General features: G+C 50.4%; 2 protein-coding genes, 1 non-coding gene and 1 pseudogene across 4 annotated transcripts; 3 read left to right on the top strand and 1 right to left on the bottom strand.

Moving 5' to 3' along the window:
• Positions 1-19,808: 19,808 nt before the first annotated feature.
• BHLHA9 (basic helix-loop-helix family member a9) lies at positions 19,809-21,281 on the top strand. Its single transcript, XM_081805988.1, has one exon. The coding sequence runs from the start codon at positions 20,472-20,474 to the stop codon at positions 21,279-21,281; it is 810 nt and encodes a 269-aa protein (XP_081662114.1). The 5' UTR covers positions 19,809-20,471.
• A 6,956-nt stretch (positions 21,282-28,237) lies between these two features.
• TRARG1 (trafficking regulator of GLUT4 (SLC2A4) 1) lies at positions 28,238-43,471 on the top strand. Of its 2 annotated transcripts, none has more exons than XM_006734538.2 (3): positions 28,238-29,035; positions 39,864-39,996; positions 41,406-43,471. In XM_006734538.2, the coding sequence occupies exons 1-3, from the start codon at positions 28,649-28,651 to the stop codon at positions 41,495-41,497; spliced, it is 612 nt and encodes a 203-aa protein (XP_006734601.1). In that variant the 5' UTR covers positions 28,238-28,648; the 3' UTR covers positions 41,498-43,471. The 2 variants fall into 2 exon arrangements, with proteins under 2 accessions (XP_006734601.1, XP_081661651.1); XM_081805525.1 differs by having other exon boundaries at positions 28,239-29,035; positions 41,315-43,471.
• A 12,723-nt stretch (positions 43,472-56,194) lies between these two features.
• On the bottom strand, positions 56,195-56,297 carry LOC115941357 (U6 spliceosomal RNA). The gene has a single exon (XR_004076113.1). It is a non-coding gene; the product is annotated as a U6 spliceosomal RNA (small nuclear RNA).
• An 8,412-nt stretch (positions 56,298-64,709) lies between these two features.
• On the top strand, positions 64,710-65,868 carry LOC115941356 (large ribosomal subunit protein bL20m pseudogene; annotated as a pseudogene).
• The last annotated feature ends 4,168 nt before the right edge of the window (positions 65,869-70,036 follow it).

Below are 70,036 nucleotides of genomic sequence, written 5' to 3'. Positions count from 1 at the left end.
TCGCTGTTCTTTTTTTTTAATGTTATGTTAGTCACCGTACATTACATCATTAGTTTTTGATGTAGTGTTCCATGATTCATTGTTTGCGTATAACACTCAGCGCTCCATGCAGAACGTGCCCTCCTTATCGACTTTGCTGTTCTTTTTTTTTTTTTTTTAAGATTTTATTTATTTATTTGACAGAGAGAGAGACAGTGAGAGAGGGAACACAAGCAGAGGGAGTGGGAGAGGGAGAAGCAGGCTTCCTGCAGAGCAAGGAGCCCAATGCGGGGCTCGATCCCAGGACCCTGAGATCATGACCTGAGCCGAAGGCAGACGCTTAACGACTGAGCCACCCAGGCACCCCGACTTTGCTGTTCTTAATGATCTTTCTGAGGCCCACTGCTCTCCTCATTCTACATGTTGCCTCAGGCAATTTCATCCTCTCACCTGGCATTAGCAGCCAGTATTGCTGCGGGCTCCCCAGTCTCTACCTCCCTGCTAACGTAGCCTCAAGCTTCATGTTTGTATAAACTTTGCCACGTGGAGCTCCCACAGCCACCCCAGACTCAATTTTTCAAAAACTGAGTTCCTTGTCTTCTCAAGACGTGCTCCTCCTCCAGAGGACTGGAAATTCCAAAACTCTAATCCTATGGTTGGTTCCCCCTGGCAACCAGACCCCATCCTTAGAGAGGGTCCGAAAGTCACCTCATTAATTCAACAAAGGACACCTTTATTGCTCTCATCACTTAGGAAGATCCAAGGATTTTTGGAGCTCTGTGCCAGGAACAGGGTTGTTTCAATGAGTGGTACTCTGTGATGCTTATAGAGAACAGTTAAAAACACATCTTACATGGGGGAGGTGGTGGGGGGATGGGCCAATTGGGGGATGGGCATTAAGAAAGGCATTTGTAATGAGCACTGGGTATTATATGCAACTGATGAATCACCGAATTCTACCCCTGAGGGGCGCCTGGGTGGCTCAGTCGGTTAAGCATGTAACTTCTGGTTTAGGCTCAGGTCATGATCTCACGGTCCTGAGATCATGCCCTGCATCAGGCTCCCCGCTCAGTGGGGAGTCTGCTTCAGATTCTTTCTCCCTCTCCCTTTCTCTCCCCCTCTGACCCTCCCTGCTCCCACATGCTCTCTCTCTCTAAAATGAATAAATCAAATCTTTAAAAAAAAACAAACCTACATCTTACAAGATTTTTCTTTTCTTTTAAGATTTTATTTATTTATTTCACAGAGAGAGACAGCGAGAGAGGGAACACAAGCAGAGAGAGTGGGAGAGGGAGAAGCAGGCTCCCCGCCCAGCAAGGAGCGCGATGTGGGGCTCGATCCCACATGACCTGAGCCAAAGGCAGACGCTTAACAACTGAGCCACCCAGGCATTCCCACAAGATTTTTCTAAGAATTATTTGAAAGAGGCTTTCAGCAAAGTGTGATTTCAGTGAGTGGAACATACGTTCACTCGGTCTGCTTATATTGATGTATTTAAGAACACTTTTTACAAGATGTTTCTGAGAAGCGATCTGAAAGATGCATTCAGCACAATGTCATTTCAGTGAGTGGATGTTCTCTGATGCTTATACAGATATGTTTAAAAAGACTTCTTACAAGGTTTTTTAAGGATTATTTAAAAGATGATTTCAGGGGCGCCTGACTGGCTCAGCCAGTAGAGCATGAGACTCTTAATCTCAGGGTTGTGAGTTCGAGCCCCACATTGGGTGTAGAGATTACTTAAAAATAAAATCTTAAAAATAAAAAAAAAGATGATTGTAGCACAGTGTTTGTTCAGTAAGTGGGTAATGCTTATACCGAATGTTTAAGAGCACTTCTTAGAAGATGTTTCTAAGATGCTATTTGAAAGGAAACTGGGTGAAGAATTTATGGGAACTCTGTACTATCCTCTCAACTTTTATGTAAATCTAAAGTCATTTAAAAAATAGTCTATTTTCAAAAAGTAAAAAAAAAAGTCCAGGTTTTGTAAGAGATGGAAGGGAAGGGGCTCCTCAGCTCAGCAGCAGGGTTAGCCTCGGCCAGCTGGAGGAAAGGAGACGTGGGCCCCAGATATTTCTGTGAGCCCTGGCAGGAAGTTGAGGGTTCACACCTGAGGGCCTCAATTTCTTCTCCTTGACAGGCAAGGTGAGGTGGGCTCCCTACTGAGAGAACCTATGGAAAAACTGTGGGTTGCATGTGGTGAAATTTGGAAAGCCCCTGAGGGCTGAGGGGAGCAGAGGAAGAAGCTGACCGGTGGACAGAAAAGAGCCATTTCCTGTCGCGTCACAGATTTGTGCCAAGAGCAGGGCCCAGAGTCCCAAGCCTAGAGGCCTAGATTGACGGTCTCCTTGGAGTTTCACGTCTTGACCAGCGGAGGGCGCTGAGACACCACACAATTTTTCTTTCGCTTTCCCACACCCCTGCTTTAGATTTCCCAATTTTCTCTTTCCAAAGTTCCAAAGCCTTCGATTCCAGGAGTTAAAAGTTCTTTTCTGAGCTGGCCATGTTTGCAGGATGAGAAACTCTTTGAAACAGCCCAAAGGGAATACTTTGAAGAGAAAGAATTTGGTTATGCCTCTGGAAGCTTCTTTCTTTTACTTCCCTCAAGGAAGAGCTAGCAGTGTCCACGCAGGCCATTACTGAATACTCAGTGCGTGTCAGGTGATGTTCTAAGTGCTGTCTCATTTAATCCTCAAACCACCTCTGAGTGGTTAATATCACCCCCGTTTTACAGCCAAATAAACAGAGTCGCAGGGAGGTTGAGGAGGTTACCAGATCATTCCTATCGCGCTAAGCTGCATTCCTATTTGGTTTTAACCAGTTCACAGTTACTCAACAGATGTGTGTGCTGGGCAGCATGTCCTGGGAGGCGCTCTGTGAGGAAAGGATCCTGTGTCAGTAAATTTGGCAAAGCTGCAAACTATCTCTGTTTCTGCGCATATCAGCACAGTGGAGAGAGAACCCCAGGAGGCAGGCAGCAAAGAAACCTGCTTGGTTTTGTTCAAACCCATCATTTTTCAAATGTCTTTGTCTAGAGAACTTTTGTTGTTGTTATCACCTGTTCACATCTACACAACAAACTTTGTGAAGTGCTGTGGTCAGCTCTGTGGTGGTGGCAGGGAGGGGAGAGATGAGACTCTTTTGGGAAGGGTGTTTGGGTAGCTAGGTGCAGGGAGAGATGAAGCATAGACAGACTGAGGCAAGAAGTTCAGTGAGAGCAGTCTGGGGACTCTTCTACCATGAGGCAGTGGCCATGAGGGTGAAGAGGAGGGGATAGAGCGGAGACAAACCAGGAGGTAAAAGCAACAGGCCCAGTGGACCATCGGATTGTGCAGATCTGGGAGGGTAGCAGACAACTGAGGGTGGGAAGTGTGTAGGATGGCTCCTGGGTTTTCAGCTGGAATCGTCTGGAGATCTGACATTTAAGGGGTTGATGGAAGAAGAGGAGCTAATAGAAAAGAAAAAGAGTGGGAAGAGACCCAAAAGAGAGGTGCATACCAGGAAGCAGGGAGCACTATTTCTGGAAGGAGGGAGTTGTCAGCTGCTTCGGAGCTCATTGGCAGAGGAAGCAGGGTGGGAACTGGAGGTGGACATCATATCAGCCATGTAGGAAGTCATTGATGAAGTTTCAGCAGAGTACAGAGAGGCTAATCCAGATTATTATGGGATGCATAATGAAGTGGCAGGGGTTGTGGTGGGTAGTGAGGCAGTGAGAGATTCGTAGGGTGAAGCAGGATCAAGGGAAGGTTTTGTTATATTCTCCTAAATACCATTGCAAGTAATTCCTCTAATCCACGGACACACACGTCACTCCATCTACTGAGAGGCAGAATCTATTTTTCCTCCCTCTGGGCTGGCCTTGAGACTTGCTCTGTGTGTGACCAAGAGTTGGCAGAAGCGGCGTCCTGGCTCTTCCCACCAAGCTCAGTCCTTAAGAGAACCAGCAGCTTCCCTTTTTCCCTCTTGGAACCAGCAGCTGTGCTGGGCTATGTTGCTGGAGAGATGGCCCCTGGGGAGGGAGACAGGGGCCTTGTTGGGCACGCCAGCTCCAGAAAAGATCCCAGATGAATGAAGTCATGTCAGTGACCCTAGCTGACTTCACACGAGGCAGAAGAACCACCAGATCAACTCACAGAATCATGAGAAGTAACCAACTGGTATTTCAAGCCACTTGGGGTGGTTTGTCATGCAGCAATAGATAATTGGAATAGCGCCCTATTTCTGGACTGAGGGGAAGGAGCCGGGGGAAGAGACACTGATTCATGACCAAGGAAGAATAACTGATGGAGTGAGTTTGTCCAGGAGGCTGAAGGGATGGCCCTGGGCAGAGGGAGGGCTCCTTCTTCCCCTGACACAAAAGCAAAGGACAGTGTGGACACAGAAGCGTTACAAGCTGGGGAGTCCTCTGCCCCGACCCCACGTGACTTCTGCTTTCATTGTGGACACAGAGGGTGGGCCTTGCCAAGAGTGAAGTGCCCCGATGAGGTGGGGGTGTAGGTGAGCCCTGGAGGCTTGGCTCGGTGATAAAACCCACCAACAAAAACACGAACCCACACTACACATAGAGCGCCCAGTAGGTCTCAGCTCAACTGCTCTCTGGGGTGAATGGTGCAGGGGACAGAGGGACACTGGACTCTCAGAGACTTTGACTGACTCAAGTCCTGGCTGGTCCTATGATTTGTGGCTCCCCTTTAGGGTATCGGACTAAATTAGTAATTCTTAACCTTTTTTGGGTTATGGACCCCTGACACTCTGATAAAAGCCTATAGATGTAACTTCTTTTTCATTTTTTTCCCAAGATTTTATTTATTTATTTGAGAGAGAGGGAGAGACAGCGCATGCACGCACAAGAGCAGGGGGAGGGGCAGAAAGAGAGGGAGAAGAAGCAGACTCCCCATCAGAGCACAGAGCCAGACACACTCAATCCCAGGACCCTGAGATCATGACCTGGGCGGAAACCAGACATTTAACCGACTGAGCCACCCAGGCTTCCCTAGATGTAACATTTTAGATAAACCACATATTATTTATTTGTCTGTTTCCACCCATGAAGACAGGGTTTGTTGTCTGTTTCATTTACTGCTCTCGAGACTAGAACAGTGCCTGACACGTAGTAGATGTTCCGTAAGTACTAATGAATGGATTTGGAGGATGCAGAACAACTCCCACCCCCACACCTGAAGTTAGCCAAGGTTCAGGATCCTGAAAGAAGATGATCATCTTTCTGTCTCAAGATTCTTAGAGTCGGGGCACCTGGGTGGCTCAGTCAGTTAATTGGCTGCCTTCGGCTCAGGTCATGATCCAGAGTCCTGGGATTGAGTTCCATATCAGGCTCCTTGTTCAGCGGGGAGCCTGCTTCTCCCTCTGCCTGCCGCTCCCCCTGCTTGTGCTCGCTCTCTCTCTCTCTGTCAAATAAATAAAATGTTAAAAAAAAAAAAGATTCTTAGAGTCTATGAAATTCCACCTGAGTGCTTCTGATGTAGTGTGTAGCTCACTCAAAAATAAACTGCTAGCCCTGTACCCTGGGAAGAAATATTTGCTATACAGATCCTATGAATAGGAGGCCAGAAGTTGTTTTAAATGCATTTTATGTTTTATCTTATTTAACCTTCACATCACCCAATGAGGAGGATTTTATTTTCCTAATTTTTTAAATGAGGAAACCGAGGCTCAGAGAGGTTAAATAACTTACCTAAGGTGCCCAGCGGATCAAAGGTGGAGCTAGGATCTGAACCTGAGTCTGTCTGGCTCAAAATCAACTGAGAGATCTTTCTTCCAGGTTGCTTAGGTGGCTCAGTCGGTTAAGCATCTGCCTTCCACTCAGGTCATGATCTCAGGTCCTGGGATCAGGCACATCGAACCTCCATCGAGCCCCGCATCGGGTCCCTGCTCAGTGGGGACTCTGCTTCTCCCTCTCCCTCTGTGCTCTCTCTCTCTCAAATAAATAAATAAAATCTTAAAAAAGAAAAAAGAAAAAAGAAAGCTCTTTCTTCCATGTCCTAACGACCCTGAGGTAAAGGTTACACTTCTTCCTTCCAGCATAAGTACAGTGGGTAGGGTTGAGGGTCTGTAGATGAAGACAGGCCTCCTATCTCACCAGAGGAGCGGCTGGTGTGTCAGGAATATTCCCAGGAGAGGGAGACCTGGTTGTCCCGTTCATCTACTGGAGGCCCTGGAGCCAAAGCCCCTTCCCTCACTGAAGCCTCCATGAATCCCTGTGACCAAGGCGAATTCAGCTGTGCTCCCATGTGTCCTCACCTAACCCCACAAAGAAAACAGTCCAGATACCTGACCTCCCATGAACTGCTAATCCTCTGAGAGGCCCTGTTTTCACATCTATGAAAGGGACTTAAGGACAGTCACGGCAAAGGGCTGTCCTAAAGCTAAGAGAGACATCTGCAGTGCTTGGAGACTCTGCTCTCTTCTCCCCACCTCAGCCCCACCCCACTCCCCCGAAGCAGGTGCTAGCGTTAGGAGGAACTCCATCTCCCTGGGACTCCGTAAAACAGGTAAACAGATACCAGAACACTGCAGGATGTCGTGAGCCAGCCCACAGGATTTACGTGGGTGACCACCGGCCTCCCTCGCCTCTCGCCACCCCGCTCCCTGCACCTCCCGCCAACCTCGTCTTAGCTCGTAAATCTCCTTCACACAGAGCGCTATAAATCAGGGGTCTGTGGGAGACCCCCCAGCTCCCTGCGCCCTCCCTCCCCCTCCTGGAGAGGACCAGGGCGCAGGAAGCCCCAGGGACAGGGTGGGCGGGGCCGCCGCAGACCCGCCCAGTGCGGCATGTTAATTACAGGCCCGGAGCCTACGGGGCCTGATTTATGGCGGGGCGGGCCGCGTCCTGCGGCGGGCGCTGGGCACGTCTAGGGGAGCCTGGAGAGGCAGGGGCAGGACACCTGACGGGCTCCCAAATTCTGAGGGCCTTGTTGAAATGACAATCTTGATCGCAACAAACTGTAGTATGTTTATATATAAATAAAATATAAACAGAATAGCAATAGCAAACATTGATTGAGAGACTGCGCCAAAGCGGGCTAAACTCTTTATTAATTCATTCATCAAATATTTATTGAATGCCTATTCGGTGCCAGGAATTTTGCATATACTATCTCGTGAACATCCCCAAACAGCCCTGCAAGGTAGTCCTTATGGTTCCCATTTTGCAAGTGGAGAAATCCCAGCAAGAAGTGATTAGGTGACTTCTCCAAGGTCACTAAGCTAGTGAGTAGTGGGTCCAGGACTCACACCCCTGGCTATCTGTCCTTGGAGCTTAAACTTTTTTGAGTTGCTCATACTGCATCTTTGCTACCGCTTGCCTCACTGTCTTCCTGATCCACCAGGAGCTGTGTGAGCTTGGGAAAATTTTTTTTTTTTTAAAGATTTTATTTATTTATTTGAGAGAGAATGAGAGAGAGCAAGCACATGAGAGGGGGGAGGGTCAGAGGGAGAAGCAGACTCCCCGCCGAGCAGGGAGCCCGATGCGGGACTCGATCCAGGGACTCGATCCAGGGACTCCAGGATCATGACCTGAGCCGAAGGCAGTCGCTTAACCAACTGAGTCACCCAGGCGCCCGCTTGGGAAAATATTTTTGCCTTGTTGAGTCTCATTTGTCTTCGTTGGCAAAAGAGAAACTCTTCCCTACCTACCTCACAAGGAGTTAGGAGGATCAAACTAAACTGGAGTTTATGGAAATGCTTTTTAAAGTTGTCTGCAGAAGAAAGCAAAAGTGAAGAGAACAGACGAGGAGACAGTGAGAAAGTCTTATCTTGTGTGTGATTGAAGAACCATAAGAAGAGAAAAACAAAAAGCAACAGAGGCAGTATTTGAGAAGATAAAGGTGAGGAATTTTACCAGTCTGAGAAGAGATAACAAACGACAAATTCAAGAAGCCTAACAGCTAAAAAACACACACATTTAAATGTGTCCTAGTGAACAATCAAAACAATCAAAACCACCAAAAACAATGCAAAGCTTTCAAAACCAATCTGGGAAAAAAATTACCTTCCAAGGAGCAACGGTTACTCTGAAGCTGGCATCTCTCATCAATAGCAATGGAAGTAAAAAGACAACATCATATCTTCAAAGTGATTTTCTTTTTAAGATTTTATTTATTTATTTGACAGAGAGAGAAACAGCGAGAGAGGGAACACAAGCAGGGGGAGTGGGAGAGGGAGAAGCAGGCTCCCCGCTGAGCCAGGAGCCCAAGATGGGGCTTGATCCCAGGACCCTGGGACCATGACCTGAGCTGAAGGCAGACGCTTAACGACTGAGCCACCCAGGTGACCCTCAAAGTGATTTTCTAAAAATGTAATCGTCAACCAAGACTTGTATAGGAGAACCAAAGTTGAGAGAGCCATCACCAGCAGGCTTTCAGTAGAGAAAACTCTAAAGACTGTCATTGAGGCAGAAATAAATGGCTCCAAATGGAATGTCTGAGATATAGGAGGTAGGCAGAGCAAAGAAATTCGTGAATATATGAGCAAATTTAAATGAACATTGATTGTATTTTTTAAAAATCTGTAAAACACTGTATGAAAAGTATATTGGTTGGGGCGCCTGGGTGGCTCAGATGGTAAGTGTCTGCCTTCAGCTCAGGTCATGATCCCAGGGTCCTGGAATCGAGCCCACGTTGGGCTCCTGGCTCAGCGGGGAGCTTGCTTCTCCCTCTCCCTCTGCTTCTCCCCCTGCTCATGCGATCTCTCTCTCTCTCTCTGTATCTCTGGGTCTCAAATGAATAGGAAAATCTTAAAAAAAAAAAAAGAAAAGTATATTGGTTAAGGTGATGTTTGATGCAGCTCTGCTCCAGACATGAAGAAGGGCCCAGGCTTCTTTTCCTTTTTGACTCCTCATCTTTAGCTTGTAGCTTGCATGGCTGCCCTCTGTCTTCAAGCCAAGAGGAAGGGGAGGGAGTATGGAGGCTGCATATGAGAAGTTATTATGAACAGGACTGGGAGTGACCTACATCACTTCTGCTCACATTCACAGGAGAACCCAGCCAACTGCAGGAAAGGCTGGGAAATGGTGTAGCCGCTGTATTCATGATCTATTGCTGCATAACAAACTACCTTAAGACTTATTGGCTAAAAACAACAATGAACATTAATTATTTCACAGTTTCTATGGGTCAGGATTTGAGGAGCTGCCTAAGTGGTAGATTTCTTCTCTCTTTTTTTTTTTACATGATGGAGTATGCATGTGACTCCTAGAACTCCTGCAGCTATTTTTCACGATGAGGGAACCCACCTTGAGAAAGAAACATACAAAGAAGAGATATAAAAGAATCACAGAAGAATAATCAGAGGGCTGATTAAACTAGACAAAAGGATTCTAAAATTCCCATGGAAGTGTAAAGAGCCAAGAACATCCAAAACAATTCTGAAAACAAATAAGGATCGGCGCGCCTGGGTGGCTCAGTCGGTTAAGCGTCTGCCTTCGGTTCAGTTCATGATCTCAGGGTCCTGGGATTGAGCCCCGCATCGGGCTCCCTGCTCTGCAGGGAGTCTGCTTCTCCCTCTCCCTCTGCCTGCCTGTCTGCCTACTTGTGACCTCTCTCTCTGTCAAATAAATAAATAAAATCTTAAAAAAAAAAAGAAAATAAACAAGGAGGCCAAGGGAGTGCCAGATCACAGAAGGATTAAACAGAAATGGCTGGGAATGGCATTATAGAGATGTGGCATTACGAATCACTAGAAACAGAATAAGCTATTTACCAAATGGAGTTGGAAAATTTGGCACCTGGGTTCTAATAATAATAAGAATAGAAATCCAATAATAATGAAAGCAATAACAATAACAATAGGGCACCTGGATGGCTCAGTTGGTTAAGCGACTGCCTTCGGCTCAGGTCATGATCCTGGAGTCCCGGGATCGAGTCCCGCATCGGGCTCCCTGCTCGGCGGGGAGTCTGCTTCTCCCTCTGACCCTCCCCCCTCTCATGTGCTCTCTCTCATTCTCTCTCTCTCAAATAAATAAATAAAATCTTAAAAAAAAAACAATAACAATAATGACTACCATTTATTGATACCTACAAAGTTGTAGAAATATACATTCAATTTATCTCCTATCCTCACACCAACCCCTCAAGGTAGGTGTTATCATTTAGTGACAGATGAGAACACTGAACTTCAGGAGGGCAGAGATGGCTCCTTGAGACCACACCTGGTTCTCAGCCTCCTGGGTGCTGGGGGTGGGGGGAACCCTGTTTCTCTGCCCCAGTAGCAGTGCCTTGTCCTAAGAATTCCAGGTCAGGGCAGTGGCTGCCTCCCCGGGAGACAGGGAGACAGAGTCCTCAGTCTACACCGAGCTTGGCTCCTGGACCCAGAATGCCTACCTCACCCCTGACTGACCCTGGGGCAGATCTATGGCTGATTAGAACCAGGCTAAAATCACAGAGGCCCTTTGTCATTGCTTTAATGAGAAGCCAATCACCGGGTCATTAGTGGGTGGAGGTGATAAGGAGTTTGGTACTGGGGTGGAAGGGAGGAGGATGCTCTTAGTTCCTGGATGATTTACAGCTCTAGTGGCCAGACTGGCTGGGGAAGGGAGCAGGGTGGTGGCAGGAGGAGAAAGTTAACATTCGTAGAACACCTCAGAGGAGCCAAGCCCTGTGCTGAAAGCATAATATGCTGTTTCATTTAATCTTCACTACCAATCTGATGAAGCAGTACTATTACATGTCCCCACTTTACAGACACGGAAACTGAGGCACAGAGCGGTTAATTAAGCATCTTGCCCAAGGCTATACAGCTAATAAATGATGGTCTTATCCCAGAGACCACTCTGCTGTTAAGTGTTATAGGCACAGAGGTGAGGGTAGGTCAAGAAATATCTAGCTTTAGAGCAAGAAGGAACAAGCTATTGGGATGTGCTTGATGGAGGGAAGTTATTCTGTGGGCTGGGCGTTTTGGGGTAGGGTAGAGGGCCCTATGCCTGCATGAGCTTAGAAGAAAGAACTTCTGGGTGGTCAGTCTGCCAGAAAGAGGATAACTATCATAATAACAAAATTGTATTAAGTATCTATGTGCCAGGCACAGCACTAAGGGTTTTCTGTGCATGGTGTCATTTACTTACCGTAATCTGCATAGGAGGCAGTTAGCAATCCATTTTAGAGATGAGGAAACTGAGGCTAAGAGAAGCTAAGTTACCTGGCCCAGGTCTCAAAGCTGGTACATGGTAGGTACCAGGATTGGCTTGGGAGTCTGTGCTGTCAGGATTCTTGGTTGTAAACAACAAAACCCGATCTGGCTCACTTAAGCAGAAGAGGAACTTATTGGGTAGTTCTGAGGAAGCTCGCAGGATCAATGGAAAGAAAGGCTGGGGATCATGTCTGGGAAACTCATGGGAATTAAGGAAACTGGGTGGCTGGACCCAGGCCTAGGCAGTAACCTCCTGTGGATGCCCCCGCAGGACACTGGAGGCTCCTGGCCCAGGGACTGGCAGAGAAATTTCTCCTGTCTTGCCTGTTTCTATGAGACACCTGCTCCACATTCAAGCCAAGACTCTAGTCTGTCCCAGCTGGGAGGAATGCCTCCCACCCGGAGCCCCACCAGGGAGGCCCCTCCCCCCAGGTAAGAAGACTATTGGATGCTACTTAGCAAACAACAACAATGACAACAAAAAACAGGTACGGAATGCCCCAGTGCCCCAGGTCTTCCCACCACCATTCTCCCCGCCCCGTCCCAGGTGACCATAATGCCATCAGCTCTCTGCCCTACCCGAGCCTTCTTGTCCACAGTTGGACCCTAGTTCAGAGAGCCCATCACTAGGAGCTGCTCAGAAATCCCCGTCTTCCGGTTCTTGAAGGAGGATGGGGAGATGATAGCACTTGCCTTTTCATCATCTGCCACATCCAGTTGGTTGCCCCCATGTACCAAAGCTATTTTCCAAACAGGTGTTGACTCCAGCACCCTCCCCCACCAACCTGCATAGCTCAGGCCCCTCCCTGTCACCTGGACCCCTGCAGTAGCCTCTTAACTGGAGTTTGCCTTAGATCCATTCTCCATACCACTCCAAAGAATTCTAGCTACAATCCATATACGACTGTGTCACTCCTTAACTTAATATCCTTTCGTGGTACCGAGGGACCTACAGTGACCAAAAGCCAAATTTTTTGGCAAGATGCCTAGTAAGCCCCAACCTCATCTCCCACTCCCTGGTCTCTCATATCATGGTTTGGCAAAGCCAGTTTACTGCATTGTCCTCATCATACTATGATGGCTTAAACTTCTGGGCCCTCCCACATGTTGTTCCCTCGGTCTTCAATGCCTTTCCACCCCTTGTTTGCTTGGCAAACTCCTATTCATCCTTTGAAATTCAGTTCAGGCATCATGTCCCCTGTAAAACCTTTCCTTATCCCTCAAAGAAACTCACACTCCATCCTCTGCATTACTTCTAACCTTCTTTTGTTTCATGCTATTGAAATAGTTTGTTTTTGAGGGCAGGAACCCTATCCATTTTGTTCATCACTGTATCTTCAGTACCTAATCCAAGACCTGGCAAATAGGTGCTCAATAAATGTGTAACTCAATCGACTAGGAAAGGCTTGCTGAGATGGAGGGGCTGGGGCAGAGGTGGGGAGATGAATGAATAAGAAGAGGGGTTCAGGAGACTGGGGATGGAATGTGGCAAGAGCCAGACTCAGTTTATGAGGGGTGAGAACTGGTGCCAGGAGAAGAAAGGAAGAAGATAGTCATTTTTTTTTTTTAAGATTTTTATTTATTTATTTAATTGACAGGGAGAGAGAGAGAGACAGCATGAGAGGGAACACAAGCAGGGGGAGTGGGAGAGGAAGAAGCAGGCTTCCGGCTGAGCAGAAAGCCCGATGTGGGGCTTGATCCCAGGACCCTGGGATCATGACCTGAGCTGAAGGCAGTCGCTTAACCAACTGAGCCACCCAGGCGCCCCAAGAAGATAGTCATTGCAGGATGTAGGGAAAGACTAGCTCAGAGAAAGCAGCCTGAGCACATTTGTATTTCCAAGGAAGGAGCCAGTGGAGAGGGAAAGCTATGAAGCCAAGGGAGCAGCAACTGATGAGCCAAGGTCCCCAGAAGAGGTGGGGTGGAGGCTGAGAGAAGAGGACATGCCCCCAGAGCAGTGGCAGGGGAGGGAGGACACCAACACAAAGAGATGAGGTAGGGTGGAGGGAGTCTTCATCCAGCAGTCAGAGAAAGAGAAAGTTAATGTTTTGGGGTTTTTTTAATTTTTAAAAATTTTTAATTTTTAAAAAATTTTAATGTTTTAAAAGATTTTTTAGGGGCACCTGGGTGGCTCAGATGGTTAAGCATCGGCCTTTGGCTCAGATCATGATCCCAGGGTCCTAGGATCGAGTCCCGCATTGGGCTCCCTGCTTGGCAGGGAGCCTGCTTCTCCCTCTCCCTCTGCTATTCCCCCTGCTTGTGCTCTCTCGCTCTGTCAAATAAATAAAATCTTAAAAAAAAAAAAAGATTTTAAAAAGTAATCTCTACACCCAACATGGGGCTTGAACTCACAACCTTGATATCAGGTGTCACAAACTCCCCCAACTGAGCTAGCCAGGCACCCCTGTTTTGTTTTTAAAGCTCCATGAAGTGGGGCGGGGGGGGGGGAATGTTTAATGGCTTCCCATCTCTTGCCCAAGTACAATTGGAAGATATTACAGTAGCCTACATGATCATGTCGCCAACCCAAGCTCCCTTCTTACTCTCTGCCCCTGCCTCATTGGCCACCTTGCTTGTCCATACGCTCCTGAAACTTGTCGATACTCTCCTGCCTTAGGACCTTTGCACATGCTGTTCTCTCTGCCTGGAAGCTCTTCCTCAAAATGGACACAATGCCTTGTCTCATTCAAGTCTTTACTCAGATGTCACTTTCTCAGGTGAGCTTTCCCTCACCCCACCTCCCCCAACCCGGGAACCTGCACACACTCTCCACTTTTCTATCTTTTCTGGAGTTTTTTTGTTTTGTTTTTCCCCAGGAGTATTTATTACCTCCTAATGTACTTATAAAATAGTACTGATTTACTCCATAAATGACTTCTTTTCCTTATTATTTGCTCTCCGCACTAGACTGTGACTCCCGTGAGGACAGGTTTTAGTTTTATTCATTACTGTACACCAGTAACTAGTGGGCAGTCGATACACTTTTGTTGAATGAATGAATGAATGGGCAGCGCCTGAAACTGAGCCCAAATTTGCCAGATTCCAAACTACCCCTGCACTATGTCGGAACTGAACTGTTGAGGATCTCGGCCTGAAGGCGAAGGAAGTCTGCAGGCCTCCCCCAGGCCGGCTCCCCCGCGTGATCGAGTTCTCAGGACCCCGCGGGCTCGATTTCTCCGGAAAGCCCGTCCCCCGGCCCGGGCTTCCTCTCTCAGTTGGGACTTCTGCCCTCCCTCGGGCGAGCGACGCCGGAACTTCCAGAGGAAGAGCAGGAATTCCTGAAATCCAGGCTCAGCCGAGCGGTAATAGGCACCTTCGCGGCCGCGGGCGGAAGCGCCTGGCCCTAAATCACGGCCGCGGCCCCTCCTCCCTCCGCCCGGCGGGGCGCGGGGAAGCGGCGCTCCCGGGCGGGGGCGGGTTCCTGCCGCGCGGCGGGAGGGCCCGGCCGCCGCCGCAGGTGCCGCGGACATACTTGTCCCGCTGCCCGCCTTTGAAGTCCGGCCGCACCGCCCGCGCTCCCCGCGCCGGAGCCCCCCGCGGAGCCGCGCGCCCCGCGGACCCAGCGAGTCCCCGCGGATCCCCGGGATTCGTGGCAGCGGGCCGGGGCGTGGGGGGCGGGGAGCGGGGCGGAGGCGCTTCTCTCCGGCGGTCCCGGCCATTTGTCAGGGGAGTGTGGCTCAGAATTATGAATTTGGAGCCGAGGGCCATTTCCTGATCTGTGCGGGGAAGGGCGCGGAGTGGGGCGGGGAGCTGGCCTGGAAATGTGTGAAACGCGGGGAAGATAAGCCAGAACTGTTGAGGGGGGACGGGGGACAGGGATTGGGAGGGTGGGCCCCTTCTCAGGCCTGGGAACTGGGGCTGCTTGGGCATTTTCTTGGCTTTTCCTAACCTCGGTTTAAGGTCGATTTGAGGGTTCATGTTAGGGGACCAGAAGAGAAGTCGGTGGTTCAATCTCGTTTTTTTTTTTTTTCCCTGCTGATTTTCTATGGCTGTTTTGTTCCTTTTGAGACCCATAGTTGTCTCTTGTCATAAATTTTCCCTCCATCCAACACATGGGTAGGGATTTCTAAAGTTAATGCGCGAGAAGAAAATTGCATGTGATCAGAATTACCCTTGAATAAACCTTATGTTGTGGTATGCAAGGCATGATGTAAATAACCCTCAGCAGTCATTCTTACGCAAGCCAAAATGTAATAGCCGCAGAGCTGGACTCTGGAGGAACGAATATATCCTTCTGAGCATTCCAACCACGTTGCTGTTAAGACAGAACTTTGAATTCCATGGATCTGGGATGAGGTCTCAGACGCTGCTGCCTATACAACACACTATGAGAACCACAGCCTTTTCTTTCTTTCTTGTTTTTTAGATTTTATTGTATTTTTAAAAAATTTATTTATTTATTTTCTTGACAGAGAGAGACAAAGCAAGAGAGGGAACACAAGCAGGGGGAGTGGGAGAGGGAGAAGCAGGCTTCCCGCTGAGCAGGGAGCCCGATGTGGGACTCGATCCCAGGATCCCGGGATCATGACCTGAGCCAAAGTCAGATGCTCAACGACTGAGCCACTCAGGCACCCCTTTACATTTTATTTTTAAGTAATCTCTACACCTAACATGGGGCTTGAACTTACACCCCCGCCCCCAAATCAAGAGTCACATGCATTACCAACTGAGCCAGCCAGGTACCCAGAGAACCACAGCTTAGACAACTGTCAAATTCCCCCCAGGGAATGGGGTGGGTGGGGAATTCCAAAGCATTTCTATGTGGCTGCACAGTTTGTTTCCTTCTATTTTAATCCTGAGTTTCTATAAACTTAAGGTAATACACATTTGTGGTTGTCAACACACGTGAAAGCCTATAGCACTGAGCCCGGTATTTGTCGATGTTCAATAAATGTTTACTGGATTTGAATACAGAGCTTGTTTAATCAGACCAGTGTGGAGTTTCCATAGTTTCATAAATTTCTTAATATCAGGGATTGCACCATTTATTCAATATTCAGAAACTGTTTCCTTGCACCTGCTACGTACCAGGCACTGTGCTAGGACTGGGAATACAGAGAGGACCTAGATGTGGACCCAGCATGAACATAAAAGTACAATATGACCTGCTAAATTCTGAGATGGAGTTAAGAAGGGGAGCCCTCTAGTTCCATCCACATCATTGCAAATGATAAGATTTCTTTTTAATGGCTGAGTAATATTCCACTGTATATATATATACACACCACATCTTTTTTATCCATTCATCTGTCGATGGACATCTGGGCTCTTTCCATAGTTTGACTGTTGTGGACATTGCTGCTATAAATACTGGGGTGCAGAGGCCCCTTCGAATCACTATGAGGGTATTATGCTAAACGAAATTAGTCAGAGAAAGACAAATATCATATGGTTTCACTCATATGTGGAATTTAAGAAACAAAACATGAACATAGGGGAAGGGAGGGAAAAAGAGAATAAGACGAAATCGGTGGGGGGAGACAAACCATAAAATACTCTTAACTCTAGGAAACAAACTGAGGGTTGCTGGAAGGGAGGTGGGTGGGGGGATGGGGTAACTGGGTGATAGACCTTAAGGAGGGCACTGCACTGAGTGTTATATGCAACTGATGAATCACTAAACTCTACCTCTGAAACTAATAATATACTGTATGTTAATTGATTTTTAAACAAAATAAAAATAAAGGGATGCCTGGTTGGCTCAGTCGGTTAGGCATCTGCCTTCGGCTCAGGTCATGATCCCGGGGTCTGGGGATCGAACCCTACGTCAGGCTCCCTGCTCAGCAGGAGTCTGCTTCTCCCTCTGCTCCAACCCCCCCCCCACTCTTGCTCTCTCTCTCTCTTTCAAATAAATAAATAAATAAAATCTTATTAAAAAAAATAAATAAAAATAAAGAAGGGAGCCCTGTGGGGAAGGGCTCGGGGCTGGCTTCACAGAGGAGAAAGGGTTAGCAAGTGGCTGCAGAGGCTAGTGACCCCTTGCAGTCCACTGACCTCCAACCAGAACTCCATCCAGAACTCTGGCCTTCCCACCCTGTGTGCGTAGAGAGCTCCAGGCTGATCTTGACTCTCCTGGGGCTACTCCTGGCTTACTGGGCCCTTGCTCACCTGCAGTAAGGTAAGCAGGGGGGCACGGGTTTGTCACTCCTCCTCTCTTGTGCTCTCCCTGGGGTCCCGGCAGTCATTAGATCAGCTGGTGTTGGAAATAGGATTAGCCAAGGGAACCCCAGGCAACAAATCTCAGCCCAGGAGGCAGGCAGTTGGGCTCCTCTGGACTTTTCCTGGCTTCCAGCCTATATTCTCTATTCTTTCCTACTTGTCTTTCTTCACTGGGTGGGGGGGGGGCCCTCCCTCCCTACCCCAACCCTTCTCTATATATCAGCCAAGCTCTTTTGATTTTTTACACTTGGTTGAAACTATTTGAATATCTTAATGGCTTTTGTTTCAAAGGGCAGGTGCCAGGCCTCTAATACTGGCAGGTGGTTGGTGGGGGTGGGGGGACTCCCTGAGTTGAGAAGGCAGGTCCAGCCCAGAGGGGTTAAGAGCTTGATCTTTAAGTAGGAGCCACACTGCCTTATTTGAAATCCTGGCTCTGCCACAGCTCAGCCCTCTGACTTGGTGCAAGTTACTTAACTCTCTCTGGGTCGCAGTCTGTAAAATGGGTATTATAATAACAAGGCCTTCCATATAGGATTGTTGTGGGGCTACCCTGGGGCTCGGTGGGAAGGGAAGGATTCCTTGGGTAGGTCATGTCTATCCTTCTATGAAGATGGTGGGGGCTCTGGGCTTGCCTATCTATTTCCTCCTGATGGGGGGGAGGGCTATGGGCTCCCTGGAGACACCATGGGGGAGGGGAAACCTGTTAATGATCACACTCAGACTGGGGTTACCCTCAAGATAACCAGGTGCAGCATTTCTTAAGGACGACTCTTTACTGGGACCCATTTCACTGAGACCTCTGAGGCTGGTATCCTAGAGGTCTGAGGACTGAGGTTCAGAGCCTTTCCCTAGGTCTTTATGAAAGAAGCAAATATCAGATGAGTTTGTGCTCATTACAACTACACTACTGTGTCCTGCTCTCAAGACCAGCTTCATGGGCATGGGACCTGTGCACCCCCCCTTAGAAGGGCCCCAAGCTCATTTTAATGCTCTGCTGTCACCATCTTCAAATTCTCGATAATTTTGAACAAGCAACCCCACGTTTTCCTTTTGCACCAGGCCCTGCAAATTATGTAACTGGTCCTGCCTACCTTCTTTTGTAGAGAGGATGTCTTCTTTGCAAAGAAAAGGGAACTGAGGTACAGAGAAGAAGATATGACTGGTACTAAGTCATGTAGCAAGTTGGTAGCAGAACTAGAACCAGGTCTCCTGACTCCCTGTCCAGTGGAATTCTCTGGAAGTACTCAGATGCCCAACTGTGCCCTGGGTTGGGGAAATTTCAGAGAGGGACACTGGCTAAGGGAAGTTTCAGAAGGGGACACTGGCTGGGGGGTAGGGCAGGAGAGGGTTTCCATTCACCAAATCACTTCTCCCACCTGGCCCTTCTGGGACTGAAATGCTCACCTGCTACCTTCTGACCTGCCCACCCTTGGCCCTTGGGGCCAGGCTTTTCTGAAGGGCTGGGCAAATCCATGAGCAGGGCAGTGACTCAATTCTCTCTCTCAAGTGGCACGGAGGGGCTAAGGGACATGGATGGGGTGGGAGCAGAGGTGGTCATAGAATGTAACACTCAGAAACCGGATTCTCTGGGTTTTGACCTCTTGCTCTGAGACCCAGTGAGACTGACATCCTGTTATGAGCTGGATGGGTAGACATGGGTGCTCAGCCATCTGTGGCCTCTGCTTTGTCTAGAATTCTGCTGGAGGCATGCATTTCTGTGTGATTGTGTGTGCATGTGTGTGTGTTGTGGGGCGATGGGTTGAGTAGAGAGGAGAAAACATCCACTTCTCTCTGCCTTCATTCAGTTTTGACTTTCACAGATATTGCAGATTTGGAGAATAGAGCCCCAGAAATACAAATGTCCTTAGGATGCTTACAGTCTAGTGAGCAAGACTGACAATAAAACAAATAATCACACAGGTACATGCATAATTTGTTTCCTAGTGCCCTGTTCTCTTCCTCCGTGGAGCAATGAATAGTTTGAAATAATGGGGTGGTTGGCATGCTCTTTGGTGAGATAGATGTGAACCCTATACCCATCCCAGCTGATGCCACAGCAAGCCTTTGCATTTTGGAGGCATTTGGATTGTGGCTGGGAATGAGATTGAGCTTGGTGCTCCAAATAACTCACTTGTGGATGCCTGAACTTCCACTGAGGGTCTTTCTCTAGGATTAAGTATTATTCTTTTTCCAGAGACTCTATTTAAAATTCAAATCCGGGATGCCTGGGTGGCTCAGTCATTTAGCGTCTGCTAAATGACTCAGGTCATGATCCCAGGGTCCTGGGATCGAGCCCAGTGTCGGGCTCCCTGTTCTGTGGGGAGTCTGCTTCTCCCTCTCCCACTCCCCCTGCTTGTGTTCCTGCTCTCACTCTCTCTCTCTAATAAATAAATAAATAAATAAATAAATAAATCTTTTAAAAAATAAATAAACTTCAAGTCCCCAGGAATCTGTGGGTGGGGTGGGTTCACTGAGTTCATAACTTGGCAGTGCTGTGTCATGAGACAGAGCAGCCCAAGGGCCCTGAATACCAAGAGATGCCCCTGATGGGTACCACAAAGGGACCCGGAGGGCCACAGGACCATCTCCATCACCCTCTGCTGCAGACTCAGTCCAGCTCTGCCTTCAGAAGTGGGGGCCAAAGAGAGGTAGAGGTAGAGTAAGGCCCGATCAAAACCCAAACCCAGAATCCCAGTCAGCCTCACTCGCGTAGCTGAAAAAGCAAGAAGCTCTAGGTCCCTGTTATCTGCAGGGCCCTGCTGTATCAGGTAAGTCCCTCTCTTGTGGGCCCCACTGGGACATACTGGTCCCACTGGGACAGTCACGCTTTCCTCAAGGACAGCTCTGTGTTGTTCACAGGCCTTGACAAGAACTTTCAAGGTTTGTGACACACACTCAACTAGCCCTGTGACCCTTCGGTACCCCATCAGCACTCCTGCCCGGGGGCCACATTTGGCACTGTATTTGGGGTCTGCAGGTAGAATGTTCAATCTGGTCGCCAGAGAGAGACCCTGGAGTGAGGCAGAGCCAGTTCTCCCTGGCGGCTGGAGCACTGCCCCGGGCGTGGCCGGGCTGCCCGTCTGGTCCCCTTGTACAAGAATCTGCATGCTTCCTCCCTTCGTTGTTTCCTTCCTCTCGGTTCCTCCCTCGCCAGCTTACCTGGAGGCAGGTAATAAAGCAGGAGGAGGGAGATGGATGGATGGGAAGGGTGGAGAGCCACGTGGTGCCATAAAGCCCAGCCAGAGAGGGCCCGTCCGGGGAGTGTCCAGCCTGCGGGAGTCAACGCTCAGAACGTGGACTGTCAGCCCCGTGAGCCAGAGCTGGGGCAGCAAGGCCCGGGGAAGGCCATGCACCGAGGCGCGCCAGGAGGCCTCAGAGGCCTCAAGGGGGCCGAGGGCTCCTCCGAGGACTTGGGGGGCTCTTGCCTGGAGGCCGGGAGGAGCTTTGGGGTGCTGAGGGAGAACGGCGAGGCCGAGGAGGCGGCGGGCGGCAGGAAGCGCGCCCGGCCGGTGCGCTCCAAGGCGCGGCGCATGGCGGCCAACGTGCGGGAGCGCAAGCGCATCCTGGACTACAACGAGGCCTTCAACGCGCTCCGCCGGGCGCTGCGGCACGACCTGGGCGGCAAGAGGCTCTCCAAGATCGCCACGCTGCGCAGGGCCATCCACCGCATCGCGGCGCTCTCCCTGGTCCTGCGCGCCAGCCCCGCGCCCCGCTGGCCCTGCGGGCACCTGGAGTGCCACGGCCAGGCCGCGCGCGCGGGGGGCAGCGGGGATGCGGGCTCCAGCCCGCCGCCACCCGCCCCGCCGCCCGCCGGCCCCTTCGCGCCGCGCTGCGCCTCGTGCTCCCCGCACACGCCCCCGGGACGGCCCCGGGCGGTGGCCGAGGTTCCGGGCACGGCCCCGGCGTCCACGGGAAGCTGGCGCCGAGGTCCCGGGGCTCCCTTCCCCTGGCCGCGGGGGCACCTGCGTGCGGGCCCCGGGCTGGGCTTCCAGCACTGCTGACTGGCCCCGGAGCGACCCGGTGCGCCTGGAGGGAGGCCGGCGGGGAGCAACCAATGGCAGGAGGGCTACAAAAGGGAAGACTACTAAAACATGTCCTGGACCGAGAAAATCTGAATGGCCGAGGCCTGATAGAGAGAGGAGGCAGCCTTGGCAGTTGGGAAGGAACTCGAGCCCAGGGCTGCACTCCCCAGCACCCCTCTCCGCCGCCCCGATCCCAACCAGGGGTGGTGGCTCTGGGCAAGGAGCAAGGATCGTGCTGGGGCTCTTTCTTCCATTTGGACTTGATGGACTCTTCTTGGAAAGTAAACTTCGCATTTCTGTGCCTTTGAGCCCTATGTTCTCTTGCTGTTTTTTAGGAGAAAGGGGGCTTTTGGACAGGGGGACTTGTACGTGGGAGTGTGGGTGACGCCCGGTTTGGTCTCATGATAGTGTGGCATCCATATCCCCTGCCCGTGCCCATACCCCAAGTCTGTGATCTGAGAGAGGGAACAGAAGGAGCTAAATAAAAACAGAAAAGCTATCATCTCTGCCTGCTATCAGGTGTCCACTGGGCCCAGTGGGTCAGGGTGGCAGGAAGGCCTGAGGTCTGGGAGCTCACTGTGGAATGTCAGGCCAAGGGCCTGGGGCATTGATTCATGGCAAGCCCCCAGGTGTGGTTGAGCATTGTGAGGAGCACTGTGGGAGAGGATATTATTTGAAGAGGGGGAGCGGCACCAAGAGACTCAGGATGCAGCCCATCTCATCTCTGGACGGGACACCCTGCAGTGAGCCACTCTGAGGGCTGCAACGGAAGCAGAGTCTGGGCCAGTCTCAGGAAAGGAAGGCTCGGGCAGACCAGGGCCTGGAGGCCAGTAAGTCCCGCCTGGACCCTGAGCGTGGGTGCATGGAGCTCCCAGGGAAAAGGGGTCCATTGCAGCCAGGGCCTCTATGATGAGGGGCAGACAGGGAATCAGGAAAGATTATGCGGAAGAGGTTAAGGGAATGAGGGCCTCAGGCCAAGTCTACCAAGAGAGTGGGAGGCACGACCAGCCTTCTCAGGGAGGTCTGGAGAGCTTTTGCATCTAAGCTGAGCACTCCCGAGCTAATCTCTGGCCCCACTCTTGCTGACGGGCTGATGCTGCAGCTGCTGCTGGCTGGGCTGAGAACCCAGATGTGCCAGGGGAGGGCTGAGGGCTCTCTGGTCTCCTTGGAGAGCTGGACACTTGCCAGCCACGGGAAGAAAAGTTACCCAGCTCAGAATGGGGGACATCACGGAAGCTGGAGAGATGCCTGTAGACCCAGAGATGAGTGAGGGGTCCCCCAAACAGTCAAGGTGAGGCTCAATGCCATAATGAAAGATATCTCTGCTTTCTGCAAGCAAGACACTGGCTGGCACGCTTGGCATCCTGTTCCTAGCCCACAGGTGTTAGGGTTCCTATTTCACAGGGCAAGTGTCTGCAGCACAGATCCCAGGAAAGCTTTGACTCTGGGCAGAGGAGTCACAGGGTCCAGGCAGGAACAAAATGTGGGAATCTGGCCCCAGGCCTGCCCACTGAGCCTTCCATCTGTGGAGAGGCAGGGCTGCTCTTTGATGATGGAAAGGAAAGAGCCAGACCGGCCTGGGTCCAACCTCTGCTCAGCCACTCACTCCCTGCGTGACCCATGGCCTATCTTAGCCTCTCTAAACCTCTAGCTCCTCACCGCTGACCCAGATGATTCCATCTCAAGGTGGCTGGGAGGGTTAACATTCGTTCATAAGATACGGTTTGTGGCAATGAGAAGGTGTTCCTTCAATTGTTACTGTTTGTGTATTATTATAATCTCATGACCAGTTTGGACAGAGCTTCTGCCTCGCTTCAGCTCCAGGTTTTTATGCCCTGGAAACATAATAAAATTGACCAGCAAGTCCTGCTTTTTAAGTTCCAGGATAGAAAAAGGTGAGCGATCTGGCTCGGTGGCCCGTGCCTCTCAGGCATGGTGAGGGTGCCCCCTGCAGGTGGAAGCTCGAGTGTGCAGGAGATGTGTGAGGTCGGAGGGATGGATGTGAAAGTACCTAGTCTCTTCACTTTCCAGCTGAGTGACCTTGGGCAAATGACCTAAGGGCTTTGAGCCCTGGTGTTCCGCCCTGTATAATGAGCTAAAATATGAACTTACGTCATAGGCTGTTGCGCAGAGAAATGAGAGAATGCATTTCAAGCCCTTAGTGTAGTGCCTGGCCCTGTGAGCACTCACTGAGTGGAAGCTATTGAGACATATTCTATTCACAAGGTTGTTATAAAGAGAGAATGCCCGGGAAGGTGTTTTATAAACGTAAGTCCACAACACACTAGTTATTCTCTTATCAGGACCATGTGTTTGAGTGCACACATGTGTATATTTGCATGCTGTTAGGTGTTTGCCTAGTATTCAAAGAGGTTTTTTTTTTTTTAAGACTTTATTTATTTATTTGAGAGAATGAACGAGAGAGAGAGAGAGAGAGCACAAGTAGGGGGAGGGGCAAAAGGAGAAGGAGAAATAGACTCCCCGCTGAGCCAGGAGCTCAATGCGGGGCTCGATCCCAGGACCCTGGGATCATGACCTGAGCCAAAGGCAGATGATTAACAGACTGAGCCACCCAGGTGCCCCTCAAAGAGGTTTTTTTTTTTTTTTGTCATAAAGGTTTTCTGACATACACACATCATGTGAGTACTTATATAGATGTGTGGATGTGTGAATATTTGTGTGTGCATATGTGTATGGATCGACCTAACAGGTACTCCCTGACACATTAGGGTCTCCTGGGCCAGAATACCTTGAATCTGCCGGAGATTCTCTCCCTCCCTCTCCCTCTGCCCCTCCCCCAGCTCATGCTCTCTCTCTCTCTCAAATAAATAAATAAATAAATAAATAAATTTTTTTAAAAAAGATATGTAGGACTGGTGTACCTAAAGACAGAAATCCTGTATCTCTAAGGTTGATAGGGACTGTCCACTGGAATAGCCTCGAAGGAGAGGGGGCAGAGAAGAATGACAGATGCTTGCAGCAGCTTCTTAGCTCACGAAGGGCTCCAATACACACGGTCTCTTGGCTTCCCTTAGGAAGTTTGCGCCTTCTAACCCCTTCCCTTATCCTCGTTGTCTCCGTCCCGGGGAGCAGTACCTTGTCTGTCTAGCAATGAAGGAGACATACCAGCAAAAATAGGACTGATGTTGTCAGGGGTGTGGAGAAAAGGGTACATTTATAGATTTGCTAGTTGTCCTGTGTCTCTGTTCCTTTTCTGGTAGGAAAAAATTGGCAAAATCACATTAAAAAGACTCCAAGGGAGTAATCCAAAAAAGAAAAGCAGATTTGCAAAAAGGCAGTCCCAGAGCACGGCACAGGGAAGGATTTGCAATAATATGAATGCCCAACCGTAGAGGCGTGGCAAAGCCGACTCTGGAGTTCTAACAGAGTGAACATCGTGAGTTAGCGGAGCAGATCACAAAATGGTCTGTGCCCACTGATTATAACTGGAGACCGACATGTAGGTACATGAACATACCCTAAGAGAATTTGGAGGGATGCAAACAGAGTTAGTATCTTTTAGGTTCTTCATAATTGCTTTCTAAAGGTGAAAGATTTGTCTCCTCAGAGCGCCTTCCAAAGAGGTGTAGGGAAATGTTTTGAGCAAGGACAGCAAGGACAAAATATCCCGAGGGGATTCCTTAGGAGGGACGCCACCTCACCGGATGTGAAACCCGGGTGCTTGCTGATAGGAGCAGGATTACATCAAGTTTTTCGTACAGTGTGTGTGTGTATGTGTGTGTGTGTGCGTGTGTGTGCACAGATTCCAGAAGGAGGTATCTGCCCCTGGTGCGGGGTGAGCCTAGCCCAGGGAAGGCAGAGGTAGGAATTAGTGTCTATGTGGACACACTCTGGGCACTTGGTTGGTGTCTTCATCTTCCTCTGGTTCAGCCAGCCAGCCAGCCGTAACTGGGCCAGACCCTGGGCAAGGGAGCCGGGGGCCCAGCGGCCCCATCCAGGACCTCATAGCCAAGCCAGGAGGTGAGGGAGAGAAGGAAGTGACTTTCGTCAGCAGCCAGGCCGGACAGCATTGGAACAGAAAGGCTAATCCATCTGTCTAGCCGCAGGGGCTCACAGCTCAACCCCCCCCCACCCAAGGCAGGCAGGCCTCGTGAAGGTGGAGGAGCTCCATGCCCCCTTCTGAAGGCTGCAGCTGGCCCAGCAGCTCGCTGTTCTGCAGAAAATGGGCCCAGAGTTCCCAGATCTTCATGTTAAAAGTCTGAAGCTCCACGTCTATGTGAAATGGATTTTTTTAAAGCACATATTGAATTAACACTGTGCAGACCAAACCCATTTTGCATGATGAGTATGGCCTATGGGCCTCCGTTGAAGACTCCAGTTGGGAGTGGGGGGCGTGGGGAGGCAGCAACCGCAGGCTGAAGCCAGGGCAACTGGCTGGGCTGGGCTGACCAGCCCTGAGCCCAAACCTGAGGCTCCTCCCCGCCTCTCCCCTTCCCGGACCCCCAACCCCACCTCTGGTCATTCCCCTCCTCATTACCAGGCCACTAGGTGGCACCGTGAGCCCAGCCGTGCACATTGGCCAGAGAAGCCTGCCCCTACCCCGGACCCGGAAAGCCAGCCCACCCTACCACCTCACAGTCACCAGCCACCCCGGGGACTTCTTGGCTTTTTCTTTTTCTCTTAGGGTTTTTATTACGTCAAAAAGACCCCTTTATTTCGGGTTCATTCTGTTCTAGGCCAGCACTGCCCAATAGAAGCGTAATACAACCCCTGTTTTTAATTTTTAATTTTCTAGGCATATTTTTAAAAAGTGAAGAGACAGAGGTGACATGAATTTTAATAATGTTTTATTCAGCTCCGTGTATCAACAATACTATCACTTGAGTATGTAATCAATGTACACGGTATTCATGAGACATTTTACATTCCTTTTTGTACTAAGTATTCAAAATCTAGTGTGTTTTATACTTACAGCCCATTTCAATTTAAACCAGCTATATTTCAGGGGCTCCTTTGGCCAGAGGCTATGGAATCTTTGGGCTGGGCAGCTGTAGGCCCTATGGAGGCCCCGAACTTCCCACCCTCAGCAGGAGGTCTCCTGTTTAAAAAGACATTAGCAAATTTTGGAAGTTCCTGGGCAGGGAAGCCCAGCTCACTCTCCTGCTCCACCCCTGGCCTGGGGGAGGAAGAGCCTCCTTTCAGAACCGAGATGAGTCCCTACTTTCTCTCTTTTTCTCTCTCTCTCTCACTGCCTACCCTGGAGGCCTGCATTTTGCAAACAACAATGGGTTTCCTTTATGGAGCGAAAATTCTTTTATTTATTTATTTATTTTTTTAAGACTTTATTTATTTATTTGACGGAGAGAGACACAGTGAGAGAGGGAACACAAGCAGGGGGAGTGGGAGAGGGAGAGGCAGGCTTCCCGCTGAGCAGGGAGCCTGACGCGGAGCTCGATCCCAGGACCCTGGGATCACAACCTGAGCTGAAGGCAGACACTTAACGGCTGAACCACCCAGGCGCCCCTGGAGCGAAAATTCTTAATTTAATATAGTCAAATTTACCAAACTTGACAATTTGTGCTGAAGCCACACACTATTGTCGAAACTTATTAGCCTCCAGGTGCCTCTTCAGCTCCCCAGACTCCCCCTGAACCCCTAGCAGGTGGCTCTTCCCTCCCTCTGTGGTCTGTTCTCCCCTCTCGCAGCCGCCTGGTCACAGCCCTTGGTGGAAGCAGCGCTTCTGAAGCCAGGGTGACACACCAACCAAAGCTATTTCTTTCCACTGCAATGGCTCGTCGGGCTCCAAACCGGCCCCGGGACCTGGACAAGGGACTGACGTCTGGTTGAGAGGAGTGTTCCTCCATTTCCGGCCTCAGTTTTCCCATCTGGAATATCAGAGGATCTGAACCTCACAACCTCTGAGGCCCCATCCCACCTCTGCCTCCCCCCACATCCTGCATTAACCTAGGGGTTTAGATTCCTTCCTCTACCCTCTTCCACCGCCGCCCCCCACCCCCAGCACACACACATGCACACACCCAGTGGTTCCAGGGCACGCTTCCGAAACACTGTAAGGAGAGAGAGATCAAGGACACAGAGGAGACATGGAGCATAGAGGAGGAGGCTGAAACAGGGAGAAGACAGGAGAGGGAGTGAAGAGAGACAGCAAGAATCAGAGAGGACAGGTGACCAGGACTGAGGTCCCTCGGAGCTGGCGTCTGCCCCCAGGGAGCTCCTGAACAGAAGTATCTTTGCTGCTCTTTAAAAGCACCCCTGGGGCGCCTGGGTGGCTCAGTGGGTTAAGCGTCTGCCTTCGGCTCAAGCCATGATCCCAGGATCCTGGGATTGAGCCCCGCATCGGGCTCCCTGCTCAGTGGGGAGTCTGCTTCTCCCTCTGCCCCTCCCCCTGCTCATGCTCTCTCTCTCAAATAAATAAATACAATCTTTAAAAAAATTAATAAAAACACCCCAGAAAAGCTCTGATAGGCATGAGATGGAGCCCACCCTTCCTCCCTAACACCCCGTGGTGAGGTGCTCAGAGACCCATTGAGGCAGGATCCTCTGGTGGTGCTTAGTCCCCCTCTCCTCCTGGAGCCAGGCTGTGGCCAGAACACCTCTGGGGGCTGGAGGTCAGGGTCGAGGTGGGATGCCCTAGGGTAGGTCCAGGGCTCAGCGTTCCCTGACAGAGAGGAGGAAAGACAGAGATAGGAGGAAGTGTGACCTGCTCCAGGGGCAGAGAAGCAGAGGACTCCGTTGCCCAGGACAGGTGAAGACACACCCCTCTGTGACCCACTGTGTCTGTTTCCCCCATCCGGAGCCCCCAGACCAGAGAGGCAACTTCTGTGGCTGCAGTGGAAATGAGAGGTCCACCCAAGTCCCTCTGGGCTGGGCTGGGCTGGGCTGGGTTGGGGCCCAGGCAGTATGCTGCTCGGCAGTTCTCAGGGGAGTGGGGAATTGAAAAGGAAAAGCATCTCTGAGGAGGGTGGGGGGAGGGAGGCTGTGTGGTATACTCTCTCTCTCTGACTTAGCCTAAGCCTCACCCGGGAGAGGAGCGTCTTCGCTCAGCTCTTGGAGCTGCTTTCTGTTACTTCCCCACCCATCTCTGCTGTCAGCAGCACCAGCAAAGTTGGCCTCAAACTTGAACAGAGCTGAAGGCTCCAGCTTCCCGAAGCTCTGCGTGGGCGTCGGGCCTGCCTCAGCCTCCGAACTCAGCTGGTCCGGAGAAGCCGACCCCGGCCAGCTCCCGGGTAGCCCTTGCTCCCCTGGGGGACGCTTCTGCCCCTGGCCTGTCGGCCCCCAGTCTGGGCAGAGGAATGGTGTGCTGAGCTCTCTCTGGAGCCGATCATCTCAGCCTGAAGCTGGAGCAACCCAAGGCCCAAGCCAACATGGCCAACCCGTTGCAGCCTCAGTTTCCCTCAGCCCAGGAGCCAGGCACCGCCTTACCCCTGGACCTGCCGGAGATGGAGATGCTCCTCACGAAGGTGGAAGGCAAGGATGACAAGCCACTGAAGCTGTCCAAGTCCCTCTCGAGGGCCCTGGACCTGGAGCAGAATGGCCACGGCCTGCCCTTCAAGGTGGTATCCGAGGGGCGCCAGGACACCACACTCCCCTGGTCGGCCTCTCGGGCCAGCTCTAGGCGGGCGTCCTCCATTGCCACTGCGTCCTCTGCCCAGGACCAAGAAGTCCCCAAAGATTACCTTATCCTTGCCATTGCCTCCTGCTTCTGCCCCGTGTGGCCCCTCAACCTCATCCCCCTCATCTTTTCCATCATGGTAAGTGCTGCTCTCTGTTCCGGGGCTCAGCAGGTGTGTTCCCCGGGCAGACGCCAGACCCTCTGCTCAGGGCGTGAGGAAGAGAGAGCTGGGGGCTGGGGGCTGGGGGCAGACTCCCTTTCTCACCGGGCCTACTGCCCCTGTTGGAGAGGGGGCCAGGGCCACGAGAACTTCTGTTTGCTGTCTTCCCTCTTCTCTGCTCTTCGGTGTCACAGCTCGACTTTGCACACATCCCTGCTGGGGAGGGGACCCAGGGAGCCACCTGGAGCCAAACTCTACACTGCAGAAAGGCAGGCAAGTTGGGGGGCTTGCCTTTTGCAGGGGGGTGTCCTGAGGAGTCATCCTGAGCAGGGCTGTGTGTCAGTAGAGGTTTGTCCAGCGTAGGGGCTCAGGACCCCAAGTTCTTGGGAGGGGATCCAGCCGACCCCACCCCTCACCCCGGGCCCCCTGGGTATTCCAATGGCCTTTGCCAACTCTGGTTTCCAAGAGCTGGTTGTGGCTTCCCTGCCATGCGCCGGGGGCCCTGGGGCCTGGCTCCCCCGAGGCTGCCCCTTTGGGGAGGGGAGGCTGTTTTTGCTGGGGCCCTCTGGACTTGGTGTCACACTGATTTCAGCATCTGTCTTTAGTCTGTTTTTAGGGTAGGGGAGGTCTGGGCCGTGGGTGAAAAATGTGTGTCAGAGGACATGGCTGGCCCTGCCTAGGAGGAGCATATGGGCTAGACTTTGCTTCTCACACACTTGTCCTGTAAGCTTCCTAGTAAACAGTCTTAGGTTGTCCCCAAACCAAGCCATTTGGATAGAACTACTTATAGAAGATCCACAGAAATGTCCGTAGATGTTGGCAAGTGACTTTCGAGGTCCAGGAAGAAGAGGGAGGGAGGGGGGGTGAGAGGGAGAGACCGGGCAGGCAATGGCTTCCAGAAGGTAAAAAGAAAGTGGGAATAGTAAACCCCCAGCCTCACGCTGGTCAGGGCTGGGGGACAGGGTGGGGAGATGCTGTCTGCTTCCCTCTGGAGTGACTCCCCTGCTGAGTCATCTATCACCGAGTCCTCAGGAGCTGTGGACACTTCTGCTGCCCCCGGGCTGTCCTCTGAGAAAGCCCCTGTCTCCTCAAACACCTCCTTCCACTTCACGAAGGCCCAGTGTCCAGCCAGGGATGCCTTCCCTGACCCCCCATCAAATCTAGCTCCCCCTGCCAGGACATCAGGGGACCCCGGTGGCATTCCTGAGACTTGGCATGGGCACAAGAGGAAGGGCTGAGCAGGGGCCGGGGGTGGGGGGCGGGTCTTTGAGGAGTTTCCTGTGCGGCCTGCTGTACTTGGGGGTGGCTGGGGGCAGAACCAGCTCCCAGGGGTGCAGCTGGGAGTTCTGGGCAGGGCCAACCTCTTGGTTACAGGGAGAAGCCCCAGGAGGGGAGACAGGCTTCGGGGAGGGAAGCCACACAGGGGCCAGGAGAGAACAGTTGCTGGAATCCATCTCCTTGTGGGGGCGGCAGGGTGCAGGCTGGGTAGACGCTGCCTTTGTCAAAGGCGCCTGCATCCAAGACTGTGAGACCACTGAGCCTGCCCCCAGGGCATTTCTACAGCCTTCTCAGGTTCCGGAGTCAGTTCCGGAGGCCACTGGGTCAGGGGCAGGGAATCCGGTGCTAAGCCAGAGCCAGACCCCATCACCAATTCCCAGGAGCCTCCAGTCCAGTGGGGAGAAACTTGTAAACAGATCCTATAACCCATTGCAAGAAGTGCTCATGTTAGACAAAACCTCAGCGTATCGTGGGGCCTTGGGCAAGTCACTGAAATCTCTCTTCTCAGTATTCCCATCTGCAAAATGGGTGTCACATAACACCTACATTAGAGAGCTGTGTGGGGGTGAAGTGAGATGAGCTGCACGAAGGGCTGAAGAGCAAGTGCTTTTACACCTTAGCAATAATTGAGTGGGACCTGAGTGTCTCCCTGGCCGGGGGTGGGAAGCCATCATGAGTTTTTTGGGGTTTTCTTAGAGCTTTGACATATAATACACATATCATACAATTCACCTGTTCAAAGTGTACAATTCAAAGATTTTTAGTATCTTCACAGATCCATGCAACCATAACCATAGTCAGTTGTAGAACATTTTCCTCATCTCCAGAAAAGCCCATCCTTTTTTTTTTTTTTAATCAACCCATCTCTCCCTTGATCCCTCTCAGACCTAACAAACCAGTAATCTTTCTGTCTCTATGGATTTGCCTCTTCTGGACAGTTCATACCGGTGGAATCATACAGCGTGTGGTCCTTTGGGACCAGCAGCAAGCTTCACCTGGCATTTACATCACAGGGCCCGGAGCCAAAGAAAGGTGTGGTCAGGTTTCCATTTTGGTGGAGCAGGTAAGAGGAGGGGTGGAAGGAGCCTCTCTGACCCTGGCAGTTGGGAGAAGGAACCTTTGCAGGAACACTAGGTGAGAGATGAAGAGGTCTGGACCAAGGCCCTGGCAAGGGGCAGATAGGGTTTCTGGAAACCTAAGAGTTGTTAACACAGAACATTTATTTATTTACTCAGTCAATCATTCACTTGACTGGCAAGTTGCTTGTTTGGAGGCAACTAAATGGTAGAGAATGATTAGGTCCCCCTTGAATGAATATGCCTCTTTTACCAATGAGGCGCCATGCTAGGCATTTGGGAGGATGGATGACATGGTCTGCTTGACATGGCCAAAGGATGCAAGGGTATGGTGATGGAAGGAGGTGGGCAGGGACCCGCTCTAGGAATTTAAGTTTTATCCCAGTGGCCCTGAAGGAGCCCCTGAAAAAAATTTTTTTTTAAAAGATTTTATTTATTTATTTGACAGAGAGAGAGATAGCGAGAGCAGGAACACAAGCAGGGGGAGTGGGAGAGGGAGAAGCAGGCTTCCTGCCAAGCAGGGAGCCCGATGTGGGACTCGATCCCAGGACCCTGGGATCATGACCTGAGCCGAAGGCAGACGCTTAACGACTGAGCCACCCAGGTGCCCATCCCCTGAAAAATTTTAAGCAGAGGCATGATGTGGTCTGTTCAAATTTTAAAACCAACACCCAACTGCACTGTGGGAAATGAGCTGACCTGGCAGGACTGGGAGTAGGGAGACCCCATAGCAGGCTTTTGAGACAGTCCAGGTGGGCTGATGAAGGCATGGACCAAGCAGTGGCTTAGGAAGGAGGGCACCGATGAGAGAATTGTTGAAGAGAAAATAACAGCACTTTCTTCACACTCCTGATTATCCAACTCCAAGATAGAGCTGTCTCTAAGACAGCGCTGGGGACTACGGCATTTAAGGGGTGGGCAGAAGGAAGTGGACAGGAAAGAGTTTTTTTTTTTTTTTTAAAGATTTTATTTATTTATTTGACAGAGAGAAAGAGAGACAGTGAGAGAGGGAACACAAGCAGGGGGAGTGGGAGAGGGAGAAGCAGGCTTCCCGCTGAGCAGGGAGCCCGATGCGGGGCTCGATCCCAGGACCCTGGGATCATGACCTGAGCGGAAGGCAGACGCTTAACAACTGAGCCACCCAGGCGCCCCAGGAAGGAGTTTTGAAAAGAATATTTCGGGGAGGTGGGAGGCTAAATAGAAGAGAGGGGGAGACGCCCAGGGAAGAGCGAGTTTGAAAGGAGGAGGGATGGTCACATGCAGTGCAGCGGTCAGGTCCAATAAAGATGGGAGTGTCCACTGGCTGGGCCATTTACCAACCCTCGGTTACCCTGGTGATGGACAGGGTTAGGCAAAAAGGAGAGAGGTGACTGACGAGTTTCATGAAGAGATGGGATCCCGAAGAAGGACCCCGTCCCCGGGAGCCTGCAGGAAAGGCCATGAGGGCAGAAGCAGATAAAAATACTCAAAGGAAAAGGAGTTGGCTTATGCTGTATGGACTTCATGCCAGCAGGGATGTGGAGGGCAAGGCCATTTGCTGAGAAAGAAGGGCCTGGTGACAGGGGAGAGGAGAGGTGACAAGGAACAGAGAGGTCAATGGCCTGAGGGCTCTGCTGGGGCTGGAGACCATGGGTCTGAGTTGTTATCAGTCTGCGTGGTGGTGCATTTTTTCTCCAGCTATAGGTATGGAGTCACAGATGGGACATTGGGCCCACCCGAGGCTGAGGATGGCAGAGTTGCCATGAGGGCAGACCCAGTGGCACAGAATGATGCTGGTGAGGGGGACAGAGGTGGCACACTCAGGGATCAGGCTGGACTGGGAGGGAGTGAGGCTGGGAAGATTGTGATGACCTTGGAGGAGAGGGAGGGGTCACAGGTTGAGGCTCAAAGACGTTGAAGGACAGATGCCACGTGAGAGAGGCGTGAGAGAGACACCAGGGGCTGAGATTTCAGCAGAGGGGCCGTGTGGGGTAGTGGCGAGGGAGAGTATAGCTGTGGAAATGAATTTCCAAAGAGAACCGCGAGAAGCCAGGAAGAAAGAGCCTGAGGAAGCCCCATGTTAAGGGCTAATTGTTCTCATTTAACACATGAGGCAACAGAGACACTTGAGCAGTGCCTTGCCCATGGTCACACAACGGGTAAGAGGCATGTCAGCCGGATGCTGAATCTAGTGTTGTCTCCGTGACCCCGCCCTGCATCTACCTCTGGGGACAAGGATGGTGTGTCCCTCCCAGGAAAGCCAAACCTTTGGGGCATTTGTTCAGGGAGGGAAGAATCCCCTTCCTTCCCTCTTTCTCTCCACTCTCCCCCCTCCCACCCGCTGTCCTTCCCCACCCCTATTGATTCCACCAGTGGGAGACTAATGGACCAGCAGCGTCCTTCCCACTGTGACTCAGACAGGGGCCTGCTGTGACAGGAGCTCAACCCGAGGGGCTGGGATCCCAGGTATCCAGACCCAGCCCTGCTCAGCACCGCAGCCTCCCTTGAGCCTCCCGAGGTGGCCAGGGCACCTGGCTTCATCCATTCTACTCCTGGGTCAGGCTGAGAAAAGGCCATGTTCCTCAATGCCAGCAAGGTCTCCTGTCCACAAGGGGAGCTGGACCCCAGGCCTTCAGCTGACAACAGTGCTTAAACCAGCATCAGATAGACCCGGGTGTGCTTCCCAGGCCATGAGACCATGTCGAAATCCCTCAACCGCCTTCTATAGCCTCAGTTCTCTCATCTATAAAATAGGTGTAATAAGACCGTCAACCCCATAAATCTGGCCGGAGGATTAACTGGGTTAATATGTGTGAAAACACCTAGCACAGAGCCTGCCACATAGAAAATGGAAGCGGTTACTGTTATCATTAATGCTAAATGAAACACTGTAATGTCAGAGGAAAGGGCAGATCCCCAGTGGACAAGCAATTCTGACTTTAGCCAATTTGGGGGAGACTGGAGTGTCAGTCCTCGTGACACTATTGCGGGGGGAGGGGCAGCCCTGTCTGTGGTTTTGGTGGAAGCCTCCGAGCAGCCCCTTCTCTGTCTTTCCTCCTACCCCATGCAGGAGTGTGAAAGAGGTCCAGAGTGGCTCAACACCTCCTTTCTCAGGCATTCGGGATGACCTGGTTATTTAACTGACCTGCTGCAGGCTCCCTTTCATGCATTTATGCATTCACCCCGCGGGAGCACTGAGCCCCAACCAGCACTGATGATTTGCTGGCACCCAGACATGCGGCTGAGAATATTGACATACTTCTGAATGGGTTGGCAAACAGTTGCTGTCTCCAGGTCCTAAGCATCCCCAACTACTCCCACTCCCACCCACCACATGGCAGCTGCCCTGACTCCTTCCCCAGGACCACGCCCCCCCATACCTCCCCACTCTCCAGCAACTGAAGTTAACCCTGTAATCAGGGCATTCCAGAAAGAATTGCATTGTTGTAGAGAGAGGGACGTGAAGGGGGCATGGGGAGGCACATCCCTTGGCTTTGACCTGCCCGGATTTGCTTGATCTCTGTGGAAGGACAAATAGCTGATCATCGAGCAGCTGATCACATCTTTTCAGTTCTCCACAGATCTGCTAGGGCTTGACCAGAGCCTCATGGGGGGAGGAAACTCTTTCCTGATAAGTTCTGTTACCACCCTCCCCTGGCTGGTTTCATCCCCTGGCAGCTCTCCCCAGCACCTTCCTTACCCCATCCACTTCCCTCCCCATCCCCTACCAGCTCTCAGACTCTTTTCAGTGCCTTTCTTCACTGACCTATTAACCCAAATTCATTTTCTCCCTTACCATTCCCACAACCATTGCAATCACAAATGATCTATTAATTCACAGTCATTACAACCATCACTGCAATTATCATTGTGTCTTCAACTTGAGCCATTTTGTATAAGGGGAAGAGGATGCCACTAAGTGGGGTTTGAAATGCAGCTGGTAATTTACTCATAAAAAGTAAAGAAGGGTCTTCTTCCATCCCTGAGGTCCAGGGATGGGTTTTTCACTTGGAAACTAATGGGGGGACTTCAGAAACAAGTGCCAGCTGGTGGCAAGCAACTTCTATCTATAAAAGTAGGGCTCTACTCTTCAAGGCAGCTATTGACTCCATTTTACAGATCAGAAAACTAAGACTTAAAGAAGAGTTGTGAGGTTTACATTGGACGGCGTATGACAGATAAAGTGTATGATCCAACAAAGCAGGTGCAGTCAGGTCTGCCCTGCTCATTCGGTCTTTTCCAGTGCATCTCCCTCAACGCTGTCTCTCAGGCTCAAAGGAACATGCATGACTGGGATGCATAGGCTGATGGCTCTGTGGATAAAGAAGAGGGGTTGGGTTTAGATGACTGAAAAGTTCATCTCTCCCTCTCTTGCTTCCCCTCCCCACCTCTGATACCCAAGCAACAACACGTGCACCTCTCTCCACGGTCCTGAACCAATGTCCTGCCCAATGCACAGTGATTTCTCTGGCAAGTGAGGAGCAGGACTCATCTCCAGCCCTGTGGCCCTCCCCACCGCATGCCATGCTTACAGCTGAGAATGAGTCTCTTGGTAATGATTCAAGGTAGCCCCAGAATTTCTAACGCCGAACTTCCTGGAAATTCCTGAAGCTTTTCTGTATGTTGCCTCCTCTTCCTCCCAAGAGGAAGGTGTTGCTTTGGTGTCGAAGTCCTTTGTTCAGTGACCTGGGCTGGCCATGCAGAGAGCCGGAGGTGGCATGGGTTAGTGGGTGGGGCCAAAACCCAGATAACAGATATCTTTCCTGTGGGACCCACTGCCTTTATTTCATTCATGAATCTTCTATTAACTTGGAGCATTCCATTGGCTAAGTTCAGTGATTAGAAAACAGACTCTCCTCTCATTCTTTTTCTCTTCTTTCATTCTTTACTTCCTCAAATACTTACTGAACGCCTCTTAGGGTCAGTCCCTAGGTTACATAAGAGGGACCCCAAGCTTGAGGTTGTGCGGTCCCTGTCTTCAAGTCAAGGCAAGAGACTGACACAAGAACTAATGACACAAAGTGGGAAGGGAGGAAAAGAGCATGGTTTAAGATGCTATGGGAGCCCCAAGGAGGGGCTGATTAATTGCTTGTGGGCACCAAGGGAAGTTTTACTGGAGGTGACTCTTGAAGGGTGAGAAGAGCTACGGAGGTAGCAACACGGTAATGAGGAAAGGCATTCCAGCAGAGACAGCAGTCCACGAAAAAGCACCGAGGCATAAAAATGTGTCCCTTTCGGGGCATGTGGCTGGCTCCATTGGTCGAGGATGCGACCTTAATCTTAATCTGAGGGTCATGAGTTCAAGCTCCATGTTGGGCATGGAGCCTACTTAAATTTTTTTTTTAAAAATTGAAAAAAGAAACAGAAAAAATTAATTTAAAAAATGTATCCATTTTATGGGGTGTCATATGACCAGGCTTATGGCTTAAAGAACTGACCTTGGCTGTTGAGAAGAGGTCGGCTGGGGGCAAGGCTGGAGCAAAGAGACTAGTGAGGAGGAGGCTGGTGTAGTCTCTAGATGAAATCTATCGTGGGAGTGGGCTAGGGCAGTGGAGTTGGCTGGAAAGGTACGGACAGATCTGAGGGACATTAGAAAGGTCAGGAACTCATACCTGATTGTATTTGAGGATGAGAAGAGACAGAGAAGAAGCCTCTCACCTGGGGTCATGCAGCTGGGACAGCTGTGGAGGGTGGGGACAGGCCCCCAGGAGGTCTGGCTCCAAAACCTGTGCTCCCCTCCGGGCTGCCCAGCTACACCTGCTCCCGGTGGAGTCCTTGCCAGGTCCAGGTGTGCCTGTGAGTCTCAGGATGGGCTGTTGCCTGAGCCCCTGCCCATGCCCCTCCTCAAGCCACACCCACCTTCTCTTTAATCTCTCACTGGATGACACTCGTCCACTGTCATTGGGCACCCTGAGGTCCAGAGGCATGGACACTCACAACTTTCTGCCCAGACCTACCTGCAGACCTGTTGAGGTGTGAGACCACCTGTACCCACATTTGTCCAGTCTCCAAGGACGGCAGCTCTCTCCTCTGCTGCCTGTAGTTCATCCCTGTGCTCAAGTTCAGATCTCTCTCTCCGCTGCCCTGGGACATTGGGGCACCAATCACTTCTTGGTCTTTTCAGCTTCTTCCTCTGACTGAATCTTTTTCTTTCCTGTTTTGATGAAATCCTCTATTTGTCTCACCCAGTTCTAGCACCACCCCCCAACCATGCCTACCAGACAAAATCCAGATTCCATTTTGTGATAGACAGCGCCCTTCCTGACCTGGCCTTTCTTCCCTTCTCCAGTTGCTTCTCTCACACCTTCATGATGCTCTGTGCTCCAGCCTCTCATTTATAAAATGGCCTAAGAACACTCCCTAACTCATAGGAGTGTTAGGATGCTCTAATGCTCTGCTGGATGGCAAGGTTTAACACGGTTCCTGGTCCAAGGTAGATGTTTAAATAAGGTTAGGGATTATTATTAATATTATGCTGGTGGAGGTGGAGGAGTCTTGGTGGGCTTCCCAGAGGGGGTGGCATTGGAGGCAGTCCTCGAAGGATGGAGAGGATGTCATAGATGGTTGAGGGGGAGCGGGAAGGCAGGCAGGAGAGTTGCACTGGCAGGTGTTCAGACCCTAGAAGAGTTCAGACTGGCTGGGCGCAGAGGTTGTGGAAGAGAAGAGTAAAGGATAAAATCTGGAAAGGCAAAGCTAACCTGGGTTCACACTTTGTTCTGGGGACAGTGGGGGGCCGTGGAAGATGCTGGGCAGGATCACTGGCTAAGCCACCATCATCTCCTTAAACTCGAGCATCAGCTCCCGACTCTCCACCTCCTCTCTGATCCTGCCCCACAACCGCATGCCAGGGGCCTAGCACAGGGCCCGGCATCAATCTCTGTGGAGGGGAATGGTGGTGTGGGGAGTGGCCTGGAGAGGAAGAGCATAGAGCTGGGGGCTGGATCTTCAGGAGGCCGTTGTGCTGGCTTGAGTGAGAAGTGGCACGGACCCAGGGCAGGGGCAAGGCAGCCGGGGAGGACTGCAATGGAATTGACCAGGAGAGGAAACTTATTGGTCGGGCGGCGTGGGACAGGCATTGTGACCGAATGGGAGGACTCCAGGCTGTGACCAGTATTGGGGCAAGTGGGCGAGGAGCACAAGGCCAGGAGCAGATCTGAGGCAAAGCAAATCTGATGGCATCAAACACTGGCAGGAGGTGGCTCTGTCCTGGGAGGGAGCCATGGGGTGGGGTAGGGGGTTGGTTAGGTTTCTGCGAGGAGAAAAGGACAGGACCTGGGGGAGGGTGGCGCCCTCATCAAGAGAACAGAGAGGCAGAAGTATCTTCCCTGAACTTCAGCTTCTTTAAAAGTGGACAACACTGCCAACCGCAAAGGATTGTGAGATCACTCAAAGAGATCATTCAGGTACCGTCCTTAGCAAGCTGTCCGGCACAAAGTAAGTGTTCAATAAATCACCACCACCACCACCATCATCAAGGGACTCAACTGCATTTCCATGCTGAACTCAGGAGCCCCGAATAATTGGAAAATAAGATAACCAAATAAGTGGCCTTAGACCTTGAAAGCAGTCACACCTTTAGGGGACTCCTGCCTGTAGCTGTTCTAGAAGTCCAGGAAGCATCAGAGAGTTCCATAGCTGAAGGAGTCTGGAGGTCACAGGCCAGCCCCGGCCAGCAGGTTGACTCCTGAACCATCCCGGGCAGGGATGTGGCACCTCCATGGACATGCTTGGGACACACCTCCTATTGAGCCACTCCAGGGCCTCCCAAGATCCTTTCTGGTCATCCCCACACTCACCCACCTGCTTTCACCAAATTAAATAAGGCTGAGAAAACCCGAGCTCACTGAGAGAGAGTAAAGTATCAAATGGGCCCCTGTGAAGCCCGGCGAGGCTCCCCACACACCCCAGCCTCTCTAGTTCAAGCCCAAGATGCCTGCCTTTCTGATGTGATTTGGGAAGTCGGCTTGTTTGAATAGGGATGTGGTTCCTGGGTGGGAAATGAGAGAAGGTAGGATCAATTACACTTTTTTCCTGTTGTGGAAGAGGGGTCACAGAGGAAAAGAGGCAGGCACTTCAGGCCACGGAAAAAGCCAAGGGACCGTCTTAGTGTGGTCATAGCAGTGAGCCTTGGGCAGGGGTCCAGGGAGGCCTGGCTCATCTGCTCCTGCCAGCTCAGCATGGCCTGGCCCCGGCCCATCCTCCCGCACCACCTGCCTCATCACCGTCCTGAGAGGAAGTGCCCTGCATTGCTCGGTTCTGCTTCCAGCGAGGGGCAGGCTCGGTTGGGGGTTCCCACAAGGGGCGTGGGAATCCAGGCCAGTTCTGCAGGAGAAGCCTGCTTCCCGTCCCCAAGGTGGGTGCTGCAATGTGGGCTGTGGTGGGGGCTGGGTGGGTTCGGGAGGCACAGGCAAGGGGCCCCCCACAGGTCTGCTGGGCGCAGCCTTCCCGAGGTCTCTGCCACTGTCTCTCTGCAGTCTCGAAGTAGCGTGCAACAAGGGGACCTGGACGGGGCCCGGAGGCTGGGCCACCTGGCCCGCCTGCTCAGCATCACCTTCATCATCATGGGGATCATCATCATCATTGTGGCCGTGACCGTCAATTTCACAGGTGAGGCCCAGCCACATGGAGCTGAGCGAGCCAGCTTGCTTGGGGTGAAGACCACGGAAGGGTGCAGCCCAGCTCCCTGGGGAGGGGGCGGTGGGAATGGGGTAAGAGCCTGTGGGGACACGGGCTGATCCTCTCTGAGAAGCGACCCCATCCCCGGCAGGGCCCAGCTGAGTGGGACTGGCTTCTGCCCTGCCTTATGCCCGGATCATTAGGAAAGGGTGTGGGAAGAGCCGGGGGCCTGGGAAGCAGAGGTGGCCAGCTCCAGTCTCTGCTCTGAGAGCCTTGCGGCCTGGGCCAGTGTTGTGTCTGGCTGAGTTTTGTGAGCGTCACCGAAGATCATGGTTGTGATGCCACTTGGTGAATGGTGGGCCTGCCCTGCAAGCATTCCTGTTGGGACAGCCAGCACAGACCAGACATAACCAACGCACGTGGTGGAAGTCTGGCAGTAACTCTTGTGAGCCCCAGAGCTGGCCCAGGGAAGTGAACCCCGCAGGGGCACCATTTTCAAGGGTGACTCTCAGCTGCTCAACGGCCGGCGCAGCTCCGCGTGTCTGGGCTCTGCGGGGCGGTTTGTCCATTTCCCTCCCTGCACGTACCCGCCTTGCGAAGCCCCCGCCAAGCCTCTCTGCCTCTTGCACTGGTCAGTCTAAGCTTTTCCCCTAGACTTCGCTACTCCAGTGGCTGCTGACACCGGGAATGTGTTGGAAATGCAGAGTCTCAGGCCCCGGCCCAGAGCCACTGAATCAGAATCTGCATTTGAATACGATTCCAGGCCCGGGCCTTAAAGGAGGCACTGAGCTATAGAACACGGGGGTTCAACCTGGGGCAGAAAGCCTGGGATTCAGCGGTGGGGTCATGGGCAACCTTGGCCACTTTGGAGAGGGAAGACGAGCTCAGGTGTGTAATCAGCCCGCCCGGCTTCAAAATCCATGGCCCCCAGTGTGCAAGTGTCGGAAACGAAGTGCGTTCCGTGCTCTCTGTGGGGCAGGGGCCTGCACGGGCATTAGCTCGGGAGCACCCTCTGTGTGCCTCAGTCCCCTCTGCCCCCCGCCGCTTGTCACGCTCACCATTACTTTGTCGACGGCAAATGACCACTACTGAACTCAAATTGGCAAAGGGAATTGTTTAAAAAATTCAGGCCTCGATGGTTCTCTGTTTGGGGGTCGCGTGGCGCTGTGAACCCATGCCTTGCCGCAGGTGGGAGCTCATTTCCACCGAGAGACCCCAATCAGACGACCCTGGTGCCGTTTCGTGCCTGGAAACAAAACCCCAAATCCTCCAAACAAGCTCTGTTCTGCCGTGACTGTTCTCTTTACAGTGCAGAAGAAATAAAACAGACCAGGGCGCTGCGCAGGCGGAGGCTGGCCCCCCGGAGGCCTCCACTCTCACGCTGCCCCCCCCTCCCGCAGGAGGACAGGATGGTGACATCCCTGCGCTCCCAAAGCACGAACTTGGAGGGAAGCCCCCAGGTCTCCCCACTGTCAGCCCACCTCAGATGTGAAAAGCGCGAAGAATGAAGGATGGGGTTTAATCTCATGGATGCTGCCCGGTATTTGGCCTCCGTGCGCTGGCTGGTTTCTCATCCCCACTGTTTCCTGGGATCCACCACACAGCACATACTGCCTATTTGAGGAGGAACCAGCCCCGCGGATGAGACGGAGACGAGAGGGACCGGACGGTGGCAGGAGAGAAGCAGCACGCTCCCTGCGTGTCTGAGGACCGGGAGCCAAGACGTGGGACTTTCTCTTTTGTATTTTTCTTGGGTGGGGTGGGGTGTAAAAAAGACTATTTGCATGCCTTGTGCCACGTGCTTGCTGCGATCACAGCTCAGGGGCCCAGCTGCCGCCCGGCGTCTGCCCTGGGATCCCCTTGGGCACCCAAGATGAGCAGCTGGAGAGAGGTGACAGCCACACGCATGACAGGTGGAGGCACCAAGAGGTATGTTGGTGAAGACACGACCCACAGACTTCTCCAGCTTTTCAGTCTCAGGAGCCTCTCTGCTGAGAACTCTGGTCCCAGCGTGTCTCCCAGGATGACCCAGCCTACCTCTCGCTCCCTCCCCTCCCTGTGCTGTCGCCTGGGGCCTGACCCCAGCCCTGCTCAGCCGGCCAGGATCAGCCTGGACCTAAGCTCGCCTCCAGGCATGGCCTCCCTGATGGTCTAGGCTGCACACTTGGGGCCCCATGCGGAGTGGCTCAGGTGGGGCTTGGACTCCGGCTCCCAGCCTAGCAGCACCTGATGCTCTGTGCCTTACTTACCCTGTGCCCCTGGCCATCCACACACCGCAAAAGCTTTCCCTGCAGGGGGTTTTGGGACCACCTCTGGGGGGAGGACTTCCATGAGCTCCCAGGCTGCAAGCAGGGGGTTGGGCCAGAGGGTTTTTCTGAAGGTTTATTGTTGATTTGGTCTAGAGAGTTCTAAGACGGAGGGAAGAGCATGGCTGAAGGGGCCAGTCTTTGGGGGAGTGGGAGGCCCTGGGCTTGGGAATACACTCACATGCCCGGAGGCAGGGGGCGACACTATGGCCTCTGTCTCAGGACCTAATGGGACACCTGAAAAGACTGAGCAGGCTCCTTTGACCTCCTGCCTGGTTTCTGGCCCTGGGATTCTCCCCCAGACTTCCGCTGGCGCAGGCTCTGCCCACAGGGGCCTCTCTTTTGCTCACCTACCTCGCTGGCTTCAGCTCCCAGACCCTCAGACAGGAAAGCTCCAGGCTTTCCCGCCCTGGGAGGCCCTGCCCAGCAGCCAGGGTTACTGCCCTTGCTGGGAGGGCATGTTCCCAGCCGCAGCCAGACTAGCCCCAGGCTGGCAAAGACTGTTTCCCCGGACACCCATTCAGGGCCCCTGCCTGTCTCCCCGATGCTCCTCAGAGACTCCTGGGAGGGACTCTGTTAGCACAGAGGCTCTGTCTACCAGGAGGCGTCCCAGGTGCAGCTCTGAGCCTTCTAGCAGGGCCTTCGTGGCAGGAGAGGGGTGTAGGGCCCAGGGGCCCTGGGTGGGTCCCTCTGGGGCCTGCGTTCCTGCGTCAGTTTCCCACCTGGGGAGCAGACTCCAACCTCTCCGGACCCTAAAGGAGGGGCTGGCTTTGCCTTACAAGACCTCTGAGGCCACAATAGAGATGCTTCTGTTGGGGCAGGGAGGGAGTGAGCCCAGAGGATTTGTGTCACTTGTGAAGGCAGCTCAGGCCAGGAGGTGAGTCATGAGGTCTACAGAACTGGTGGCTCATGAGCTGGTGGGCTCCTGGCAGCCCTGGGGGCCCCAGCCTCAGCACCCCAGGGAGAAGAGAGAAAGTAACCAGCTGGTTTAGGCATGGTCTTGTAGGGAAAACGATGGCCAGGGTGGGGCTCTATCTGTGGCCTCTGTGCGCACTGCGACCGGCATACACACCCCAACCTGCACACACAACCCGGGGCCCCCGCAGTCACGCCCGCATTTCACACCCGCACTGACACACGCTCGTTCACACTCAAAGCCCAGAATAGTAGAGAAAGAGGGAAGCTGCTGGCGGACAGCCACAGGACAGCTGGGACACCCATCGATGTAAGTGAGGACAACTTGGGAAACTTCTAGTTGTACCAAGGGCGGAGCTCAGAGGCGCTGAGGGGTGTGGAAGGAGCCTGATCCCCCTGGCAGGAGGAGCACAAGCTTGAGGACCAGGAACCCTGCAGAGATCCGACTGGGAGGGAGGGTCCCTGACTCCCCTGCTGCCTTCACCCACAGGCAGCCTGGCACCCCAAGGCCTCACCCCCTGCTCCCAGCTCCATCATGGGTCCCGCCGCTGGCCGCCTGAACCCAGTGGTCCTCCAGCTTGGGGTGCTGACAGAGCCTCTCTCGTGTCCAGGGGAAGCAGCGAGAACTACTCCCCCCACCCCACCCCACATCCCACCCCACCCCCGCCCCACTCCGCCACCACCCAGCACCACACTCTCCAGTTGGCTCCTCTGTATTGCTTGGCATGGAAAGAAATAAAGCTGAAAGTGCACGTGCACCATGGGTCTGTGTCTTTTGCTGCTGGGGTCCAGGGGTCCCCAACAACAGGGGGCAGGGGGGAATGCACTCAGCCTGTTGGTTCCAGGGTTGGGGCTGGGAGCTGGGCAGTGGGAAGCCTGGGCATGCTCGAGGTGTTCCCCTGGGCAAGTTTGACCTCCCCGGGGCCTCAGTTTCTCCAGTGAGGAATGCCGGACCCACCTTCCCTCTGGGGTCCTTTCTGCATCTGGACAAAGACCTAGGGCACGGAAAGAAGAGAGCGGGAACACGACACCTGCTCACAGCCTGGCACATACTGGGCATTTCACACACACGGGTGTGAGCTCCCGGGTCAGATTGGTCAATGGAGGCTCAGAGATGTTCAGGGATTTGTCCCAGGTCACACCGCGCCTGGCACACGGGAGGTACTGAATAAATGTTGGTGAACGGACCCTATCTCTGGGGCTGACCCAGAAGTTGGCTTCTTGCCCCCATGCTTTGCTACGCAGAAAGGAAAGCCTTGTGGAAGGAAGGCAAATTGCCAGGGCGGGGCGGGGGTGGGGACCCACTTCCCAGGCTGCAGGAGGCCAGGCCAAGCAGGGAGGTGAGTGTGGGCAGAGTGACCCCCCTCTTCTTCTTTCCTCCCCCTCCCCCTCTGGGGTTTCTTTAATAAGGGCACTAATCCCAGAACCCTCTTGACCTAGGCACCTCCCAAAGGCCCCACCTCCTAATACCATCAGCTAGAGGGGGAGGATTTCAACACGGGAACTCGGGAGTGACACAGCTCAGACCCAGGGCAGTGTGAGGTGCTTCAGGGGGTACTTACTGGGAGAGCCAAGAAGGGAGAAGCAGCCTTTGCCTGGGAGTGGGAGGGAGGTCCCCCGAAGGACCCTGGGCTGGGCTGTCCTCTGTCCTTCCACGAACTTATACTAAGTGTGGGGCGCTCTGATCCGATGGGGGGGCCACCAAATGTGGGGATGGGGGCTGGCGGTGCAGGTGCTGAAAGGATTCACCCAAGGCAGGACACAGGAGATGGAAGTTTACGGAATACACCATGAGGGGGTAGCGGGCATGACAGCGAGGGAGAGACTCTGGGATGAGGTGGTGGTGAGGGGGCCACAGTTACAGGGCGGAGTGAGGGAGCATGGGAACATGTGGAATTTTCTCCTTTTTGGTAATCTTAGGAACTGCGCCTGGTTGTACTTGGTCAGTTAGGGCCTATGGCCATTTCCAGGTGGGTCGCTTCCTGAGCCTGTTTGCACTCAGCCCGGTGGTCACTGCAGGCCTTCTACCTCACTCAGCTTCCAGCTGCCTCTGCATTAAGCACCTACTACACACCAGGCCTTGTACTGGACCCTGAGGACACCAAGATGAAAAGGACAGGCTTTCTGGACCATAGGACCTTTACCTAAAGGGAAAGTTCTGGAAAGAAGGAGAGAGTTCGTTGCTGGGGTCAGGGTAAGAGAGGGTGCCCTGGGTAGATGAGGACAGCAGGAAGGGGAACCTGGGACAGAGGCCAGGGGAGCCAAGAGCAGGAAGGTGGCCTCAACTGATCTTTCCGAAGGTATTTAAAGCACCACCCGGCGATCCAAATGAAGATGAAATGCCACCATTGTAATGCTACTAATTTAGTAAGACTCAGGTGAATGGACACCTCCTATGCATGGGCTCTGCCAGTCACAATCGTGTCCCCTTAGTGCCTGGAGTAGAGACCTGAAAGCATCGTTCGTCAGACACAACCCAATTCTAGAAACTCTGAAGGGGAAGGGGGTACACATGTCTTACAATCAGCGAGGGAAAAGTCAGAGCTTCCGCAATGTAGAAGGCCTCACATGACAGATAGCTGTACCCTGGGACCAGGGGTCTGGCCTCTCTGAACCTCAACTCCCCATCTGTAAACGGGGTGATAATCTGCTCTGCACACCCACAGGGCTCTTGGAGGCCTGATGGCCCTCCTTGGTGAAACGTGAGGGCTCGATCCATGTGGGGAGCACAGCCTGGCCCCAGCCTGGAGAGCGTCCCGGAGTCTGGGTGGTTCTGGGCACCCCGAGCTGACCCTTGAGTTCCCGCTGTCCTCCATCCCCAGGCTTACCTGCCTCCTCCCCACTCCCTGACACAAGATAGGAGAGGACCCCATGTACCCTGGAAAGCTCTCTGGCTCAGGCCCCCCCCGCCCCGAGTCTTTCCCTCACTGTCTGTGTCATTGTGGTCCCCAGCCTCTTTCTGGACCTGTCTCCTCAAGTAAAGGAGTGAGACAAGCTGGTCTAGAGCAGGCTTCTCAATCTGGCTGCACAACGGAATCACCTGCAGGCTTTGGGAAATGCTGATGCCTGGTTGCCACCCTTAGAGAATCTGGTTCAAATGGCCTGGGGTGTGGCTGGAGCATCTAGATTTTTAAAAGCTTTCCAGCCGTCATCCCAATGGTCTTTTGATGTTGGGAGCCACTGGGATATAGACTCTAGTCTTGCTACTTAGAGTGTGGTTGCTGGACCATTCGTTTGGGCATCGGCAGGAGCGGGCAAAAAGGCAGAAACTCGGGCCACACCCTGACCTTGAACAAGAACATCTACCTTTAACAAGATCCCCAGGTGGTTCATTTGCACGTTAAGGTTGGGGAACCTCTGGTCTGGGTGCCTGAAGGGGAGCTGGCTAGTCTGACCTCAGGTGTACTTTCTCCAGTGGGTCTTTTATCTCCCTTCCAAAAATAGCAGTCATTTTCCTTTCTTTCTTACTACAAGGATCTATTGTAACAAACTGAGAAAATCTAGGCAAGACTGAGAAACAAAGAGAAGGACAAAGAGAGAAACCCTACATAAGTTTGGCAATTCACCACAGCAGAGGTCTGCACCCCTCTTCCCAGAGTGTTTGCCAGTGCGGCTGTGTCCCTTTGTGGAGGAGGCAGCCTGTGTGTAGGGGGCATGGGTGTGTGTGTGTGTGTGTGTGTGAGTCAGAGGGTCATCATGGTGGTTGTGGCTCCAAGGCACCATTCCCAAGGAAGCACGAAACTTCCCCAGCCTCTTGGCCCTCCCCACTGTGGACCTGCTAGAACCTGCTAGAACCTGCTAGCGACCGGAGAAAGTCAAACAGGTGTCTTCAAGCTAGAGCTTGGATGTAAACTTCTACTCGCAACCAGAAACAACTCTCTGGCTCTCCTGGGTCTCTACCCGCCAGACTCTGGGCCCTAGAGGAAGAATGGGGGATGTCTCTTGCACCCTCATCCTGCGACAGGAATTCCTACTCCCAGGGCTGGGTCCGTACACAGGGTTCCTTTGTGCTGAGGGACACGGGCCCCTCCAGGCAGAGGAGGTATGGAAATTGTAAAAAAAAAGGTCCCCTTCCTGGGTATATCTGCAGCCCAGCTCCTGGCCTGGAGCCCTGAGGACAGCTGGGTTTCAGCCACAGATTTCAGAGATCCGGGCATGGAGGCCTGCCCACACCGCCCCGCTGCAGGAGGGCTGTGGAGGGTCCCTCCCTGGAGCCCGGGGCAGAGCCGGTCAGCTGGAAGCTGGGCCCTGCCGGGACTTCTGCCGCCTGCATTATTGATCCGCTGCCTGGCCGTGGACATGAATAATTCATCTGGGGAAGGAAGCACTGAGGACTGCAAATTGGAGGCAGCCAGGCTCCTCCCACCTCGAGCAGCTCAGGGTTTACTCCTCTTTGCTTAATGGGCTGCCTGGGAGGCCCTGCTGAATCTCAAGTTTCTTCTCCTGCCCACGGGTGGGCCCAGGAAAGGCCCTGCAGGTTTGGGGTGGCTCTGAATCCGGCCTAACTGGTACAGAGCTGCTTGCAGCCCCAGGTGACCCATCCTGCCCATGCTTCCTGCTGCTCACCCCGGACGCTAGCGTCACTGGGCCTGAGTTCCCATGCTGAGCCCTTTCACTTCTCTGATGAGCTGGATCCTTATGCCTGATGGTCCTAACGTCATCCTGACCTGCAGTGCCTGCTCCGTAAACAGGAGCCCTTTATTGATGTTGATGCCATTTATGATAAATGGTGGCTCTTTCATTGCTGTCCGGGTCTTGGCGAAAGGCCGAGGGCAGCAGCTGGGAAGGGGTGAGTGCTGGATGATGGAAAAGTCTGCTTGGAGCAGGGTGCAGTCCGAGCCTCAGGGGTGTGGGGTTGGCCGCGGAGGGCAGGAGGTGTGTGTGTGTGTGTGGGGGGATCATTACAAGAATTATTCAAGATTCCTCCAGGGATTTTTCCCTCTCTGACCAAACTTTTCCAAACAACAGTCTCAGGGCCCCCAAAGCTGCCTGGGAAGGGCAGGGGGACTGCAGAGTTTGCAGTCCACCAGCTCATCCCTGACACTGTGGGTCGTGGGCTCAGTTCTGGTTCCTGTTTCTATTGAACACATGTTTATGAAGGATAACGTACAGCGTATAATCTCAGACCAACCTCTGGTGTGCAAGAAACGTCATTTCTCCTTTGCCCCCATGTGTCCTAGTGGTCTGGTCAGATGTCTTTCCCCTTTCCCTGGGGATTACAGCAGGCTGAGGTGTTGGGGACTGGGGTGGCAACAGTCTGATCCCTGCAGATGGCTGCCGAGTCAACCCTTCCCTCTTCAGTCTCTGATCTCACTCCTCTGCTCCTCCGCCCTCTCCTATGTCCACGGATGGTTCCATTGTCTCCTCACTGAATCCACTAAGACATGTCTTTGGTCGAGGCTCTCCAAACACCAGTGTATACAAGATAGGGTTCTTTTTTCTCATTTAACAAGAAGTCCAGAGGTAGGCAGCCCAGGGAGGTACAGTGCCCTATGGGGTCATCATCCAGGCACCTGCAGTCTTCTTGCTTGACTATCCCAGCCTGGAGCTTTTGCCCTTATGCATTCCAGCATCCCACCTTCTGCGTGGCCACAGGACGGCTGCCATGGCCCTGGCTATTCCTGCTAGTGAGAAGCAGGAAACGGGGAGGGCCAAAAGGGCCAGTGAAGGCTGGGTGGGCTCCATTTTAGGAGCTTTCCTGCAAGTGCCATCTAGTGACTTCTGCTTTACATTCCTTGACCACAGCTGTATCACATGGCCACCCCTAGCTGCAAGGGAGGCTAGAAGCACAGTCTTCTAACTGGCTATGCTGCTGCCCCAAGGAAAATCAAGGTTCTGTAAGGAAGGAAGTGAGAATGGACACTGGGCAGCGACCAGGGTTTCCCACCACCTTTGCTCTGTGGGATCCAGATGGCTCTGCCCCAGGTGCTGCTTGCCCACACCCACTGTGTGTTCATCTTCTCTGGGGCCCTGTTCTCCTTCCACCTGCTCAACCAGAGGAAGATGCTCAGAGCCCCTCTGTTCTTGCATTTTATGAACCCACTTGATAGCTGCGCTGTGTGCCCCTCACCACCACCACCATGGGAGCTCAGCCTGTGGGAAATGGGCAAATAGGACCCCTCCCCGCCTTTCTCACTTCCCTTCTGACCAGAGATTCTTGGGGTAGGAGCCCTGCTCTGGCTCGTCTGACATTTATTCTTCCAAATCTATTTCTTAAGCCCCTAGTGCTTTCAAAAGACCAGGATTTTGAAACTCACAAGCCAAGAACTGGCTCCTTTTGCTTCCTGCTTCTTCCTGGATTTTTCTTAGGAAATGCTGATTCGAAGAAATACAAGAACAGGGGAAAATGTGGTTAATATGTCCAAGTAATACTCTGCCACAAATACACTGAGCTGAAGGCTTTTCCTAGTTATGTGAGCGGCCCTACAGGAGGAGAGCGGGTGTGGTCTCTGCTCATAAAGAAGGCAGAGACAGAGTCCGGGCTGTGTGAAGATGGGGATAAGCAGAGGGAACCCCAGCAGCGTTGAGGAGGGGTCAGAGGGCTCCCTGTGGAGCTGAGCTCTGGGCTGAGCTGAGTGCTGGCGTGGGAAGAAGAGAGGGTGAGGAAGGGCGACCTAGGGAACAGCCTGAGCAAAGACCCAGAGGTCTGGAGGGGCGTGGTCTGTGCCACAGAGAACATCATGCTGTTGGACAGCCTGGGAGGGGTGACAGCAGACAGGTGGGGAGGACCCGACCCATCACTGGAGGCTGGGAGTGGCTGCCTGTGTCCAGGACTCCATCCTTGAAGACGTTTGCTGTGTCTTGCCTCTGTCTTAAGTGGAGCCTGTCCCTAACTACAACGTCTTTCTAGTGGGGCCTGACTTCTCACTGAGCTATCTGCCTTCAAGTGGCCAGATCAGAAGCAGATGCTTCCTTTTTTTTGCTCAACTGAGCAAAATTTTTTTGCTCAAAAATTTTTTTTTGCTCATCTTCCCGAGGGCGCTAAGACAAAGAGCTAAGATGAGCAACATGAAAACCAGCATTATTATTATTATTACTACTATATGTGCAGCTAGTTGGCATTTAGTAATTGCTGAAAAGTACAAGTTGCTTCTTTCTTGCTTTGAAACAGTATTTGCAACATACGGTCAGACTTGATAATTTTCCTTTCCTTATCACTCAAGATAAATCATAAATAAAACATATTGAGAAATCCTCTAAGTTGGGGATTGGCAAACTTTTTCTGTAAGGGGCCAGAGAATAGTCCTAAAGGAGCCATAGATACTACATAGAAATGAATGAGTATGGCCGGGTTCCAATAAAACTTTATTTACAAAAACATGCAGTGGAGGCGCCTGGGTGGCTCAGTTGGTTAAGCGACTGACTGCCTTCAGCTCAGGTCATGATCCTGGAGTCCCGGGATTGAGTCCCACATCGGGCTCCCTGCTCAGCAGGGGGTCTGCTTCTCCCTCTGCCCTCTTCCCTCTCGTGCTCTCTGTCTCTCATTCTCTCTCTCTCAAATAAATAAATAAAATCTTAAAAAAAAAAAACATGCAGTGGACTAGAATTGCCCCATGGGCCATAGTCTGCCCACCCTTGCTCTAAACCCACTCAATATATTAGTTTCTGTGGCAGAGACTAGCTTTTTTTTTTTTCTTTTTTTGGCATGGGCCAAGGACTAGGTGGGAAAGTGCTGGGTTCATCATACAGCAATGTCAGGAAGGCCAGTTACCGCACCTGCTCCTGCCTGGTAGGTGATTAATCCCTAATTATAGGTAAATCAGTAACAGTGGAGGGGTGGATTGATTGCTCATCCTATGATGATAAAACCCATCATAAACACAGTTAAAGAAGAAGGAAGGAGAAGTCAGATGATCAGTATCTACACTGGAAATAAACATGGACTCTAATTCCAAAAGGTGTTACGGCAAACTCCCATGTGCCAGGCCATGCGGTGGGAACTAGAGGTGAGGGGGGAGGAAGGAAATGCAACCTCTGTGCTTCAAGGAGCTCCTGGGGCCTCTGGAGAGGCATGGGGAGCCAACCATCTGCTGGAGACTCAGTGACCACCCAGGAGGGAGACAATGAGGCAGGCAGGGTGACACGCCTTGATCCCATGGCTGGGAAAGGGGTCTACAGAACAAGGTTCTATCATCAAGTAGATGAGGAAAACACTGAATTAAATAAGGCAAAGAACAGGCACTTGACTGGAAGACTTCTCAGAGCCTTGAAGACGCTGACCTGCAACATGAATCTCCGAGAGGCTAGAGATGCGGTATTTCCTAAAATTAATGCACTACCAAGCCCTTTCTTTGAGGAGCATTTTCTTGCAAACCTACTTTAGATTCGCAGAGCCGAACATTTCCCTGTGTTATTAAAGACTCTTTGTGAACATCCTTTTTAGTGGCTGTATAATATGTATAAGCCATCATTTATTTCTTTGCTTATCTTTTCTCCCATTGCTGGGCATGGCTCAGCAAGGTTGCATGGCTCCCAGCACCCACAGGCCACCAGGACTGGCAGCCAGAAGCCTCTTCCTCCCATCGTATTTGCCTGGAGGGGCAAAGTGGGTGGCGGAAGTCAGGAGCTGGGCAGGTGGGTGGCTGGGGGTCGATCAGCCCACATTCTTGTCTCAGTTTCCTCCCATGTCTCCAAAGTTTCTCTGCTTGTTTTCCCAGGATGGAGAATTTTCTTCTATGGATGTCTTAATTTGCTTTGAATTCTAGGTTCCTCAAGGACATTTTAACAGGGATACCCTTGTGCACAGTGGCTGTCAGAGGCTGACGTTTCTGGGTGAGAGGAGACCTGGTTTTCCTGGGGACCCCCCACCCCGCCACAGGAACACAGTGAGCAGGAGGAGCGTGCATGGCCCAAGGACCAGCATCCCAGAGGCCTCTCAGGCACCACGAATGTGGTCAGCAACCCTCCTCCACAAGAACTTTGTGCTCCCCAGCCCGGGTAACCTTCATTCTTTAACATTTTTTTAAACATAAAAACGATACAAGTTATACACCCCAAAGTGAAATCGGCAGGCACTCCGGGAGAGGGGAGAGAGGCAGCCTCCCAGTTTTTAATCCATAGCCTCTGTATCCTCAGACTCTCACAACAAGCACTTATTTCCATATTACTCGCACAATTTATAATTTAATTTTTTTAAAAATAGGAATGTAGGAGGGAGGAAACAGTCTTCCCCATAATCCATTAGCTGAGGCAATCAATGTGAATACCTGAGCATTTTTCTTCCAGGCTTCCAGAAAGGAATTTGTTTTCGATACACAGCAAGTTACTTGATAGTAAAAGGGCTCAGCTAAGGGCCCTTGGTGCTGGAGCTGGACCCTGCAGGATTAAGTAGCAGCCCCCTTCAATTTCCTGCAAAATGGCCTCCTCACCCAGCCTCACCTGACTGAAAGGATCCACAAAATAGCACCACGCAGGTGGGATGCGGTGGCTGTTTTCCGAGGGGCTGGAAGCCCAGAGAAGCTCTCTCTCTCCTTGGACCGACTGGGCTGATCTCCAGAAAACCTCCCTCCCTTGGCCTGGGCATCGCCTCCAGGGACCTCTCCAGGCTTTACTTCTTCCGACCTTTGCTTCAGATTCAATTCTTGCTCTTGGCCCCCGACCTAGAACTGGATGCTTTCTGTCTGGCTCTTGTCTCAAATCTTCTCTCAGCCCCTGCCCCAGTTTCCCTTTGCTGGAGCCCTGCCCTCCCATTGCCCCAGCTGCAGGCAGATACCTCCAGTAAGTACCTCCTTCCCCTACTGAGGTCAGAGGCCCTTTTCTATTTGCCAAGCTTTCTGAGGGCCTGTGGCCATAGCAAGATGTCCACATGAGGGACAACTTGGATGCTGGAAAGTCCATGTCATGGGATTCAACCTGGATTGGCCCTTGTGGTTTCTTTATGCCCCTCAAACCACCTCATAGCTCTCCCCAAACCCATCCATCTGTGGGGACTTTGGGAAGCTGAGGGAAGTCCCAGGCCAGGCTCCCTCTAGGGTCTCAGGACATCCCCCGGAGACGGAGACACGCGGTTCCAGGGCGGGCCAGCTCACCCTCCCAGAGGAACCAAGCGCGATGAACTCATGTTTTGATCATGGCCCGTGGGAGCTGCTCTTCTGTTGGTTAAACAGGCAGGAGGTAAACAGGCGCCGAGGAGACCAACTTGGGCTCCCTGTGCAGAGGGTTTCATTATAATGACGACAGCCTCAAAGGTGGGCGGGGGGAGAGGGAAAAACCCCTTACCACCACCACCCCCAGCTGGGTGTGTATGGGCTGCCTTGTGCTCCCTCTGGGTGACTTCTTGGGAGTGTGCAGTTGTTTCTTCCTTCCTTAATTTCATTCTGATTACAAAATTAATACAACTTCATTGTGACAGACTTGGAAAATGCAAAAAGTGTAATGAACAAGACAGAAATGTCCTGAAATTGCATACTCTAGTCACTCTTTCTCACATTCAGCAGGCTTATTGTCAGTACTGCACTTACCATCCTCTGAATTCATCTTACTGATTTATTTGTTTTGCTTGTTTACTGTCGATTTCTCCCCCACCATAATCTTAAATCTTTTTTTTAATTTCAATTTTAATTTTTTAAAAAGATTTCATTTATTTATTTTAGAGAGAGAAGGAGAGAGAGCACAGAGGGAGACGGAGAGGGAGAGGCAGACTCCCCAATGAGCAGAGAGCCCTAAGTGGGGCTCGATCCCAGGACCCTGGGATCATGACCTGAGCTGAAGGCAGATGCCCAACTGACTGAGCCACCCAGGCACCTCTTTTCTCTTTCTTTTTCTTCTTCCTCTTCTTCTTCTTCTTCTCCTTCTCCTTCTCCTTCTCCTTCTTCTTCTTCTTCTTCTTCTTCTTCTTCTTCTTCTTCTTCTTCTTCTTCTCCTTCTCCTTCTCCTTCTTCTTCTCCTTCTTCTCCTTCTTTCTTCTTCTTCTTTCTTCTTCTTCTTCTTCCTCTTCTTCTTCTTCTTCTTTCTTCTTCTTCTTCTTCCTCTTCTTCTTCTTCTTTCTTCCTTTCTTTTTTTTTTTTTTTAAAGATTTTATTTATTTATTTGACAGAGAGAGAGAGACAGCGAGAGAGGGAACACAAGCAGGGGGAGTGGGAGAGGGAGAAGCAGGCTTCCCGCGGAGCAGGGAGCCCGATGCGGGGCTCGATCCCAGGACCTGGAATCATGACCTGAGCCGAAGGCAGACGCTTAACGACTGAGCCACCCAGGCGCCCCGTTTCTTCCTTTCTTCAAAGCATTTGCTGCCGGGTTTTTGTTTGGTTGGCTGTGTGTATGCAGTGTATATAAGTTGAGTTATACAGAAGCCCAAAAATCTGTCTTCAGTCTCTTTTGTACCCAGTTAATGCCCAGGGCCCAGGAAAAGGCTGGGCACAGAGGAGGTGCTTTATTGCATATCCGACAAATGAATGAATGCAGGGCAATGTATAGGTTTTCACTCAGTTGTGATCACCCACAGGAGATGGTAGTAGGCAAGAGAGGGTAGAAGTTCACCAATTGTAATAGTTCACTTCAAATGAAATCTGTCAATTGCACTTGCTAATTAAAAATAAATTTCCCCACCTCTCTGGATCTTTGCTCTTTCGAAACCAAAAAGTATCTCAGAGCAGGTTTTGAGACGACTGTTGCACCTGCTGTCTCCCACCAGCAACAGTTCACAAGTGTGATCCAACACAACAGCTCCTGACAGTTTGTAGTTTAAAATCCAGCATAAGTCTTTCTGTTCCCCAAATCCAGGCTCTTTCCCAGCTGCCTCCTCTGAGGCTCTCAGTCTTCTTTCTGATCACTTACAGCCATCAGCTCTTATGAAACCAGAATACGAGAACTTCACAAGCCAAAGCATCATTTTAATGAGAGGCCTTAGAGTTTTCAACTCTGGATTGCTGCTCATGTTTCTGGGGTTTCTGGGGAATCTGTTCTTAAAAGTTTCCTCCAGCCCACTTCTGGCCCCAGTGGCAGCTCTGATTGGCCCACCCACGTCAAGGGCAAAGTCCTGCCTGCCAGAGGAGCCTCCCTGAAAAACTCATGCCCCAGCAGCTGCAGTCCCGAGAGCCCTCTGCCCCAGGATGCCTCAGTTGGCTCAGGGGAATCTCCCAGGGCAGATCAGGGGTGCAGGGAGGTGGGGCTTATGTTTGGGGGAAGCTGAGCCCTGGAGGCTCATTCTCAGGAGGATATTTGGTCCTGCAGGGAAGGAAAACCACCTCCCTTGAGCCTTCTCCTGTCTCAAAGTAGGAATTCAGTGAGGCAGAAATTAAGAAAACCCTCCATCTGGGGACATGGGCATGTGTTTGGAGAGAAGAGACATGAAGAAGTCACCCCCTTTACAGATGGTTAGTAGAGCACACAGATGAGTTAAATAGCAAACTGCAGATTTTCATTTTCACTAAAAAATTCAGTCTCCTGGGGATGCCTGGGTGGCTCAGTGGATTAAGCATCTGCCTTCGGCTCAGGTCATGATCCCAGGGTCCTGGGATCGAGTCCCACATTGGGCTCCTTGCTCAGCGGGGAACCTGCTTCTCCCTCTGCCTGCCACTCCCCCTGCTTGTGCTCTCTCTCTGACAAATAAATAAATAAAATCTTAAAAAAAAACAACTTCAGTCTCCTTCTTAATGCCAATTACCAAATCATAAGATCCTCAATTCCACTCCCAGAAGCTCTATTTTAGATGAACAAATCACATTCAACTAACACTTACTGAACATCTACTATGTATCACTTACTTTCCTATATACTCATTTGATCCCCATGACAACCTCTTTTAAAGGGGAATTCGTTTTCCCATTTTACAGATGAGAACACAAAGGTTTATAAATGTCCAAGTTACTGTGATTACACACAGCCAGGAGCACTGCAGAATGAAAATGACATCTTTGGCTTTGACCCTGACAGCAGAGAATCTCTCTTCAGTTTTAAGCCCACAGTGTTTATTCTTCATTTTTAATTGTGGTAAAATACATGTAACATCAAATTTACCATCTTACTCATTTGAAAAAATGAAACGCTTCATGAATTTTCATGTCATCTTTGCACCAGCGACATGCCAATCTTCCCTTATTCCAATTTTAGTCTATGCGCTGCCAAAGCAAGCACCCATCTTCCATCTTACTCATTTTTACGTGTACGGTTCAGTAAGTAGTGTTAAATACATTCACCTCTTGGCAACCACCACCACCCCCCATCTCCAGCACTCCTTTCATCTTGCAAAACTAAAACTCTGCACCCATTAAACACTAACTCCACGTTGCCGCCTCCGCCTCCCCGAGTCCTCTGGCAACCACTTATTTTCTATTCTATTTTCTGTCTCTAAGAATTTGACTGCTCTAGGTGCCTCATATAATATGTGGAATCATACAGTATTTGTCTTTTTGTCACTGGCTTCTCTCAGCCTAATGTTCTCAAGGTTCATCCATGTTGTGGAATGTGTTAGGATTTGCTTCCTTTTTAGGGCTAAATAATATTCCACTGGACATGCATAATGCATTTTGTTGATCCATTCATCCATCAATAGATACTTGGGTTTCTTCCACCTTTTGCTTCTTGTGAATAATGCTATGAACATCAATGTATGCATAACTCTTAGAGACCCTGATTTCAATTCTTTGGGGACATATACCAAGAAATGGAGTTGCTGGATCATATGCAAATTCAGACTGACAAAGCCAAGTGTTGGTGAGGATGTGGAAACTGGAATATTCATACATCGTTGGTGGGGATGGAAGCCCGGTATGATCACTTTGGAAACCTGTGACGGTATATCCTAAAGCTAAGTATTCTAAATATACTTATAAACTTATAATCCAACAACCTTATTCCTAGGTATATATAACCAGCAGAAAAGTGTACATATGTGTCCCAAAACCTATGTTCAACGATGTTCAGACCAGCCCATTTTGTAATAGTTCCAGACTAACAATTATCTATCTACAGTAGGATGGTTAAACAGAATGTGGGTATCCATACAAAGAAATGCTCCAGGGCAATGGTTCTCAGCTATTTGTGTGTGTTAGACTCACCTGGAGGGCTTGTTAAACTACTGATTGCTGGCCTCCAGCTGTCTCTCCCCTGCCACCACACAGAATGGATCTCACGTTTCTCCCCCTTAGCTGCTCTTACTATTGTTGAAGATCGCTGCCGCCACCCCCTGCGTATTCTCTCCTCCCCCACATCAGCAAGAGTGGGGACTGAAGAAGCATAAGAGGCCTGGTTTCTGACCATTAGTACAAACTCAAAAATCTCTCTTCTGTCAGGTCAGCCCTGCACCCCTGGATTTGTTGATATGCTTATGAACATTACCTCCCATAACTCTGACAACATAATTAGCGCACAATTATGGCGCCCATCTTTATTGTTGTTTTGTAGAGAAGGAATTGACCGTTAGCAAGGTCCTGCTGCTAGACAAAAGTAGAGAGGAGATTCAAACCCACATCTTCCGACTCTGGGTCTAACGTTCCCTCCTTCACAGCCGGCCATGTCCCCACAATGCAAGGCACGCCCCTCCCTCTTCCCCATCTATCCAGGTGCTACCAAGTTCCACCTCTAAGGTGAGGCCCCCTTTCTCCAGGAAGCAAATACTACAACCCAAAGCAAGATGGTCTTGCCTGATGTGAATATAGTATTGTTTAGCTACCTAATGTGCTCTGGGCATTAGAAGCTCAGCCCTGAAAGAGCTCCTTTAGGCAGTGTCTGCCGTTTCTGTGGCTAATTGGCTGTCTAGGGAGGTGGATGCAGCTGTAGTGAAATGCTGATCTTTCCACCCTAATCACTAGGAGTGAGCTGGGATACTGTTTCCTCTGTGCATCAGCATTTCTGAAACAGCTGCTTATGACTTTGGCAGAGCAAAGTGGGAAGTGGCGACTCCCTGAGAGTAGCCTGTGGCCTAAAGAGATTCAGCACCAAGGGCAGCACCTCCAGCCCCACTGGAGGAGTAAAACGCCATAAAAGCTGAGGCTCTCAGTCCTGGCTGCAAGTTGGAATCATCTAGAGAGATAAAAACAAAATTCCAATGTCTGGGCTCCACCCCAAGTCCAACTGGGGTAGATCTGGCAAATATGTATATTTAAAACCCCTCTTTCCCAAGTGATTCCAGTATGCAACAAGGATTGGAGAACGGTCATAGTAATGAACCAACAAATAGGAGGGGCAGTGTTCCAAAGAACAGGCAGTGACCATGAGACTTAGAGTTTTATTTATTTGTTTTTATTTTTATTTATTTTATTGTTATTTTTGAAGATTTTGTTTATTTGTCAGAGAGAGAGCGAGCGGTGGGGAGGGGCAGATGGAGAGAGAGAGAGGGAGAGGAAGGCTGCCCGCTGAGCAGGGAGCCCGACGTGGGGCTCAATCCCAGGACCCTGGGATCATGACCTGAGCCGAAGGCAGATGCTTAACCGACTGAGCCACCCAGCTGCCCCTATTTTATTTATTTTTAAAAGATTTACTTATTCATTTGAGAGCAAGCGAGCGAGTGGGGGGAGGGGCAGAGAGAGAGGGAGAGAAAGAATCTCCAACAAACTCCTTGCTGAGCTCCTTGTCCAAAGCAGGGCTTGATCCCACCACCCTGAGGTCATGACCTGAGCCCAAATCAAGAGTTGGATGCTCAACTGACTGAGCCACCTAAGCTCCCCAAGACTTAGAGTTTATTTTTTTTATTTTTTATTTTTTTTTAAAGATTTTATTTATTTATTTGACAGAGAGATAGACAGAAGAGCACAAGCAGAGGGAGTGGCAGAGGGAGAGGGAGAAGCAGGCTCTGCACTGAGCAGGGAACCCGATGCGGGACTCGATCCCAGGACCCTGAGATCATGACCTGAGCCGAAGGCAGATGCTTAACCATCTGAGCCACCCAGGCACCCCAGACTTAGAGTTTAAACGGAACCTTCTGGGGGAGGTCATTTGGTCCTCTGCAGCCCTTCTTCCATGAAAACTATTCTTGGCCAGCTCTAAATGGGCGAGTGCTACTCTCTCTAATCTGGTGTCATCCTCCTTGGGATCTCTTTTGTTTATATCCACAAGAAATAGCCTAGACATTCTTCATGGCAAATTGGAGAGCTCAACTAAGTCCAATTAAAAACACACACACACACACACAGAAAGAAGCCAAGAAGCTACGGATGTCTTGAGAATTGGCAGAATGTTTCCTTCTTTCAAGATTTTTAAAAAGAAAAATCAAGTGTGCTCAGTTATCTATAATGGGGTAAAAACTGGAAACCATGTTAGAGTTAAAAAACAGAGTGTTGGTGGGGTCCCTGGGTGGCTCAGTCAGTTGAGTGTCTGACTCTTGATTTCAGCTCAGGTCATGATCTCAGGGTCATGAGATCAAGCCCCGTGTTGGGCTCCGCGCTGGGTGTGGAGTCTGTTTGGAATTCTCTCTTCCTCTCTCTCTGCCCCTCTCTCCCATTTGTGCTCTCTCTCTCAAAAATAAATAAATAAAATAAAAAATTTAAAAAATAGGGTGTTGGTTGTATTTGTATAATTAAACAATCAGGAGTTGGGTGTCTGCATAATGAAATTCAGTGCGGCCACTGAAAAGTATGTTGCATATACAAATGTAATCATATAGAAGCTGTGTATGCTCTAGTCCGTGAAAAAAATCTGACAATATGTACCACACGATCCCAAATTTAAAAAAATATGCACATAAGTGTTCAGATATTTTCAAAAATGAAAAACATTTCAAGTGTTAGTTGTTATCATAGAATGTTGATGAAACAGGGAATTTTTATTTTCTTTGAATTTTTCTAATGATCCTTATTTCCATAATAAACGCACATTTTTTTTAAAGATTTTATTTATTTATTCATGAGAGACAGAGAGAGAGACAGAGGCAGAGGGAGAAGCAGGCTCCCCGCAGAGCAGGGAGCCCGATGCGGGACTCGATCCCAGGACCCTGGGATCATGACCTGAGCCGAAGGCAGACGCTTAACCGACTGAGCCACCCAGGCGTCCCTAAACGCACATTTCTTTTGTCAGGAAAAAACTGATACAAAAACCCTTAGATGCTGAACCAGTGACAATTCAAATTCCATAAGAATTTCCCATTTTCAACAGAGGAATACAGGGAGTTGTAGGTTGAAATAAAATGTCAATGACATTCAAATAATGACAACAAGGTAGATCCTTCCCTACAATAAAGAACTTCTTTAAGGCAAGTGTCCATGCTTCCTTGGAGTTAAATATTAATCTGATAGAGCCCAGCCCAGCCTAGGAGATGAATTTCAGTTTATGTGAAATTTTTATGAACTGATTAGTGGGTTGGATCAAAGAGCAGGACCAGAATAGAGTCACATAGAGGTCTTAGAAGATAAAGCATTTCTTATTAATTCACCATTGCTTTCTTAAAAGGACATGAACTTGGACGAGGAAATCTCCTCCCCTGGATCAGAACACCTACAAATCCAAGTCATGTCCCAGGTGGGAAGCAGGGCTGGAAGTGGAAAGCAGGGTATGGGAAGGAGACTTTACCAAATCTTCTATCACAGACAAGGGGGGAGAGAGCCAGTCTTGGGTTTTCTTTCCATAGGCCAGCTTCAGCAGGGAAGAAGGAGGAAATTAACAAGCTGGAACAATATCCGCTTAAACATAAATACAAAGCAGGGTGCCTGGGTGGCTCAGTCTGTTAAGCGTCTGCCTTCTGCTCAGGTCATGGTCCCAGGGTCCTGGGATCGAGTCCCACGTCATGCTCCCTGCTCAGCTGGGAGTCTGCTTCTCCCTCCCCCTTCACCTCTCTCCCCAGCTTGTGCTCTCTCTCTGACAAATAAATAAATAAAAATCTTTAAAATTAAAAAACAAACCCAGAAGCATAAATACCAAGCCCTGCTTGATGGGGTCTTAGAGGAGTCCTGGCCCAGACAGCAGCATCGCTACTGGTGTGTCACGATGAATGATTAAATATGATGCGATGTAAAAAGCTCACGGTTCCATTAAGGCTTCAGCGCTCCAATTTCCTACCAGTGTGGAGTTTCTGAACTGCTCTTGGCTAAACAGAACAGTCCCCATCCATCCGTTATAAAACGTGGTTTCAATAGTGACATTTTTCTAAGCAGCCTATTTCCCTTTTAAAAAATATAAACAATTATAAGATGCAGCATATGCAGGGTGAGAAATGAAGAGTCCTTCTCGACTGTGGCCTCCAGTTTGCTCGTTCTGTTTCCCAGAGGCGGCAGCTCCTACCGTCTCCAATACCTTTCCCGATATTCCACACACAAAATAACCCATAAAAGTGAGCAAAAGATTTAGACAGACATTTCACCAAGAAAGATATATAGGCGACAAATAAACACATGAAAGAGCTCGACATCATTAGTTATTAAGGAAATGTAGACTAAAACCACGAGACATTACTACACACCCATGAGATGGGCTAAAACTTAACAGACTTATACCAAATGTCAATGTGGATGTGAATGAACTGGAACTCTCATAGACTAAAATGGTACACTTTGGAGGTGCCTGGGTGGCTCAGTCGATTAAGCGTCTGCCTTTGGCTCAGGTCATGATCCTGGGGTGCTGGGATGGAGCCCCACATCGGGCTACCTGCTCAGTGGGGAGCCTGCTTCTCCCTCTGCTCTGTCCCCCTGCTTGTACTCCCTCTCTCTCTGACAAATAAATAAATAAAATCTTTTTTGGAAAACAATTAGGCAATTTTTTTTTTTAAAGATTTTATTTATTTATTTATTTGACAGAGAGAGAGACACAGCGAGAGAGGAAACACAAGCAGGGGGAGTGGGAGAGGGAGAAGCAGGCTCCCCGCTGAGCAGGGAGCCCGACGCGGGGCTCGATCCCAGGAGTCTGGGATCATGACCTGAGCCGAAGGCAGACGCTTAACTACCAAGCCACCCAGGCGCCCCAACCTGGCAATTTCTTAAAAAGTTAAATACACACTGGCCAATGGATCCAGTCATTCCACTCCTAGGTATTTACCTAAGAGAAAGGGAAATACATGCCCATACAGAGACAGGTGTGTGAATGTTCACAGCAGGTTTATTTGTAATGGTCCCAAATGGGGAACAACCCAAATGCCCAACAACAGAGAAGTTGATGAGCACATTGTCCTGCATTCATACAATGGAATACTATTCAGCAAGAAGAAAAGAAATGATCTATTGGTACACACAACATGGATACATCTCAAAATAATTATGCTAGATGAAAGAAGCCAGACCCACTCCAAAAGAGTACATATTGTATGACACCATTGATATAAACCTTTAGAAGATGTCACCTAATCTATAGAGACAGAGAGCAGAGCATCGGTTGCTTGAGGATGAGAGGGTGAGGAAGGGTTGGAGGGAGGGATTTACAAAGGGGCACAAGGAGACTTTGGAGGATGATAGATATGTCTACTATCTTGATTATGGTGATCAAATGGTTCACTTTTTAAAATATTTATTTATTTATTTATTTATGAGAGAGAGAGAGAGTGAGCACAAGCCAGGGGTGGGGCAGAGGGAGAAGCAGGCTCCCTGCTGAGCAAGGAGCCCGATGTGGGACTCGATCCCGGGACTCCAGGATCATGACCTGAGCCGAAGGCAGATGATTAACCAACTGAGCCACCCGGGCGCCCCAACGCAGATCATTTTAAAGTGTACAGTTCAATGGCATTTAGTGTATTCACATCATTGTGCTCCCACTACCTCTATGTAGTTCTGAAACAGTGCATCACCCCAAAAAGAAACCCCGTACCCATTAAGCAGTTACTTCCCACAGGTAGGGTTTTCAAACAAGGAGGACGTGTTTCACAGGCAGGCTTGGAAAGGAAGCCATTCCAAAGGAGGAACTTTACAAAGCCCTTGGCACATCAAGTCACTCGGGATGGTGACAGTGTGTATGCTGTGGGGCTGAGGAAGGAATGGGGTGAAGGACGGAAAGGTAGAACAAGGGGCAGTGAAGATCATGGGGCCCGCTCTGTCCTATAAGCAGTTGGAGCCAGCCAAGAGCAGTGAGGAGGAATCGGTGGTTAGGGAACCTCTTTGAGTAATCTTCATCCCTGGAGGGATACTGTCAACTTTAACATGAATTCAGTTTGAGCCAGGGTTTCTCAACATTGGCGCTCCTGGCACTTGGGGCTGGATGATTCTTTGCCACAGGTGGGGGTGGCTGTCCTGTGCACTGTAGGATATTTGGCAGCATCTCTGGCCTCTACCCACAAACGGCCACAGTTGTGACAAGCAAAGATGTCTCCAGACACTGCTAAATGTCCCCCAAGGGAGGGGCCTGGAAGGACTCAGATTCTGTACTGCCCAATCCTAAGGAGTGGGCAGCTCACAGGGTGCTCTGGGAGGCCCTCCCTCTGAGCCGTGTGGAGACAAGAAGACACGGGCAGGACTACCCCTGAGAGCTGGGGTGTGGGTCCTGAGCTTCCAGACACAGCAAATTAGGGTTAAAACTGTGGGGTTTTTTGTTTTAATTCCTTCCTCCATTTACTCAACAAGCACTTAATGCCTACCTTGTGCCAGGTATTGAGGTTACCACCGCGGGGGAGGAGCTCCTGAGGGAGTTAGCCTCTCATTCTTTCACTTCACCAGCCCACAGAGGAGACCTCAACAGTCTGTGTCTGGGAGAGTGGCATCTCATGGGGTGGGGGTGGGGGGGTGGGAGGGGCAAGAGGAAGGTGGGAAGAGCGAGGGAACCTTGGGAGCACGCTGGCAGACTGGGAGGTGGGGGGGTGGTCCCTGGTATCAGCTGGGCCTCGTCCTCTGCCAGTGTCCCCTTCCCTCACAGTGCCCCCAGCTCAGGGGAATGGCTATGGTTTGGGGTGCGCCAGGGAGGCTAAGCCCCAGGCCCAGGAGCTCTTTGGCAAAGATCTGTGTGCCCAAAGGTGACATGGAGGCAAAGCGGCTGGTGGCTTCAAGGAGGACTCTGTGGGCTCAGATAGTGAACACATATCAGTGGGGTTCAGTGTGGATCAGAGTGCCTGCTCCGCACCTTCTGGACATTGAAAGACTCTTGGAAGCTTTGCACAACCCAGAGGCAAAGGGAAGGAGATTCAATTATGACCAAGATTATTATTATTTTTTTCTTCTTTTTTTTGCTAAGCCCCGGAGGATGGCGCTCTGAGTCAGATTTAACTGAATTTAGAAGAGTTACGTGACAGTTTCTGCATAAAGTTCATGCACACGGTATTAAGGAACAGACGCTGCCCTGGCTCCCCAGGGACTTGCGGTCGTCTGGAAAACTCCCTCTCCCCACCCCCCATTATTTCTTGAGAACATTCTGAGGAATTCTGTACCATTGTTATCTTTTACTTGATTCAATCTTTACAACTGCGCAAAGTTGCTAGAGTCCATTTTGCAGATAAGAAAGCTGAACTGAGAGCAGTTCAGTGCCCTGGCCCATGGCCTAGAAGTGTCCGAGCCGGTGGCACAATACAGGACGGCTGCTCTTGCTAGTGCATTGGGCAGCCCCGCAGCGTGCAGCTCGCAAGGGATGAGGAAGCGCTCCGAAGGCAAAGGGCGGTGGATGGCGGGGGCTGGGCTGGGGGTGGGGGTGGCGGTGGGGGCGTAATTCTGGCTGCGGAGCCGCCTCTCTGGCCGCCACGCGCGGGTCCAGGGGCTGCAGGGCGCGCGGCACTTCCGGCCAAGGAAACTTCGGTCCTTCAGGCCGGCGCTCAGAGCTGTGACCGGAGCGTTTGTGGAATGCGCCAAAGCAGGGAGACTGAAGAGGGACGCGGGGACACTCTGGATGAGTCCCATGACAGCTGCCTCCCAGGACCCAGCGTTCACTGTCCGTTTAGTTAAGCGCCAGGCGGAGCGCAACAGTACTTGCGGATGGAGCCGTCTATGGAGCGAAGACTTTTACATCTCTGGCGGCTTTGGCCAAAAGGAGGCGACAGGCAGGATTTGCGGCCGCCCTGGGGGGTGGGAAAAAGCCCGAAGGCGCATTTTTCAGGGCGGTGCAGGATCACTGAGGGCGAGTCCCACGCTGCCTGCCCTTTGCAGCTGAGTGTCTCACGAAAAGGTTTTTCCCCCTTGATGATCACAGTAATTAAAGCGGACTAAAAATTGTCAACGGTAAGTTTGATCAGCAATTAATTTGCAGTTTAATAACAGGTGTGAGAAGGCCCCTTCTTCCCTCATCGGGATAGATTCAGAAATCTTACACAGATTGTGCAAATAAAGCTCACGTGGTGTTAAAAAAAAAAGAGTACTCTGGTCTCTTGGGCTTGTCTCCTTATCTGTAAAAGACTACTACCTCATGAAGTGAACAGGATTTTGTGTGATGTATGAATGTAGCAAAGTACTGGGTGTACATTCCGAGTGTTAACTCACTATAACACACTGGCAAACATAATAGGGAGCTGCCAGATATTCTTGAACAGAGCGATGAGAGGTTGGAAGTTGTTCAGGAAGATAAACCAGGCAGCTGTGTGCAGAGCACGTTGAAAGGGGGTACATGAGAGGTAGGACACCCAGCTCAGGACGGTCACATGCGGTTAGTAATGAACAATAGGGCCCTAGCTTGTGGGACATGCAATGGGGGACAGGACAGGACAAGGTGGGGACTGAGGACTTATTCCAGAGTGAAAAACACAATGCCATATTCTTAGCACATTATCCATGAGTGCACATACATCCGGGAGAATTATGAATTATGTGCCACACTCAGAGAGATAACTAGTCACTTTGGGGGAAATGATTATGTTTAAACCATACTTTTTCAGCAGTGATTTAAAAGTAGTTACCAGTCATATTTGCCTGCTCTCCCTCAAGCTGTAAGCAATTTCACCAGTAAAAGCATGAACTAATTGGATGCTTGAGAATATCTAGAAGAAATGCACTAATTAAGAGAAAGTGTCGGTTTCCTAAGAGCTTTGTATCCCAAAGAGGGAAACTGAATACCACAGATCAGGATAACAAATTAGATAATTTGACGAGGGCAGCAGAACATCGTCAAGTGATCTCTGGGATTCCTCTAAGCAGTTGCAGATTTTCAGCACCCAATCTTCTTAGCTTTTAAGTGTTTTCGGAGACTTAGTAATAAAGAGCTCCGCAAGCTGAGGAATCTTAGCTGGGCAGAGCGGAAGGCATCAGGCTAAAGTGCATTCCTCTTTGTTCCAATTCAGCCAGCAAATATATTCAGGATGACTATACTTGTTTTTCTCCTGGCTTTTGCTGTAGAGAAACAAGAGAAAATGTCCTGATAATATCTTCAGTGAGATTCTCCAGCCACCCACCCCCCTTTTTTAAAATTTAAATTCTAGGCATCTCTGCCATCAGACAAGGCATGTTGGGGCAGGGCTTCAGATCCTTTCCCAGGGAAAGGGCAGGTTCCATAGGAGTGGCAGCCCATCAAAGCCATTCCAACCAGAAAGGAAAATGGAGCATACCACGGCCAGTTGGCCATCTCTAGGAAGAACTGTGAGGTTCTACACTAGAAGGTAGGAAGAGTTGAACAGGAAGTTTGGTCCAATTAAAGCCACTAAAAACCATTTTTTTTTTTAAAACAACTTCAATGCATTACATTAGTTCTCATAAAGGAAGTGATTTACAAACAAATCCTCTTTACTAAGCACTCAGCCACTAGTTAGTATTCCTTGAAAATAATCAAGCTGTAGGACTTTAAATGAGATTTTAATGTATCACTTTTAAAACCAGGCAAAATTGGTGGTTCTTTCCTATCTTCTCTCATAATCATGCAGTACAGATTAAATGGTATTTTGCAGAACTAGCACAGTATTTGGCATCAAAAAGCCCTCAAGATTCAAATCCTTGCTTTACTTACTGTTCACTCTGCTTTTGAGCAAATCACTGAATCCTTCTGGGCTTGTCCCCTTATCTGTAAAAGGGATGGCTAACCTCACTAAGAGTGGTGTTGGATTTTATGTAGGTCTACGTGGGGATGCCACACATACAGGGCTGGGCACAGGTTCATAGCCAAAAGGTTAGGATCTCAAGAAAGAAGGGGGTACTTTGGAAACCATGTGAATGGATGAGAGCAAAAAACTGGGGTGGCCAAAACGGAACAGTCTGGTTGGATAAAAAGGCCAGAGATGGGGGTGGGGAGTCACTGCTAATGGGGACAGTGCTGCTTTTTGGGATGATGAAATGTTTAGAAGTTAGTGGTGCTGGTTGCACAACTAATAGTAACTAAAACCCTTCAGTACACTTTAAAAGGGCGGATTTTATAGTACATGCATTTTATTTCAATTATACTGTTATTTTAAAAAAGGATGCAGAAAACATGAATAAGGACATTTTGGAGAGGTAATGGAACATGAGGGATTTTCAAATTCTCTGGTGGGGTAGAGAATCAAGTTCTGGTCTGTAGTGTAAAAAGTCATTATTTAGGGAGGTTTTGTAAAAACCCATTTCTCTTGCTAAATTCTACAATTTTACATTCCACCATACCTTCTGAAGTTTCATTTTGAGAAGAGATTCTCCTTCATTTCTTGGGTTATCAGTGGAATATTCCTATGATGTTTTCGAACAATAGGTGATGGGCAGCTTTTCAGTACCTGTGGTGTTCCACCCTGGGTTTTAGGACATCATGAGAAATACTTACAGATACCAAAGATTTCATAATTACTACTGCAAACTGCCTCGATGGTACCGTTTCAATATAAACAACCACAGGCACAACCATGTAGATTTCTAATTTATTATTAAATTACATAACAAAGCTTCTCCTATACAGTCAGAAAATGCACATTTAGATGAGAACAAAAATTAAGTACAAATACAATAAATCTGGTTCCAAGAAACTATTTTAAAAGCAAAAACATAAGAAAGTGCATTTGGAATAGATTTTTAAAAATCTGTATTGGCATTTTTCATGAGGAAACATCTTTCATCATGGTAAAGTGTGACTGGAATTGATTAAGATCCCTCAAGACATGGCTCAGCTTTGTCTCAGCTTTTTATCCAATAAACATCCCTCAGAGTCACTTAGTCCTTCCTTATTTTCTTTTCCCAGAGAAGCTTAAGGATATGCAGGTTTATAAAAGAATGACAAGCTTGGTTTATAAAGACCATGATGAAAAGCCCTGCATCTGAGTAGAGACCAGGCTAAACAATCTCTGACCCAAAAGGAGAATGGAGCGCAATCATTTTACTTTTCTGAGTGGAATCCATTTGTGCGTTAGTTACATTTGCCACAGACTTTGGTATCATCCTAGACATGGCCATTTATCCTCCACGGCAAGTTAGAGAACTGGGTCAATTTCTAAAAAATCATATCTGGCTAATGATCAAACATGAGGTATTAGAAAACCAGAAAGGTTAGTCCAGTTCTTTAAAGTCCTTTTCATCAGGTTGAGATTATTAACAGTGAAATAGGAAATCAATGGTGGGAATGCAAGTCCAAGGTGCCTCAGTTCCATAGAGGCCAAATGTCACGACATCAAAAGGCTCAGTAAGTACATTTTCCTAGTCAGATGTATTCAGCATCCAGTAGGAAAGAATTAAAGTAAATATTATTTGGTTTCAGGTATAAAAAGTGCCCGCGTGATGTCTCCTCTCTTCACTTGTCTCAATTCTTAGGATTTTACTTCCATGCCTGATCTGCAGTAGGGAAAAAGGCATTCTCTATACAAGTGAATTTTGGTACAAAGGAGAGAGGAATAGTGAAGAAGGAAAGCCCTTTTCTAACACTAGAAAAATAAAGGGTGAGCAATGCAGGTTACAGGGAATCCTTCAGCATCCTTAAAAACACTAAGAAGAACATAGAGCCAGGACAGATCAACTGAAGAACTTGGGAGATCTGGGTTTGAATTTAGTCAATTAAATATTTTTAACTAAAGTTATCAGCACACATTAAAACAAAATCTCAGAAGTATATTTTTGGGAATTTTGTCCTTTGTATTGCCACGGTTTTTCATACCTCTTAGTGAAAAAGATAGTTCTGAATAGTTACTAAAATGATCCCAAAGGAAAGAGCCATTATTATGTAAGAAAATGGCTGAGGGAGAATAATTTCCCCTAAGAGCCAACTTCCTTCTGACCTCCCAGCTTTAAATAGCAACTTACAGTTGGCCCCTGAGCCTAGCAGCAGGTCTGTAAGGGCAGAAGGAAAGGGGAGGAAACCAGGATGGTTTAAAAAAAAAAAAAAAAAAAAAAAGTTGAATGGCACGAAACTGAAAGAGTTCAAATCAGCTATCATGGGATTCAAATCCTCTTCCTGTAAATGGAATACTTCTATTTCCTTATTCCAGGGCTTGTTTCTGCGAATGAAGGAACTGTAAGAGGAGAGGATGAGCCCTGTCCTAGCTATCTACATTTGCCCTGGGTCACCTCACTATGGGCTGCAGCCCTGGGCGGTTAGTCAGACAGACCTACCTGACACCAACATCTACACCAAGCCTTTTCAACTTCCTTGGAAGAACTAGTTTCTTTTCATAAAGAAAATAACCAACATAATTCTATTACTTCATTTAAGCATAACCCTAACTGAAAGGCTCATCACCCATCAAAAATATGTGTTTGCTTAGTGCAGCAAGCTAAATTAGCTCAGGTCCTCAGTTTACTCTCACACAATCAGCTTTAATGACTGTACCAAATAATCAGACCAGTAAAAAACACTGGTAGTATAATTAAATAAATAACTTTATTTATGATACTTCAGATTTTATAAATGCCAACCATACAGCAACGAAAGTCCCATAAATTCTAGCTGAGGCACAACCACCAATCAAGGCCCTTTGAAAAATCAAAGATAATAATAAAGTGTCAGGGGAGAGAAGTTTTTTTCTCCCAACAGAGAATTTAATAAATGAACTTCTGTAATCCTTTAAGGGTCACGTTGGGAAAACTTACTTTCTTTTAAGGGCATCCCCAATCAAGTAACTGATCGATCAACCCATATTTAGAAAAATAAACCCCATAGTTAAAAAAAAAAAG

This window comes from Leptonychotes weddellii, chromosome 15 (assembly GCF_054177405.1).
Source record: "Leptonychotes weddellii isolate Sample4059 chromosome 15, ASM5417740v2, whole genome shotgun sequence".
Taxonomy (NCBI): domain Eukaryota; kingdom Metazoa; phylum Chordata; class Mammalia; order Carnivora; family Phocidae; genus Leptonychotes; species Leptonychotes weddellii.
This window is presented reverse-complemented; position numbering and strand designations above follow the sequence as displayed.

What these genes read in the sequence shown, in the direction of transcription:
- BHLHA9 (XM_081805988.1), top strand. Translation starts at nt 20,472, where the DNA reads ATGGATGGATGGGAAGGGTGGAGAGCCACGTGGTGCCATAAAGCCCAG.
- TRARG1 (XM_006734538.2), top strand. Translation starts at nt 28,649, where the DNA reads ATGGCCAACCCGTTGCAGCCTCAGTTTCCCTCAGCCCAGGAGCCAGGC. An exon ending in CCCTCATCTTTTCCATCATG is followed by an intron (nt 29,036 to 39,863) that starts GTAAGTGCTGCT and finishes GTCTCTCTGCAG; the next exon opens with TCTCGAAGTAGCGTGCAACA. An exon ending in CGTGACCGTCAATTTCACAG is followed by an intron (nt 39,997 to 41,405) that starts GTGAGGCCCAGC and finishes CCCCTCCCGCAG; the next exon opens with GAGGACAGGATGGTGACATC.